General features: G+C 36.4%; 1 long non-coding RNA gene across 1 annotated transcript; it reads left to right on the top strand.

The window, feature by feature from the left end:
* Window positions 1–53,463: 53,463 nt before the first annotated feature.
* Window positions 53,464–64,092, top strand: LOC121030534 (uncharacterized). Its single transcript, XR_005790285.1, has 3 exons — window positions 53,464–53,531; window positions 61,513–61,570; window positions 63,861–64,092. It is a non-coding gene; the product is annotated as an uncharacterized LOC121030534 (long non-coding RNA).
* Window positions 64,093–72,089: the final 7,997 nt, after the last annotated feature.

Below are 72,089 nucleotides of genomic sequence, written 5' to 3'. Positions count from 1 at the left end.
TACCCTCTATCGCCTTCCTAGATGACTGTTTCCCTCCATTGTCTCTCTCCTCAAAACTGCAGTAGCCTTTCCACTCTTATTCTGTACTAATGACTTGATTTTTACTTCACTCACTGAGAAACTAGAAGCAATCAGAAGAAAACTTCTCCATCCTCCATCACCCAGTTTAGCACATGACTTGCACCTATGCCGTATATGCTCTTCTCTCTTGTTATTGTATTACCCACACGCTGATGTCAGGCGATGCTACAAGTGACATGGTGAAGTCCATCCTTTTTAGCTACCTGAGACCTTTGTTTCTGCACTGATGCTAGTTCTCTCTTGTGTCATTATTTTTTCATTGTCTACTAGATAATGTCCCAGCATACAAACATATTATACTATCTCTTATATTAAAAACAAAAAATCTCTTTCTTGATTCCCATATTCCCTTTTAGCCAGTACCCTTCTTCACTACTCTGGTTTACAGCAAAACTTCTTGAAGGAATTTTCTATATTTACTATCTCTACTTTATCTCATTCCATTCTCTCTTTAACCTCCAACCAGGATTTTGCCCTCAGAAACTGTTCTTATTTGGCAACATGATCCCCACATTGCCAAATCAAATAGCCCTCACCTCCTCATTTACTCAAACTCAGCTTTTGACCCAGTTGATCTTTTCCTCCTTCTTGAAATACTTTTTTTTTTCCCTCTCACAGTGCACACAAAAGGATCTAGACATTTTGTTATTACTGGTACAGCAGGTAGTGTGACCTTTTTCTTTGCACCAGTTCCTCTTATTCTCCAAGTTCCATGGGGGTGTTGCAACAGCAAGCATGAGTGGGTGATGTACACGAAATAGTCTGTGTCCCAGCTCTGGAACTTTGAGCTCAGGAGACCCCCATCCTTAAAAGTGGCTACTAGCAAACCTGCCTGACCTTTGCCCCGCAGGTCCTGGTCTGTAAGCAAATCTGCTCCTTGCCCAGAGGGAGACATTATCTCTATCTTCCAAAGCTGTTTGCTATACAAATACCCTTGAAAGTCCTTTCAAACAAAGTTGTCACAAGACTTGTAGAAACATCATGGAGAATTGTTTCTCTATCAATACTCCTGTCTGGAATTCTCTTCTCCCAAATATCTACATGGCTTTCTCCTTTATTTCGATCAGATTATTGTTCAAATGTCACTCAATTAGAGATGCCTTCCCTGACCACCATATCTCTCTCCCATTCTTTTCAATTTTCTTTGTAGCCTTTAGCTCTGTTGTATTGCTTATGAATTTAATGCTATATTAGCTATCTCACTTATTAAAATGAAAGCTTCACAGTATCCAGAACTTTATGTACTTGTTCACTATTGAATCCCCAGATCTTGGAATAGTACGTGACAGAATAAGTAATCACTGAGTAGTTGTTAAATTAATATATGAATAACGTTGCTCAGTAACCCATTCACCTCCTCAGTTTTTTGGGATGAATGGCTCCAGTGCTATCCTCATTCAAGGCAGTGAGATTTTTTTAAATTATATTCTTTAAAAATGAAAAGTAAATAGCTTAACCACAAAGAGAACATAAGTGTATATAATTTGCAACCAAAGGAAGAATAATTAATCATCCCTCTGTGAATGATGAGTGTTCTCTGGATCTTGGGTGACAATAAAGGGAAATGTATAATACATTTTAGAATAATTTCCAACAAAAGTGGCTAAATATTTTTAGAGATCCTTAAATCTTTAAGAAAAGCTTCAATTATCAGTAAAATTTACTAACACAAACTATAACTTTATGTAATTAATTTGGAGAATGAATGAGTTCTCTATTGGATTATCTGGTTCAGTCTCTGACAGAACATGCTAAAAATAAACAATGCCTTTGCTATAACCTAGCCTTGCAACGTGGTTAAAAAAAAAAAAAAAAAGTACACGAAATTGATTCACACAATTTCCAGTGAACGCAGTTATGCACAGCAGCTGTTTGTCCTAACCACAGAATCCTTAGCAAGTATATTTTTTTTATTTTTAAAAGTCTCTGTCCTCTTATTTATTTAGGACCCAGGTTCTGATTCCATTCAGATACTTGGCCAGTTGACCTGTGTTGATCTGACTTCTCACCTGCCAGGCAGCAATCATTTAGTCCTTTATAGGGATCTACGCAGTCTTTTTTTTAGCTCTCAAACTTAAGATTTTTTTTTTCTTTTTGCCAGTAGAGTTAGCTAGGTGTGAAGTTGATGAGCTGCTACCCATTATACACTAGTTCTTCAGTGGATTAGAAGCTCAGGAATAGGAAGACCAGATTTCACCAGCAGCAAACTAGGAAGCAAAGCTCCAGGGCCTATGGCTGCATCACTTATTGAATCATCCTTGTGCCTGGACAGCAGGCAGGCTGATTTCAGGCCACCATATGGGTGTGAGGCCTGTGTTCTTCTCCCGGACTTTCCTCTGGGTGCTAATTGCTTTAGTGAGAGAGACTGTGCAAAGCAATTAAACAGCCCCGTTCTCCCACAGTCCTACTTCTCAGAAGCTAGGGGCTGGGAGAGGGCTCCTGCTCTCCCAGTGGGTTGCAAATTGCTCAGAGTGAATAAATACATTTGTTCACTTTTCAAACTGTGACCAGCCACCTGGTCTCTTGTGTTGCTCTCAGAGCAGAGAAGGCAGATGACGGGCTCCTAGTCGCTGAACTCCAGCCTATAAAAATGCTTCACCGAGCTCTGAGCTATTTTTGCAAGGACATCTGTTGCCAAAAAAGAATTTTAATTAAGCAAAAACACATCTCTGTTTTGTCCATGGCAAGGAGGCTTGTGAAAGCTTTCTTGTCTCAGATGCATGCTAAATCTGGAGAAATGAAAGCCTTAAGGTATTTTGTGAGGGGTATTTTGCTGCTCAATTTGAGGGACACAACAGATTTTCCATGGGAAGGAAATTATTGGAAGTACATGTTTGTGCTTTTCAAAATAAGGCCCAGCCTGCATTAATAATTAATTATGCGTAATATAATCTGACATGTTACCCCATGGTTTGATAAAGTCGAAAGCTATTTCCACAAGGCAACTTGCCAGTTCTTTTGCTCTTGCCCAATCTTCTTCCCAGGTGATATTCATCATTTTAACATCAAGCTTCCAGAACACCACATTAACACATAAATTAGAGGACCCAATGCTGTGCTGGCTGATATAACTAGTCTAGAGAAAATTGTCCAATCAGAAAGGAAAAAAAAAAGTAAAGTTATAAACGCAATCAGAAAGCAGGTTGTAGACATTAATACTGCATATATTGCTCAAGATCGGTTAGAAAGGGGAGGAGGCAGCCTTTCTCTAGTTTTCATAAAAGCAATTATATTGGGTATTTTTTTTTTCCTTCTTCAAACACTGACATAATGGTAGATAGAAATCCTTCAAATATGAAACTGATTCTGTAACCATATACTCTTCAAGTCCCTTAAGTGCCTTTAGGGGCACCCTCTTTGGCAGCACAAGCATATGAGACAAGCTGATTATAAGGGGGCACTTTCAAGTAGCAAGTACCAAGGGAGATTGCTGGGCGCCATGGGGGAATAATTCCCTGATAACATTAAGACTGTTTCTGGCCACTTCTATTATTGGTTGGGTCACTCTTTGCCCTCTTGAAGGGTGGACAGAGATCATTTAGGTTAAGGCAGCAAGGAGTTTATATTTTTGTATGATAGGATCTTTGGAGACAGAAATTGGACATTTACATTAAGGATTAGAATAGAGAATCCCATGTTGCACATCAATCTTAGAATGTTTCTCTATACTCTGGAAATGCTCTGACAATTCACTACTCACTTTTGGAGAATAGCACATTATAAGGGAAAAAAAGAATCTTATTTCTCAGCTCTCAGCACACACTCATTTTACATAAATCTCCCTACTGGACTGTAATGTTTTTTTTTTTTTTTAATTTTTGTTAATCTTTATTTTTTGGAGACAGAGAGAGAGAGAGAGAGAGGGTGTGGGAGGGGCACGGAGAGACACACATACAGAATCTGAAGCAGGCTCCAGGCTCTGAGCTGTCAGCACAGAGCCTGATGTGGGGCTCAAACTCACAAACTGTGAGATCATGACCTGAGCCAAAGTTGGACACTTAACAAACTGAGCCACCCAGGCACCCCTGGACTGTAGTTTTTATGTGTTCTATTCCAGCATAGTATTCCATATTGATCCACTATGTTTTCTTTTTTTAAAGTTTTCCTCTTAGAGAATGTGGTTATTTTGTTTATGATTGCTAAGAACCATCCACCTCCCTAGCTCTTCACAAGATTTAATTTTGTTCTACCTATTCCATAATATAAATAAATAGAACATGGATCTCGCACGTCCCAATCCCTTTGCCTAAAGAAATATTTATGGAATTAAAATATGTATCAAGGATGTGTGTGTATATACATATGTATGTGTGTGTGCATATATATATGTGTGTGTGTATATATATATATATATATATATTTATCACTAATTATTTCCCCAATTACCGGTTTTGTGATGATTTTTCTAAGGACGTGGATGATAGTTGCTTGTGAAAATTTAATTTAAAATTTGGCTTTCAGGGCACCTGGGTGGCTCAGTCGGTTGAGCTTCTGACTTCGGCTCAGGTCATGATCTCATGGTCTGTGAGTTAGAGCCCCCCGTTGGGCTCTTTGCTGACAGCTCAGAGCCTGGAGCCTGCTTCGGATTCTGTGTCTTGCTCTCTCTGCCCCTCCCCCGCTCGTGCTGTGTCTCTGTTTCAAAAATAAATAAAATACATTAAAAAAATTAAAAATTTGGCTTTCAACCTAGTTTTCTTTAGGCTTTGGGCTTGCCATTTCTTGCTTTTATTAGTGAGGACATTTTGGTCATGAGAGGAATTTAGTGGAAAGAAACTTAGGAAGAAAAGGGAAATTTATTAACTAACAAAATTGTCAAGTCCGAGGTTAAAGGCTTCAGAGCTAAGACCTCCATCAATCATTGGAACTCGGTCTATTCTTCCATTTGTTTTCCTCTATGATAACTTTTCTTCAGGCGGGTGTTTCTACATAATAGTGTCAAGCAGCTCCTGCCTCACCTTACCTTTGCAGGACTTTCTTTCCTATGGTTCTACCAAAGGCCTAGACTCTTGGTACCATTGTCAGAGCACAGCCTGTTGTGGACTGCCGAGGTTTATATTTTGATTCTACCACCTAAAAGCTATTTGACATATGGAAGGAAACTCTCTGTGCTTTAGTTTTCTCATCTGCAAATTAAAGATAATAATAATTCCTACATTTTAAGCTTGTTGAGAATATTAAACAAGTTTATGGCATATATGCCAAACAATAAGTTTTGTTTTTTTTTTTTTTTTAATTTTTTTTTTTCAACGTTTTTTTATTTTTGGGACAGAGAGAGACAGAGCATGAACGGGGGAGGGGCAGAGAGAGAGGGAGACACAGAATCGGAAACAGGCTCCAGGCTCTGAGCCATCAGCCCAGAGCCCGACGCGGGGCTCGAACTCACGGACTGCAAGATCGTGACCTGGCTGAAGTCGGACGCTTAACCGACTGCGCCACCCAGGCGCCCCTACCAAACAATAAGTTTTAATGATCATTATTGCTAAATGCTATCCATGAACTTTATTATTATGATCAGGAGATAGAATACATTGATTGGACATAACTGGGTCATGTGTCATCTTTAGAGACTTAGATGAAATCTTCTCCCAGTTAAACCACTAGAATCTATGATCAAAAGGGAGTAATTTGGATGTCTCTTATCAGACAAGGTAAAGGATGCCAATAATCTTAGTAATTTATACAACTAGCTAAGGTACTCTCCAATATTGGTATCACTTGGAATCTAATTAAGGAAAATGGTAGAGGTGAAAATATTTTTAAAATGACAAAGCACAGTGAAAATTCCATGTGATTGGGTCAATGACATGTTCTAGAGACTCAGTAAAAACATGACATTGTCCCGAATCCTTAAAGTGTATACAGAGCAGATCTGGCCCCTTTTGTCATGTACTTCACCATATTATTAAGAATACAGACATTTAGATACAGATCTGACACGGATTCAATAAGAAACAAGGACACAAGAGTCATATAAACTAACAATATTGAGGTTAACAATTATTAAGAAATCAGAGTAGTTGGTTGTGATCAGATTTTCTTTTATTCAAGAAAAACATTTTCTAATGGAAATTTAAAACCACCAAATAAGAAGTATTGAACAATTAACTCCCTTAATAATTTTTCTACACCTCCATAATATTCAACTCAAAAGATCTATTATTACATTGAATCTAAATTAAAGAAACAATTAATCCACTTAACCAGCCATCAAAACATTTAACCTGGTTTAGGCACTGTGGGCACTTTACTCAGCCAAGGTATGAAACTTAGTCATGCTGCTTTCTTAGGAGTGATCACAGGGCCATACCAATTTCTTGCAGAACATCAGAATCTTTTGGAATGACAGGATAAAATGTGAGGAAAAGCCTTTATGTCCATCTTCAGTATCCCCTCCTCTTGCTCAATGTGTTTTCATGTATTACAAGTGATCTGTTTTTTTCATTTTGTGAATATGTGATAATACATGGAAGAAATAGTTAATGTTTTAATGATTGACCATATTTATTCATGCACTTTTGAAGGCAGTCTGTTGAACTATTGATATGGTAATGTCAATCAAGATTATCTTTAGGAAATCTCCTGCTAACAATACCCATGTATTGTAAAGATAAATTAGCACAAAAGTGATGGGTCCTTGGATGGCTGCTGTGTCTCAGAAACAATCTATATAAAGAATACAGCCTAGTCTTCAGTTAGGCCATGCACTTTGCAGTAGCGAATGTTTTAGTATCAGTTATTATATTTATAGGAGTTGCTAAAGCCATTACATAATTAGAGTCTCAGCTACACTATATTTTGTGTAGCTTTATTATTATAAAATAGCCTCTTCTCTCTCTTTCATCATTATAGTAATAATGTGAGGTAAATAGAGGCAGTAGCTATTCCAAGGGGTGGTTCCTGGGAAATCATCAACCATACTCATATAAAGGCCCCCAATAAAAAGGCATGCTCTGTAAAATATATTTTCAATGTAAGTACAGCTTCTAGTCAAACCACTCCCAAGTCACTCCAAATAAATGTTCAATATAAATAAAAACAGTGTCTCAGCTATGTAGACTTGGTTTCAAGACAGATTCCCTGGTCCTCTGGTTCCAACCTGATAGCTGCTTACTGCCACTCTAAAGAGAAATTGTGGCGCTACTATTGGATAGAAGCAAATAGTGTAATAATCACTTTAATATTGAAGAATATGGAACAGACTGGTCCAAACTCAAATGGGGACTTCTCTGTTCTTTTTGACTCCTAAATGTGATTAGGAAACTGTGCTGTAGGTTTTAGTATAAGAAACAGAATATTCAAGATGTTACCTAGCCACAATTGGGATTAAGCATGGGTAGGATTTCCCAAGTTACTGAAGGCTGTGATCTTATCAAAATTCAAGTGAAGGTGATCAGACTTCCAGAATGGTGGAGTAAAGACCTACAACAATTCACTCCTCCATAAAAGCAACAAGAGCATTGCAAAAATTATCAAAATCAACTTTTTCAGAATTCTAGAAATTAACCAAAGTCTTAAAACTATCTACAGAGAGTTTATCCAAGAAACCCAGTGACCTGTCTGGAATGTTAACATGCCCTGTTCTAATACCTCTCTCCCTAGTTCCACAGTAGTCTTGAAAAGCAGAAGCCTAACAACCACAAGAGAGGGCATAACTAGTTTGGAGCTCCCCAAAATTCAAAGAACTAAAGGAAACCATGTCTATATAACTAAATAAAAACAGAAGAGTATGAGAATGACATCTTGCCAATAGAGAATATCAAAAAGATAGAAATTATTTTTTTAAAAACTCAGCAGTTGAAAGGTGTAAAATACATGAAAGGAAAAAAAAAATCACTGGAGGGGCTCACCAGTGATTTGAACTGAAAACTTTCCAAAATTGGATGAAAAACATTAATCTGTACATCCAAGAAGCTCAATGAACTCCAAGTAGGATTAGCTTGATGAGATCCACATGGAGACACATTATAATCAAACCGTCAAAAGCACTATTTAACATAAAAGTAGACAGTAAGAAAGAAACGAAGAGATAAAACATATATAAGACATAGAAGATAGAAAAATGTCATCTGTAAATCCACCTTATCAGTAATTATATGAAATATAAATGGATTAAACATTGCAATCACAAGTCAGAGATCAGAAGAATGAATAAAAACATTATTTAACTACATGCTGTCTACAAGAAACACTTTAGATTCAAAGATACAAATTAGTTTTAAAGGAAAAAAAAGATATACCATGCGAAAAGAGCTGGAGTGGCTATACTAAGATCAGACAAAATAGAATTTAAGACAAAAAATTACTTGAGACAAAAAAAGATATTTTATAATGAAGAAAGTGTCAATCCGTTTGGGAAAAATCACAAATATAAAAATATATGCACCTAACAACAGAGTCTCAAAAGACATGGAGCAAAACTGATAGAACAGAAGGGATAAATATATCATTCAGACATAATTTCTGAAGACTTCAGTACTACATTTTCAGTAGTGAAAAAACAAACTAGATTGAAGATCAAATGTAATGATGCTCAATATCATTAGTTATTAGGCAAATAAAAATAAAAACCACACTGAAGGAGGATTCTGGGAAGATTGCTGAGTAGGAGGCACCAGAAATCAGTCTCCCCACAGAGAATAATTGTACTGGCAGAATCTGACTAATGTTACTAATTTGGAACTCTGTAGTCTATTGAAATCTTCTAATTTCTAGGAGAATGCTTGGACAGTAAATTGTCATTAATTTTGGTCATTTTCAGCTCTTAACATGGTAGTAACCACCTGTCTCCCATTCCCAGCCATATGGTAGGGAACTTATGCATGTGTTTTTGGAGCAGCTTGTCCACAGCGTATGGAAGCCAGAGTGGGCAGTAAGGACTCTGTCTTCCAAATATTGAGGATGTGTACTCTTATCATTAATTGTTGCTTCTGGTTGTGGGGTGCAGGTAGAAAGTTGGGTAGCCCTTGACAACAAGGGCTTACAAAAGCCACTCACCCTCTAGTTATAGTGAATTCCAGGGGATTTAAAGTGTTGGCATGCTTTTTTTTCTTCCTTCATTTTTCTCTTTTTCTGATTTTATTTAGTTTTTAATTTTTTTAATCTTTATTTTATTTTGAGAGAGAGAGAGAAAGAGAGCATGTGAGCAGGGGAGGGACAGAAGGAGAGAGAGGGAGAGGGATGGAGAGAGAGATTCCAAATCAGGCTCCATGCTGTCAGTGCAGAGCCTGATGCAGGGCTTGAACTCACAAACCATGAAATCATGACCTGAGCTGAAATCAAGAGTCGGATGCTTAACTGACTGAGCCACCCAGGTGCCCCTTTTCTCCTTTTATGTCTAGATATTTAAGGACAAACACTCTGAAAAATAACCACATATATACGGGAACTTAGAAATTCACCATGCTACAGGTACCTGGGTGACTCAGTCAGTTAAGCGTTGGACTCTTGATTTTGGCTCAGGTCATGATCTCATGGTTCATGAGTTTGAGCCCCGCATTGGGCTCTGCACTGAAGTGTGGAACCCACTGGGATTCTCTCTCTCCCTCTGTCTCTCTACCCTGCCCCTCCTAAAGTAAATAAATAAATAAGAAAAGGAAAGAGAAAGGGAAAGGAAAGTCACCATGCTTGCCTAAGGAAAGATACAGTCTCAAAGAAGACCTGAGAAGACCTTAAGTCTATACATCATACTGGCTGGTCCCCAGAAGACAGCCATTCTATAATAATAAACAGACAAAACAAAATGGTAAACTCTGGGGAATGGTGAAAACTGGATCCCCAGTTACCACATTATGAAATTCAAATGTCCAGTTTCACAACAGCATCAGTAAAATCACAAGACATACAAAGAAATAAGAAGGTATGGCTCATTTGAAGCAAAAAGAAAAAAAAGAAAAAAAAATCAACAGAAACTCCCTGAGAAAAACCAGATGGTAGACTTAGGAGGCAAAGAATTTATTTTTTTTTAATTTTTTTTTTAATGTTTATTTATTCTTGAGACAGAGGGAGACAGAGCATGAACAGGGGAGGGTCAGAGAGAGAGGGAGACACAGAATCGGAAGCAGGCTCCAGGCTCTGAGCCATCAGCCCAGAGCCTGACGCGGGGCTCGAACTCACAGACCGCGAGATCGTCACCCGGGCTGAAGTCGGACGCTCAACCGACTGAGCCACCCAGGCGCCCCAAGGAGGCAAAGAATTTAAAACAACTGCCTTAAACATGCTTGAAGACCTAAAATAAATGGAGAAAGTCAAGAAAATTATGTATGCACAAAACAGAAAATCAATAAAAAGAAAACATTAAAAAAATAAATTCTGGAGCTGAGAAATACAATAACTGAAATGAGAAGTCACTAGAGGGATTCAAAAATTTACGTGAATATGCAGAAGAAACAAAGTGAACAGCATCTGTGGGATCTGTGGAATACCATCAAATAGACCAACATATGTATTTGGAGGATCCCAAAAGCGAGAGAGAAGGGCAAAACAATTATTTGAAGAAATAATGGCTGAAAACTCCCAAATTAGATGAAATACAGCGATTCAGGTATGCAAGAGGTCCAACAAACTCTAAGCATGATAAACTCAAAGAGAACCACACCAAGGCACATTATAATCAAACCGTTGAAAGCTAGAGACAATGAGAAATTTGGAAGCAGCAAGAGAGAAGCTACTTGCCACATACAAGCGATTCTGAATAAGAATATAAGCAGATTTCTCATCAGAAACCTTGGAGGGCAGAAGGAACTGGGTGAATATATTAAAAGTGCTGAAGGGAAAGTATTATCAATCAAGAATTTTATATATAGCAAAAATGCCCTTCAAAAATGAGGAACAAATTAAGACATTTACAGATGATGGGGCGCCTGGGTGGCGCAGTCGGTTGGGCGTCCAACTTCAGCCAGGTCACGATCTCGCGGTCTGTGAGTTCGAGCCCCGCATCGGGCTCTGGGCTGATGGCTCAGAGCCTGGAGCCTGTTTCCGATTCTGTGTCTCCCTCTCTCTCTGCCCCTCCCCCATTCATGCTCTGTCTCTCTGTCCCAAAAGTAAATAAAAAAACGTTGAAAAAAAAAATTAAAAAAAAAGACATTCACAGATGAACAAAAGCCGAGGGAGTTTGTTACCACTAGACCTGCCCTACCAGAAATGCTACAGTGAGTCCTTAGATTAAAATGAAAGAACACTAGATAATAACTTGAAGTGCTAGGAAGAAATAAAGATCTCTGGTAACGACACATACATGGACAACTATGCTATAGTTTGAGTATTTGTGCCCATCTCCCCAATTCATGTGTTGAAATTCTAATGCAAAGTGATGGTATTAGGAGATCAGGCCTATGGGAGACAGTAGGTCATCAGGGAAAAGCCCTTATGAATGAGATTATAAAGAGACATTAGAGAGATCTCTTTCCCTTTCCATCATGTGAGGACATAGTAAGAAGACATTAGCTATGACCCAGGAATAGAGCCTTTACCAGAACATGACCATCCTGGCACCTTGATCTTAGATCTCCAGACTCCAGAATGAGGAGAAATAAATTTGTTTTATTCACAAGCTATCCAATATGTGGTATTTTGTTACAGCAACCAGAACTGACTAAGATTATGAAAGCTGGTTTTATTATAACTTTGGTTTGTAAGTCCACTTTTTTGTTTTCTATATGATTTAAGAAACTAATGCATAAAAATAACCATTAGCCATGTTTTAATAATACAATGTATAAAGATATAACTTTGTGACATCAATAACTGAACGGAGTGGGGAGATAGCTGTATAGGAGCAGAGTTTCATACTGATATTAAGATGGTATAAATTCAAATTAAAGTCTCATAACTTTAGGATGATAAATGTAATCCCCATAGTAACCACACACACACACACACACACACACACACACACACACAAAACACTAGCTGTAGAAGTGAAACTTATAAAGACAGAAGGTAGAATGTGGCTGCCATAGCTGAGGGGAATGGGAGTTATTGTTTAATGTGTACAGCGTTTTAGTTTTGCAAAATGAACAATCATCTGAGAATAGATGGTGGTGATAGTTGTACAACAATAGGAATGTACAATGAACTACACACTTAAAGATGGTTAAAGTGAGGGGCGCCTGGGTGGCGCAGTCGGTTAAGCGTCCGACTTCAGCCAGGTCACGATCTCGCGCTCCGTGAGTTCGAGCCCCGCGTCGGGCTCTGGGCTGATGGCTCAGAGCCTGGAGCCTGTTTCCAATTCTGTGTCTCCCTCTCTCTCTGCCCCTCCCCCATTCATGCTCTGTCTCTCTCTGTCCCAAAAATAAATAAACGTTGAAAAAAAAAATGCACTGAGATACTACTTCATACCTGCTATGAGGCTAAAACTTTAAAAAGATGATAACAAGTGTTGATGAAGATGCAGAGAATTGAACCCCTCATGCAGTCTTGATGGGATGATAAAATGGTTTAGCCACTTTGGAAGGATAAACTCCTAGCAATTCCTCAAAATGTTAAACATAGGGGACACCTGGCTGGCTCATCAGAGCATTGACTCTTGACTTTGGCTCACATCATGATCTCAGGGTCATGGGACTGAGCCCTGCATTGGGCTCCATGCTGAGTATGGAGACTGCTTAAGATTCTCTCTGTCTCTATGAACATTGGGGTACAAGTGCCCCTATGCATCAGTACTCCTGTGTCCCTTGGATAAATTCCTAGCAGTGCTATTGCTGGGTCATAGGGTAGGTCTATTTTTAATTTTCTGAGGAACCTCCACACTGCTTTCCAGAGCGGCTGTCTCTCCTTCTGCCTCTCTCCCCCACCTATGCTCTCTCTCTCTCTCTCTCTCTCTCTCTCAAAATAAAAAAAATGTTAAGTATAGTGTTACCATATGATACAGAAATTCCACAGTTTTTAGTTATATAATCAAGAGAATTGAAAACATGTGTCTGTACAAAAACATGTCATGTACGTGATTGTTCATAGAAGCATTATTCATAGTAGTCACATAATTGGGAAAGAACCCAAATATACACCAACTGATGAAATGGACAAGCCACATGTTGTATATTCACAAAATGGAATATTATTCAGCCATAAAAAGAATGAAATACTGATACATACTGCAGTAGTTATGACCCTTGAAGGCATTATGTTATATAAAATAAGCCAGGCACAAAAGACTGACTGCATTATTCTATTTATCTGAAATGTCTAGAACAGTAAAATCTATAAAAATAGAAAGTAGATTCTTGGTTGTGAGGGGCTTGGGGAAGAAGAAATGGTGATGATTCCAATAGGTATGGAGTTTCTTTACTGCAGTGATGAAAATATTCTGAAGTTAGATAGAAGTGCCTGTTGTACTACTCTGTGAATATATTAAAATATGCTTAATTTTACACTCTTAACAGTGTGAATTTTATGGTATGTGAATTATATCTCAGTAAAGCTGTTATTAAAAAAAGATTCACATGAGACTGAGAATTTCACTGTTAGCTCTTGTACAGGAAACCTTGGCTGATGAAACAAACAAGTGATGTTAGTAAGTAGTGGTATTTATTTTCCATTAGGAAAATGATTATAATTTCAATAGAGTAATTACATAAGGTATTAAAATAGTTTCTCCTTTTCGCCCCCAGATGTGATGGTTGTTGTTGCATAACTGAATGTAGATTTGCATAAATTATACAATGTAAACCCTTTCAACCATATCTGGAACAGGGCTTGTCAAGGGCAGAAATGAAGGTACAGGCTTATCTTGGTGAATCACAAGACTGAGCCAGATACACCCCTCTCTTTGGTATCTGTTTTCTCACACACCCATTTCTCAATAAGAATTTTCAAAGAGTTTAGAGATAATTCCATGAACCAGGCCCAATAAGGAGAACCAGGCCAAGTTCTTGCTGCCCAGAGAAAGTATCTTAAATTCTTTTTTTTTCCTGGCACCTTAGTATGATTCTTATCTTGGGAGTTAAAACTGCATGTGCCAATTCCTAACAATTTTTATGGTATGGAGGAAAAAAATCTTGGCAAGAAAATCTGCAAGTATGATGATGGACCCTGAAAGAAACTGGGGTGAGGTTCAGTAAAAGGAGGGTAAGTTTAGAGCTGAATGGAGACCTCTTTGCCACTAGCCTAGAAGTGAACCACACACTTCTCTGACTTTTTCCCTTGCTGATATTGTGCTTCCCATGCACAGTCAGCGTGAAAGTGCAAGTCTGTTTGAAAGTTGCTTTGGACACTGTTTGGATGTTGTGGTTTTGTTATAAGTATATGTTTGTTTTTTAGCTTTCTAAATTTTTTCTTAAACATTTCTCAATCCACTGTTCAGTTAAAAAGTGAATTTAGGGGCACCTGGGTGGCTCAATTGGTTAAGTGTCCAACTCGTGATTTCGGCTCAGGTCATGATCTTATAGTTCATGCGATTGACCCCCATGTCAGGCTCTGTGCAGACAGCATGGAGTCTGCTTGGGATTCTCTCTCTCCTTCTGTCTCTGCCCCTCTCCTGCTCACACTTGCATATGTGTTCTCTCTCTCTCTCTCTCTCTCTCTCTCTCTCTCAAGTGTAAATAAACCTTAAAAAATACTTTAAAAAAGTGAATTTATATGAAAATTTTTCTAAAAATATTTTTCTAGTTTTTTGTTACTGATTCATTGGTTTGAAAACAATGAAATTAATATATAATATTGATACAACTGTATAGTCAGACTATATATACAGTACCAAATTATCAGACTACATGTATATATGCGTGCATGTGTATACACACACACACACACACACACACACACACACACACTAGGGCTATATGTGTGTGTTTTAAAAAACAGAAGATGGGTATCAATTTGGAAAGTATATTTATGTCCAGTAGAATAATAGGGTAATTAGTGTTTTCTGTGTCTCTAAAATATAAAATTTATATTTAAGTTCAGAGGGCTGAGTAGGGCCCAATCACTATGGCGGTTGTATGTGCTGGTTCAGCACTGTGATCAAAATTTTGTCTTTTCTATTGATTTTCCTGTGAGATTGTTAATAATTCCTTCTATGTAGCCAATGATGTAAGGTGATAGAACCTAGGGGGATAATTATAGCCAAAATTAAAGAGGTTAAGTCTTAGATTTCCACTTCCAGAGTTACTACTACTGGAAGTCTTGAAGGGGATACTGTATACACATAAGTTCTTGAAGGCTGTTATCACAGGCCAAGACCAGTAGGTAAAGACAGCCAGAACAGAAGCACAGGTGAATGAGTATTGGTTAGGAAAGTGTCCAAGAGGAAGAACTGAAGCTAAATTAAAACTGATCTTGGGGGCACCTGGGAGGCTCAGTCGGTTAAGCATCCCACTTTGGCTCAGATCATGATCTCACGGTTCTTGAGTTTGAGCCCTGTATCCGGCTCTGTGCTGACAGCTTGGAGCCTGGAGATGGCTTCAGATTCTGTGTCTCCCTCTGTCTCTACTCCTCCCCAGCTTGTGCTCGCTCTCTCTCTCTCTCTCTCTCTCTCTCTCCTCTCTCTCAAAAATAAACAAACATTAGAACAATTTTTTTAAATGATCTTGGAGAAGTCAGAGATCCGTGAAAAGAGAGGGCTCAGGATAGAAGTCTGAATTGACTGACAGAAATCCAGAATGAACCCTATACAATGCTAGCCCTGAGGAAAATAGACTCAGGGCTAAGAAATGGAAGTGAAGACACAAAGTGTAATAATCAGAGGTCAACTGCAGGTGAGTTTGGATCAACATCTAGGTGTAGTTGTTAGAGGTCAGCAAAGCATGGAAGCAGGCTGAAAAGCACATAGAGCACATACAGTAGAGGAGCCACTGTCTATACTCACTGAGCTCTATCCCTTCTTTCCTGGGGGTCTTGGAGAGCTATGAGATTGCATGTAACAACTGGGGCTGTCATCACCATCACCATCATGGTTTTCACCATTTATTAGTAGCTAATTTACATTCCAGAAAGCAAAAACCTAAACACATATTGTTTAAGCCTTGTAAGAGTTCTTTACTTTTAATTTTATCTCATTTTCATATAAGCAAACACAAAAACCCCAACAAACTCAGCAGACTTAGATAACTTGCTCAAAGGTATGTAGGTAGTAAATAATGAAGCTGTTACTCAAGGCCTCATCTATAATCTGTGTTATAATAACCAGACACTGTCTCTTTCGCATCTCTCTCCCATTAGTTTGAGAGACAATAAAATGCAGTATGAGTTGCATAAAACATAAAAGGAGCTTCCCTTACCCTTGTCTTAGGTAGTCATGATTATGGTTTGTAGACAAAGCGGTAGAAGGATGTGAAGAGGGGATTGACATACAGTAGTCCCCCCTTATCTGTGGTTTCAGTTACTTGCAATCAACTATGGTCCAGAAACAAATAATCCTCCTTTGGATATTTCACCAGGTCAATAGTAGCCATAATCTGTGTCACAGTGCCTGCATCATTCACCTCACTTTATGTCATCACATAGGTATTTTTTCATTTTACATTCATCACAAGAAGAAGGGTGAGGACAGTCTAAAATGATACCTTGAGAGAAACAGAGAGACCATATTTACATAACTTTGATTATATTGTTATAAATGTTCTATTTTTATTGTTGTTAATCTTCTACTGTGCCTACTTTAAAAGTTCGACTTTGTCATAAGTGTGTGTGTATGGTAAACAAACACATGGTATCTATAGGGTTTGGTACTGTCTGTAGTTTCAGGCATTCACTTGAGGCCTTAGAATGCATCCTCCATGGATAAGGAGGGGCTACTATACTACAATTGGTAAGCAGAGGTTGTTCTGCTAATTAGAACTTAAAATGCTCCCCATACACCTGTATTCTGTTTTAGTGTATGTAGAGATGGGGAAGCATATATAACCTACACCACTGTATCCTGAGCTCAGTCAGAGCTGGAAGGGTTGTTAGGGACTCCCTAGCCCAGCTCTCTTACTGCAGTAAATGGCTTCCAAACTCTATTCCATTCTGGATAGAAACTTCTGCCAGCCTTTTCAAACTTCAGGGCTCCCAGGCAGAGGATGTTTCTCTTTCTTTGGATCTTCAGATTTTTCCCTATGGCTATGAGAGCAATGTTTATATTTTATCATGCATTATTGTTCACAAATATGTCACTTTTCCAATAACTATTGGGGTTACAAGCTATCTAAGGGCAGACATTCTCTCTCAAAACTTTTTTTCTCAATACCTATTATCTAACAAGGAGAGAGTTGTAGTTCTCAAAACTTACTGAATTGAACTTCATATACGACTAAGTTCTAAAATATTAAGCAATTTACCTGCATCACATGTAGATTCATGAAATATTTCTCCTACTCATAATTTATAATGTAGTCCTATGACCCTCATCTGAGGTTAAGTATTTCTGACTTTTTGAATGATGTACGTAAAGGGATATGACTTTCTAATCATGCTCCTCTGAGCATGCTGTTATCATTCTCAGCTTATTCTCCAGTGTTGTTTTTCTGCTGTATTGGCATCCACAGGAAAAGGATGGAATTTTTAAAATTTACTTAGCACAGCACCAAACATAGGGCTACTTTATTGCCTTTTGTCTTTCATGAAAAGATCAGAACCCTAATTCAGGAGAAGCTGAATTGATTCCTATACAATCTTTTAAAAAATTTATTATTGAAGCATAGTTGACATACAATATTATAATAGTTTTGGGTATACAGCATAGTAATTCAACAATTCTATACATTGCTCATTCTCATCATGGCAATGTAGTCATCATCTGTCACCCTACAACATTATTAAGTATTATTGACTATATTCCTTTTTCTGCACTTTGTATCTCTGTGACTTATTTATTTTATAACTGGGAAGTTTGTACCTCTTAATGCCCTCTACCTATTTTCACCCATCCCTCTACCCATCTCCCCTCTGACAACTAACTCTTTGTTCTCTGTATTTAAGATTCTGAGCTTTTTGTTTGTTTGTTATAGAGAGCTGGTGACAAAGTTGGAATTAGAATTTAGGGATGTTTTTAAAGCTCTAACCATGTTAAACCATGTCCTGAATAGTCTCAAAAAGAGTTCAAAACAAGTACATCATGAATATAAATGCTATGAACATAAATGCTTTAGAAAGCAATGTCCACAGCCAAACCAAAAAGACCGTATATGTATATATATATAATTTTATATATGTTTTATGAGTATGGAGAAAGTTGTAGGTAATCATTCTATATTGTTTGTTTTGGAGAGAGAATGATGGGATTAGAATAAATTTAAATTAGAGATTACTGACTTTTTTTATTCCAATTTCTGTATTTTCCCACAAAAATTAATTTAAAAATTCTGAATCTTCATGGAATTAATTTTATCTTTGAACACATTGTTTGCATTATGTGGGGCCATATATTATGTTCCTTTGCTATAAGGAACAGAAATGACTCAGTCTAGCACATGTAAAGACTTGCTATATTAATAAGTGAGCCATGACTGCGTGGGACCCGGGGACAGGGGCACAAGTACAGCTTGGCTTCCCCAGAAACTTAACCCAGAGGGTGAACTCTGTATTCAAGAAGACTTTCAGAACTTCAGAAGAACTGCATGAGCCTTACTCTTGTGCTCATTTTTAACACCAGAGCTACACTCCCTGAAGTATCTTTAATAACTGTCTCACTATGAAGTGACAAATTCTTTCTAATTTTCTCAGTTAAAATTCCTGAAACAGAGAGAGAACTGGATTCACCGAAATAATCTCTTGGTGTGACACCTTATAAAACATTATTCTTTCTAGTGTATGTGGACTACAAAGATGTCTATCAGATGCCCACTCTCCTGATACAACCTGCTGCTTGGGAGGTAGATTTCTGTGTTAGAAAAGTAATGTGGATGTGGGAAGGATAGGGAAGCCGTTGTCTAGCTCTTGCTTTTGGTAAACCCATTCAGTATTTATTTTACTTGTCTGTTTTAGCCCCTGCAGAAGGAATATTTTTATGCATGTGCCTGACTTGTTATTTCTAGTCCTGTAGTTATTTCTTGGCTCTACTTCTTGCTTAACTATCATTACATTCTACTGAGACTGCTTCTGTAAACAGTGTAACCATCATCAGACTGCAAGTTCTCTAAGGAATGGGATTATGATTGCTTAATGTGGTATCCCAGGCATCTATCTAGCCAGCTTATAGGAGATAAACAGCAAATATTATTTAAATGAAGAGATGGCCTCCAGGATAACCGGAGAATTCTTTGAATTTGTTAAAATGGTTTCCAGGAGCCTGAGTTTATTCCTCTGTTAATTTGTAACAGATAATTGTATTAGTGGTTCTGCAACACAACCTGGAGCCCAGCAGGTCTTCAGGGTGTTGACATGATTCTGAGTACCTTGGAAATGGTTATGAAAAAAATGGCAGTGACTAGCAAGGTGGGGCTGGGGAAGCATGAATGAGGTGGGATTCTGGGTAACTTGTTGGGATTGGTTGCGTAACATGAAAGGCAACCTACTCATCTGGAAATGTAATGCAAAAAGAAGTCTATGCAGATCATATCTGTTTCTGTCTCTGATCTGGAACGCTCAGAAACAGCTGTCAAACCCTGCTTAGGACTCATTCATATTCTGCTTGTGATATGAATCCTAAGGGGGCAATGCCTACACAATCACGGCATTGTTCCAAGCAACACAATAAGCTTGCCATAGCCTTGGGCTCTCACGCACATACTGATGGCTACATACAGAGACACCGGAGCTGTCTGAAGGGCCATTTTCCTTCTGTAATAGTTTTCAGGATACTTTTAAATGTCACCTATCAGAGTTTAGTTTCTTCCCACGGTACCTAGCCTGGGAAAGTATTATTCAGGGTTCATTTGGGTGGGAGGCATGACGTCAGTGTAAAGTCACAGACTGCCTAGGGGTCAAGACTCCCCTTTGTCCCTAAGCCCTGGTTATGCTAGATCAGTCAATCTTCCTGTTTTCTAGCCTCTTAGGAAACATGTCAATGGCATGAAAGAACACAGAGCCCACATCTGTTTTAGCTAAAGTCATATAAAGGCAATTCATAGTAGCTTAAGTCAATGACATTTTAGGAAGTATTTCAGTTCTACAAATCCTTTTCAGGATGCATCTAACATACACAGCTTATACTACAGAGAGGAAAGTAAAGGAACTCGGGTAGAGGTAAAAAGATGTGTTTATTTGTAAAGAGTGTACACAATTATTGGTAAGTGGTAGTGAATGGTGACGATATGGATTTTTTAAATGTTTATTTTTATAGAGTCTGCACATGCACATGTGCATGCATGTGGGAGAAGGGCAGAGAGAATCCCAAATAGGCTCCACACTGTTAGCACAGAGCCCAGTGCAGGGTTCAGTCTCACAAATGGTAAGATCATAAGACCTGAGCTGAAATCAAGAGTCAGACACTTAACTAACTGAGCCACCCAGGTGCCATGATATGGATATTTTAAAGAGAAATTTTGACTCTTCTGTCTCAGCATTCTGGACAAATAAGGCAAAAGAATTATGCTTAATATCAACTTTTATTTCTCAATAGCTTTATGTTAAAGAGCATAAGTTTTGGTGTTGTAAAAAACTGTGTTTGAATCCAAACTTGCTTATCAGCTGTGAGATCGTGGCTTAAGGGTAAGAGCCTGAGTTTCCTCACATGTAACAGAGATAATCAAATCTCCCTTGGATGTTTCATGTGAGGATTAAGTACATTGAAGTGAAGTATTGAGGATAGCCCATGCTATGGTGATTGCTCAATAAATAGTAGTTGGTAATAAAATTCCATTTGGAGAATATTGTTCTACCTAGGTCCCACCTGCCTGCCTTCTTAGTCTTATCTAGGCTTTTATAGAGATTTTGATTGATGGGAATCTGCAAAGAAACATCGAACCAGGGCTTGCTTCCTAACAAATACTAGACACCAGCACTGACAAATGATCTGGGGAAACAAGGCCTTATTGAAGCATTGACTCTGAACCTCATCATGGCTGGTGCCAGTGCCTCATGGTAAAATGTGGAGTTAGTACCCACTCTCTTTGTCTCAATTTGGTTTGAATGACTTAACAGATACACCCACAGATGTCTGTCAGGCTTGGAAATACGTGTTACCACATGCCCTGTGTACCACTATAAAGAACCTTTTTCCTTGCCATCTGAATTTGTCTTAAGTTGCTTTAAGTGTTTACTGACATTGGTGTTATGACTTTATTCATCAGCTTTGTGAAGTTCTGGCTACTGTTTCTTAGTTTCCCAACTGTGAAACTTAATTGTTAAATTTTAAGCACTAACTTCAGTCATTTCCAACTGTGAATTAATTAATTGGCTCCCATTCTCTAAATTTCTTAATATATAAACCAAGGACTTTAATTGTGAGGTGATGTATTTTATATATCCTCTTATTCTTATGAGGATATATATGGCACAGTATAGTGGTTAAAAGCACAAACACAGGGGCAGATCATTCAGGTTCTAATCCCAGAACTACCGCTTACTATGAATGAAGCCTAAGTCAAGTTACTTAACCCCTTTGAACTTCCAGCTCTTCACAGAATGCTTATATGGATCAAATGAGTTTATATGAATACTAAAAACAGTTCCTGAAACATAGTAAGTGCTACAGAACTGTTACTTGTTATAATTATTGTTGTGCATATAAAATAGGCTTCCTTTTCTAGGAAAGAGCACTAATCAAACTGTACTCACAATTACCATTCAGTTCTAAAACCTCAAAGGTAATTGACTGGATCTCCCTGATCATGAGCAGAACTGGAGGTTAGGCTGTCATCTGTAGAGCTAAGGATGGTGGAATCTTCTTATATTAAGAGCTGTGGGTTTGCTGGATACAAGACAGCATGACATGTTGAAAATAATTTGAATGTTGAAGAATGGGATTCAGACAAGTCACAAAAACAAGTTCGGCATGGGAACTGTTGTGAGAAAGGTTTTGGAGGAGAGAAAAGAGTCATATGCATCATAACAGAGAATTATGGAATGTCAGCAGGATCTAGTCCCATGAAATTTTAAATGTGGCATGTGGGTGGGTTAACTACATTAAAGGGAGAAGGGATAGAGCAGCCCTGATGAACCACCAGTTCTTTTCCCTATTTGCTTAATTCGACACTTCCTTTAGTTCACCTACTGGAAAAGTCTTGACACATCCCAATATATTTCTGAGACAGGAAACACTTCCCCTTGGCTATTCCTATGGCCCACTAAATCAAGTTCTAAGTTGGTCACGGTGTTCATAGGGGTCCAGGACTTCTTCAAACAGTAGCTTAGCAGTTGTAGATGAGGAAAATTTTGAATCATATTCTGCAATATTTGGAAAATAATAAATAATAATTTGTGAAGATAAAAGATTTCAGAAATTACATAAAAATTAATCTCTTCTGCTACTATAATTTGACACATACTATGTGCTGAGTATTATAGTAGTTTGTGCCTATCATCTTGATCCTTAGATCAACCCAATAAAAGGTAGATGTTATTAGATTCTTTTTTTCATATGATCAGCGTACTACTCAGAGAGATTATATTATTTGCTACAAGACACCACGAACTGACTCAGTTGAAAAGGACCATTCTGAAATAGGTAGGGGACAATAATGAAGTCAGTGGGGCCAGTTAAAAGGCTACAGCAGCTCTACATAAGACATTATTATAACTTAAAGTAAGGTGGGAACAGTGGAGATGGTGAGAAATTGTCAGATCCTGGATACATTTTGAAGGTAGATACATTTTGAAGGAATTCCTGGCAGAATGGATGAGGATAAGGGAGAAGGTAAGGAATCAATAAGGAATCTAAGTATGTTGGCTTGAGTAAGTAGACAGTTGAAACGGCACATCTGAGATGGGAAAGGCTGCAGGGTACACGGGTTTGAGAAAAAGAACAGTTCTGTTTGGGACCTGTTAAGTTTGAGATGTATATTAAAAATCCAAATGGAGATGGCAAGTAAATCATCTGAAACTCAGAAGTGAAGTCTTTGGTGGAGATAGAATTTTAGGACTCTATCACATAGAAATTTTTAGAGACACAAGCCTTGAAGCAATTACCACAGGTGGCTGAACAGAGAATAGGACCAAAGATGGAGACTTGGGCCACACTTCTTAGAAATTGGGGGGAAGAGGAGGAGTCCACACCGTTGAATGAGAAATAATGGCCAATGGATGGGAGGGAGAAAAAAAGATTGTGGCAGCCTGGAAGCTAAGTGCAAAAAGTAGGTTAAAGAGAAAGGAGGTATTTAAGTGTGTCAAAATACTGCTGTAGATCAAGATGAAGGGTGAAAGTTGACCATTTTGACATAATAGCATAGGGTTCATTGGTAATCTTGAAGGAAACTGTTTGATACGTGGGACTCTTTGGGAAACAAAGGTCTGATTGGATTAGATTTAAGAGAGAGTGGGTGGGAATATTTGGAGGCCCTGAGTTAAGGATGAAGAGATAAGATATTGGAATTACAAGGTTGTACATTTCCACAGAGTTGGGGGAGGTGTGTGTGAAAGTGGGACTTTGACCTTGATCCCTTGATCAGTTCGTTATGACACATCATCCTGACACTTGTACAGATTAGACTTGTATGTTCATTTTTTCCTCTCTTGTAACTACCATTGAAGAAGTCACAGTGTAGTTGTAAACTATGTCATTATTCCATCCTAAATCGAGATGTGTTCTGAGTTTATCATATTATGGTAGACTGTAGAACCCCCTCTGACAGAAAGGCAGCAACCACTCCACTGTCAAGGTTCCTCTGATTGGGGAATGAAAATAATTTTTCCAGAAAATGGAGCCTAACTGATCATCTAAATAAGGTTGAGGACTGTCCTATAGCCTGTAGGGCTAATATCAGGATCTGGACTTCGCTATCAGGGCATTAAAGGATCAGGAGAATAGTGTTGAGTCTATTAGTGGAAGAGAAACATGAGGAAAAAATAAAGATCTAAGACTATTGCTTATGACTGTGCTCCCTAAAATAATGAATAAAGATCTAGGAGAGTTGGAAACAGCAATACATATACTCTAATAGATGAGTAGATGCTGTTTAGGAAGGCAGTTTTTAGGTGAGGATTTGATTATGTCTTCATCATTGTGGTCAGTGACCTTCATGGGCCAGTGATAGGCTACTTTACTAATGTCAGGATTAAAGCCACTCTTTTTTCTCATTAAGTGGATTTAAATTTAGATAAGTGTTGCCATGTATGTTTATAAGATCTCCACTAGATTACAAACTCTTTGGGAGAAAGATCAGGTTTTTTTTTTTTTTCTTTCTTTCATGAGTTCCCAATTTACCTATGCAGAAGTTCTGAAGTTCCTTTTCTTTCAGTCAGCATTTCTGATCAGTCCTCTCAACATGTGATGAGCAGTTGGAGGTGGCAACTGGGATGGTAATCTGATCACTGGGAATGGTTGGGCAGAAATTATCAGTTGTTGTCTCCTCAGTTATCAGGGAATGCCAGGGGTGATTTTTAAGATTTTATTTCTCTTGGGGATTTCTTCTTGGAATTAATTTCCTCTTGGGGATTAATCATTGCTTGTCATGTTTTCTACCAGAAGAGATTTATTTCTCACCAAGACTGGGAAAAAAAAAAAAAAAAAAAAAAACTCATACATTATGCCCTTTACTTTGTGGTCAAGATCATGTTTTTGGGTTGCTTGCATATCAAGACAGATTATCACTGATGAGCCCACCAGGTTCATGATATTTACTTATTCTAATGGCTGTAACTATTATATGAAGTTATAAATTAATAAACTTCTATTTTATTTAGAAGCTACTATTTTCTACCTCCATCTCCAGGATTTCATTGATTCAATCAACAAATATTAAAATATTGAAAGAAAACCCCTAAATCCATAAGGGTTATCTACATTAAAAAAAATTTTTTTAATGTTTATTTATTTTTGAGACAGGGAGAGACAACATGAATGGGGGGGGGGTGTCAGAGAGAGAGGGAGACACAGAATCTGAAACAGGCTCCAGGCTCTGAGCTGTCAGCACAGAGCCTGACGTGGGGCTCAAACTCATGGACCACGAGATCATGACCTGAGCTGAAGTCGGATGCTTAACCAACTGAGCCACCCAGGCGCCCCTGGGATTATCTACATTTTACATAGTATGAATGTGCCATTCTTTGTGTTTCTTAAAACCTATTTTCTATTGATAAATATTTGGATTGTTTCCAGTTTTTACTACAATAAACAATGGTGTAATGAATAACATTGGAAATATATCGATTTGGGCTTTATTTTAGGAATTCTTTGATTTACTTTTATTGATCCTTTGTTGTGTGCCTTTTAAATAGCTTCTTCCACGAATATTTTCCTTCTTGACTGCTTATCTTTATTAGATCTTATTGGTAGCATAGACTATTCTCTGGTACAAACAATATTAACACTATCAAAGCTGTGATTACCACTAAGACTTCCATAACAGCCAGCTAAATAATACACATTCAGAACAAATAATCTACTAATGCATAGCCCTCTTTGTCTCAATACCAGTTGCTATGTCTAACATTCTTCATTGTGTTAGTGGCATAATTTGGGGTTGTCTTTCATTTGTCTGAAAGAACTTTAGGAAAAGCCCAGAGTCTATTAACCTTAGGAGGGCATGTCTATCTCTCAGAGATGGTGTGAAAAATTACTTCTAAAGTTTGAAGCTCTTAGAGAATGATGTGTTTTTAGAAAGAAAAAAAATGGTGTATGCATCCAAACATTAATATGGGTATTATTTTAATATGTTAATATAATATTTTAAGGTTCAATTTGTAATTTCTCATGTTGCTGCCCTATTTAGCCTTCTATTTATTTTTTAATATTATACACTCAAATATCTGGACTGAAAACTGGTAAGGGATGGTTATTACTAAGCTGAACCCTCATCTTCCCATCATTGTGCAACTGTTTCATTTCTTAATGAAGAAGTATATGAACTTTAACATGATCAAATATTCATCATATTCTATCAGAAGCCATTGTGTGTGTCACTAATTTGTTCTGTGCTTCTCATACAGTGAATCCTAGGATTGGTGGAATGATGGGTTAGTAGTAGAAGCAGAACTCTTATAGGAATTATACCCAATACCCTATCTTCCCATTTTACTTAGTTCAGAGGCCATTAAAGCTAGGAGTAGTGTTTGGATTATTTGTTGTTGGTATGCTTTCTAACATGAAGGGAACTGGAGGCTGGAAAAGCTCAAGGACAATGAGGTGATGACTTTTCCTCCCCCTTGCTCTCATAAGGTTGCGATACCTAAGCACTGTAAGTTTGGCTCAACTACCAAAAGAATGGCACACCTATAATCCTTCTTAAATGGAAGTATCCAGGGCATAGATTATATAAATTCTTTCTAAATAGTAATATAAGCCCCAGGTCTAAAGGCATTGTGGCAAAGCACAAAATTAAGTCTTGTCACACTCTGCACAGTCAGTCACATTGCTTACCATGTTCCTTCTGTTGGGTTAAGTGGGGTCCACCCAAGAATGCAGCACTGATACACTTTATCTCCTATTGGATTTGTGGCCTCCTCACTTGAACTAAATTTCAGAATATTTTCTAAACAAATCAAGAATCTACTATGTAAGCAGTCCTGTTTTTGTTTGTTTGTTTGTTTGTTTGTTGTTGTTTTCCAAGCTCAAGTTCACCTGAAATGCTGAATTGATATTTGAGGAAGTTGTGTTGTTCCACTCAGGTCAATTTTGAGCCTGGTTTTAAGTTTTTGAATCAGATACTGTAGCAGTGACTTTCATCTCCTTTTCATCTTTAGTAACAAATCTGTGATATAATTTGGAGTGCCATTGAAGCCGTTTAAACTGTAATTTCCAGTCTTACAGGAAATGGTAGCTATATAACAGTCTGACAATTGAAAATAGAAGTAAAATTATTAAGTGAGACTTCCAGGAAGGTTAAGGGAAAAAAAATGCGAGGTTTTACACACATAGCCTTTGTAATTCATTCCTATGGCCTGGAATGTAGATGCGATAGATGGAGCTCCAGCAACTATTTTAGAGTGTCAATGAGATGGAAAGTCACATACTGAGGATGGTTTGAATAAAACCCAAACCTGTGTCTTTGAGAACCACAGAGCTGATAATTAATTCTGGACTGACTAGCTGTAGAATTCTCTTATGTGAGGCAGAAATAAGCCTATACCTTGTGTAAGCTATTTTTAGGTTTTCTTTTATATGTAACTTTCTTGTTTTGTATGTTTTTTGGTTTTTTGGTTTTTGTTTTTGTGTTTTGTTTTGTTTTGTTTTTGAGAGAGATACAGCATGAGCAGGGGAGAGGGGAAAAGGGGGAGAGAGAGAGAGTCTTAAGCAGGCTCCATGCTCAGCATGGAGCCCGACATGGGGCTCAGTGCCTCAACCCTATGATCATGACCTGAGCCAAAATCAAGTCAGACACTCAACCAACCGAGCCCACCAGGTACCTTGTAAGTTTCCTGTTTTGTTTTTTTTTTTTTTTTTTTTTTTTTATGGCAAACCAGAAACACAGTAGCCAAAATAACAGAAATTTCTTTAGCTCAGGAGAGGCTGGATTTTTACTGTTCATATATGACATAAATACTCCTGAATATATGTTGTATTGCCTAACCAAGAAAATGGATTTGATGTCCTGTCCTAGCATCAAATATGGAAGGAAGGTTGCTTTTGTAATTGAAATTTTAACTTGTGGCCGTACTTTCTGGGTACCTGGGTGTATTCTGATTATCATTGAAATATCTAGCACCATCAACAATAACATCTACTTATTAAATTAATCTTTTCCCATTTTTCCTAATTTCCATGTGCAGTACTGTCAAAAAATATATCTGTAGCCAATAATTGATTTGTTATTCACATTTGACACTGGCCAAATAACCAGCCATTGATGAACATAGTAATCCCCTACCTCCTAGAAAGTATAAAAACTGAGCCATACAAAAACACTGGGGTTGTACATGTGTAGTGCTCAGAACAGTGACATATATATAACGTTTTGAGAACTGTGGAACATAGTTTTGCATAATTTTGTATAATCATTGGGTCTTAACATGTGGAATTTTAAAAATCAGCAGGGTTGGCACTGGGAGAGCCAGGAGAGCAAGAGGAAACTGAGTCCCACGCTTAAAGAGATAGTACAACAAACATCCTTACTGTATAGAAGCAGTTGTTTGGAGGGGCACCTGGGTAGCTCAGTTGGTCAAGCATCCCACTCCTGATTTCAGCTCAGGTCATGATCTCACAGTTGATGGGATCAAGCCCCATGACAGGCTCTGTGCTGACCGCAAGGAGCTTGCTTGGGATTCTCTCTCTCCCTTTCTCTCTGCCCCTTCTTCGTTTGTGTGCATGCTCCCTCTCTCAAAATAAATACATACATACATACATACATACATACATACATACATAAAAATTTATAAAAAGCAGCCGTGTGGAAAATCACTTGGAGTATACAGGAGGGAGATTTGTTTACTAATCACAGAGCATGTGCTGGAGGGGAAGGGATCATTGGAAGACTTCTTCAGGAACAAAGGAGCTAGAAGGTACTTTTTCCCTCCCTTCCCCCAGCCTAGACACATGGACACCTTTGGGAACCAATACGGTACCAACACTCTCCACTTAAGTTGCTCCCAGTACACCCTGCCCCTAAGCTCTCTTGTGGATATGCACCTTCCAACTCAACAACCTTGCAGGAATTTGGGGTGGCTGCAGGTTCCCTATGGAAGCTACCAGTGCAAATCTTACTGGTATCATCATCCTGCAGACCTGCCACCTGTAATGCATCCTTGGCCCGGAGCCCATCCAAAGTGATGCCATAGCCTGTCAGTCTGCAAGCAGCCCTGATGGGTAAGTACCACTCCAAAGTGACTCCTGCCCTGGGGAGAGTGGAAGATAACCATTCACACCAGTCCAGCTGTGACTGGCAGTGGACTGTGGACCAATAGCTGGACTGAATACAGGCCCTACACACCAATGAAAGCTTCTCATGAAACAATACAAGGAAAGTGCCATAAAGGTTACTGTTACTGCTTCTTTGGCAAACACCTTGTCTGTTTCAACTCAAGCCCAAGAAAGTCCTGAGTGGCTCACTAACAAAAAAAGACCAAATCATGCCCATAACTGTTTAAGAGAGCCATTGCAGATTACTGGACCAAAGGCAAATATAGCTCAGCCACAATAGTAGGGTGCATAGAACACACATAGGATATACTGCTGAAGGGACAGATTCTGGTGAACAGGGGACCATGTAGTGCAGGGCACTAAAGGACATCTTCTTCATAAGGCAACCAATTTTCATAACAGAAGATAGAACATATAGAAACAGACACAGAGAGTTAGACAAAATGAAGAGACAGAGAAAAATGTCCCAAATAAAAAATAGGACAAAATCACAGAAAGAGACTCTAACAAAACAGAGATAAGTAATATGCCTAATAGAAAATTTAAAGTAATGATCATTTAAAATACTCTCAGAACTTGAGAAAAGAGTAGAGGACCTCAGTGGGAACCTCAAAAAATAAATAGAAAATATAAAAAAGAACCAATCAGAGATGAAGAACTCAGTAACTGAAATTTAAAATACACTAGAGTGAATAAACAGTAGACTAGAGGAAACAGAAGAATGCACCAGTGACCCTGGAAGACAGGGTAATGGAGAGCAATTAAAAGAAAAAGCAAGAACAAGAAAGAGAGAAAAAAGAAAAAAATGAAAATAGACTTAGAAAACTAGCACCATTAAGTGTAATAATATTCATCTTATAGGGATCCCAGAAGGCAAAGAGAGAGAAAAGGAGACAAAAATTAACTTGAAGAAATAATAGCTGAAAACTTCCATAATTCAGGGAAGGAAAAAGAAGTCCAGATTCAGGAGGTACACATAGCCCCCAACATCAACATAACGAGCTCCACACCAAAACACATAGTAATTACAATGGAAAAAAGTAGTGATAAAGAAAAAAATTTTATTTAAATTTTTTTTAAGTTTTTTTTTCATTTTTGAGAGACAGAGCATGAGTGGGGGAGGGGAAGAGAGAGAGGGAGACCCAGAATCTGAAGCAGGCTCCAGGCTCTGAGCTGTCAGCACAGAGCCTGACATGGGGCTCAAACCCATGAACTATGAGATCCTGACCTGAGCCAAAGTCTGATGCTTAACTGACTGAGCCACCCAGGCACCCCAAGAAAAAAATTTTAATTGTCAAAAGAAAAGACAATTACATACAAGGGAAAGCCCATAATGCTATCAGCTCATTTTTCAGCAGAGACTACAGGCCACTAAGGGCATAGCATGATAAACTCAAAGTGCTGAAAGAAAAAAAAAATTCAGCCAAGAATACTCTTGGTAAGGCTTACTCTTTAGTAAGGCTATCATTCAGAATAGGAGAGAGAGAGTTTCCCAAACAAAAGTTAAAGGAATTCATGACCACTAAACCAGCCCTACAAAAAATATTAAAGGGGACTTTGAGTGGAAAGGAAAGACCACAAAGAGGAGTAAGAAAACTAGGAGGTAAAAAAGCAGTAAGAGTAAGATTAAGTATACCTGTAAAATCAGTCAAGGGATTCACAAAATAAAAGGATGTAAAGTATGAAACCATATAACTAAAACATGAGGGGAAGAAGAGTAAAGAATGAGTTAAACTTAAGGAACCACAAATTTAATATAAACTTCAATATGTATAAAATGTTATATTTAAATCTTTTGGTAACCACATACCAAAATCTTGTAATAGATAAGCAAAAAAACAAAGGAAAAGGAATCCAAGTATATCACTAAAGAAAGCCAACAAATCGCAGGAAGAAAGCAAAAGAAAGGAACAGAGAAGAACCATAATACAAGCAACCATAATACAAGTAAAAAAAAATGATGTAAGTAAATACTTATCAATAGTTACTTTGAATGCCAACGGACTAAATGCTCAAAAGACATAGGGTGGCAGAATGGATGAAAAAGCAAGACCCATCTATACTCTGCCTACAAGAAACCCACTTCAGTCCTAAAGACACATACAGATTGAAAGTGAGGGGATGGAAATCCATTTATCATGCAAATGGAAGTGAAAAGAAAGACAGGGTAGCAATACTTATATTGGACAAAATAGACTTTAAAACAAAGACTAGCAAGAGACAAAGAAGGACACTGTATAATAATTAAAGGGGACAACCCAACAAGAAGATATAACAATTGTAAATATCTTTGCATCCAACATGGGAGTACCCAACTATATAAAGCAGCTAATAACAAACATAAAGTCACTGATGATAGGAATACATAACAGCCACTTGGATCGATGGAGAGATCATCCAAACAGAAAATCGACAAAAAAAGGCAGTGGCTTTGAATGACACCTTGGACCAGATAGACCTACCAGATATGTTCAGAACATTCCATCCTAAAACAGCAGAACACACATTCTTCACAAGTGTACATGGAGCTTTCTCCAGAATAGATCACATATTAGGCCACAAAACAAGTCTCAAAATGATCAAAGTCATGCTATGTCTCTTTTCTGACCATAACGCTATGTAATTAGAAATCAAACACAAGAAAAAATCTGGAAAGAGCACAAATATATGGAGGTCAAATAACATGCTATTAAACAATGAATGGGTAAACCAAGGACTGAAAGAAGCAATTAAAAAACCCATGTAACCAAATGAAAATGAAAACAGAATGGTCTAAAATCCTTGGAATGAAGCAAAAAACTGTTCTAAAAGGGAAGTTTATAGCATTACAGGCCTATCTCAAAAAGCAAGAAAAATCCTCAAACATCTTAACCTTACGCCTAAATGATTTAGAAAAAGAAGAATGAACAACACACAAAACCAATAAAGGAAGAGAATAATAATAAAAAAAAAGATTAGAGCAGAAATAAATTAAGTATACCTTTAAAAACAAAAAAAAGTATACCTTTAAAAACAAAACAAATAAAAAGACAATAAAACACATCAGTGAAATGAGGAGCTGGTTGCTTAAAAACATCAAAAAATTGATAACCCTATAGCCAGATTCTTTAAAAAAAAATCAGGACGGGACTCAAATAAGAAATGAAGCAAGAGAAACAGCAACGAATACCACAGAAATACAAAGGCTCATAGGAGAATATTATGAAAAACTATATGCCAACAAGTTGGTAAACCTAGAAGGAATGGATAAATTCTAAGAAATATATAACCTCTCAAAACTGAGTAAGAAAGAAATAGAAATTTAAACCGTGTGATCTCACAGTTTGTAAGTTTAAGCCCTGTGTTGGGCTCCATGCTGAGAGTGCATATCCTGCTTGGGATTCTCTCTCTCCCTCTCTCTCTGCCCCTCCCCCACTCACACATGTGTGTGCACTCTCTCTCTCAAAATAAACATTTTTTAAAAATTAAAGATGTCTTTTTCAATTTTATTCTCTTTGTATGCCTTGCTTTTTTTCTGTTTTTCTCTCTAGCTATCTTTCTCCTTGTGAAGTTCAGATTATATTTATATGTATGAATTATTCACTTAAAGTCCTTTTCTCTAAATTTATTTTTCTAAATTTCTCTTATATTAACGATAACTCTCTAATTTTGTACTCTCTTTGCCTATCTTCTTCATATCATCTTTTTGTTCTGTCTACTGACCACAAGGTCATAAAACTGAAGTACAATATGACTTTTCTTTTTGCAAAAACAAACAAATGATGGTTTTTCAGTTCACAATAGTTGTCTTAAAACATTGCACCTTTTGTCCTTCTCCAAGTTTTAATAAAATAACATGCAGCAATATAAAAATACTACGTCATTGGTGTCACAGAAAAGCTAGATGAGCTATTATTCTCAGGCCAAAACAATTAAATGATCTCTGTAAGATAATAAGCAGATGTAATCAGTTCCAAAATTTGTTACTACAATTTTAAAAATAGATCTCGAAAATTATCCAGGGTCAAGAAACTGTAGGCTGGTAAAAGGAGATGGTTCTAAAGAGTGGGCCACTTAATGGCTTTCTCAGTACCTCTTGCTAAGATGAGCTGGTTCCATTATTTGTCAAGTATAAACTGGAGAACACCTCACTTGCCAAGTACATCTGGTAGTCCTAGACCAAGTGATTCCAAGAATGAGTACTTAAGGCTATCAAAACTGTCCAGTTCTCTATCCCACCCAGAGCTGCTAAGAGGAAAGAGAAACTGATAACCAGAAGAATAATTGCCAACACTTGTTAAGGAAACACCAGTAAATTTATATGCTCCCTTTCACCTCCTGTAGAAGCACACCGTGGCTCAAGTTCTTGCAGTCAGAATCTTCATTCTCTGCTCCTGGAAGAACTATTTTCCCTTGGAGTTAGGACGTATATATGATTTCCTAATATATAAATAAGCCAGGAAAGCTAAGTGCATGAAGGAAAGCCACACCACATGCAATAAAAGATATCACAATAATAAGGGAAACATTTGGTGATGAGAAAAAATGGTTAAATTAATACACATGTAATTATTACCCCCAAATAAATTTTGGACACCTAAGAAAGTGCATTAAATCTACTGAAAAATGATATCAGATTGTTATATAAAGGAAGTTCTCCAAAATCATGAAACTTCGACACGATCATTGATTTAAGAGAAGATGTAATAATTAAACTGAATACCAGAATATACACATCCAGTGTATGAATTAGTGAAATAAAAAACACCAAGAAGTTATTTTAGGAAAAAAAAAGGTAAAGGAGAGAAAAGATATGAAAGAAACATAAGGAGACATAGAAAATATAGTAACTTTGGGATGCCTGGGTGGCTTAGTCCATTAAGCATCTGACTTTGGCTTAGGTCATGATTTCACATCTTGTAAGTTTGAGCCCTGTGTCAGGCTCTGTCAGAGCCTGGAGCCTGCTTTGGATTCTGTGTCTCCCTCTCTCTCTGCTCCTCTTCTGCTTTCAATCTTTCTCTCTCTCTCTCAAAAATAAATAATAAAACATTTTTAAAAATTAAAAAAAAGAAACTACAGTAACTTCATTATGAGTGAAAGAAAGGGTTTAGAAGAGATAGAGGGAAAGCAATAGTTGAAAACATAGTAGGAGAAACCATTCCTGAACTGAAGACAGATTTGCCTTAAGATTTAAAGAATTTTCAGGATATCAATAAGAATAAAACAAAAAAGGAATATCCAAATTCTCCCTGGTGAAATTTCAGAATACCAAGATAGAAAATCCTATCCCTCCAAAAAACAAAATTTTACTTTACTATAAAGGATAATCCTCATACTGACATCAGACTTCTCATCTATGGTACAGGTGGTAAAGGACAAGGAAGGAAATTATTCAAAGTATTGAAAGAATGTAATTTAGAACATAGCTTTCTTTTTATATTAAGTTAAACTAACTTTTGAGAGCAGAGGCCAAGGAAAAGATGCTCATAATAAAAGGATTAAGAGAATTTATTACCAACAAAACAACTGGAAACAAATAACTGAGGTTATACTCCAGAAAATGTGGAAAATAAAGTTATAAAATGCTTTCTAAAAAAGTGCATAGAAAAGATTGATGAAAATTAGAAATTAGTTATGTTGAAAATTTTGTTTGGGATGAAGATTAATTATTGAACAATTTTTAACTTTAATGTGAAGTATATTAAAATATTTAACTAAATAGTGATGGTACTTGATGAAAAGAATGAGTTCTATAACTCATGGATATCAAACATAAAAATCATAAAAACCACCCAATTATGGTAAGGCATTCCAAATTCAAGTCAGTAATTAGACAGTAATACCAATCATTGTTACTGTTCAAATTAATTGGTAGAACCTAACCAATATAAGTTTATACAACACAAATAGAAAAAGCAAAAACTGTTATATTTGTGAATTTGACAATTGCCTACTTAGAAAATCCTGAAAAAATAATTGAAACACATTAAGACTCTAATTAGCATTCACACATTTTATATCCATTTATAAAATCAATAGCTTGAGTAATTACCAATTAGGAACTAATAGGAATATATAATTTATATTGTATTAATAAAATGATAAAATATATAAGAAGGAATTTATGAATTAAAAAGTACAAAGGATAATAATAGATTACTATGAAGAAAATGTAACTTTATTTTTAGTTAACATACAATGTTATATTAGTTTCAAGTTTACTAATTAGTTATATTAGTTTCAAGTTTATTTAGTGATTCAACAATTCCAAGTATTACTTAGTGCTCTTCATGAAAAGTATACTCTTTAATCCCAATCAATTATTTCACACATCCACCTACTCACCTCCCCTCTGGTAGCCATCAGTTTGTTCTCTATATTTAAATCTGTTTTTTGTTTGTCTCCTTTTTTCCTTGATTTTTTTTTGTTTGTTTGTTTCTGAAATTCCACATAAGAGTGCAATGCTAAGTGGAATAAATTTCACTATCTGGATCCACCCATGTTATTGAAAATGACAAGATTTCATTCTTTTTTATGACTGAATAATATTCCATCATGTATATATATACCACCTGTTCATTACCCATTCATCTACCCATGGACACTTGGGCCTCTTACACAGTTTGGCTATTGTAAATAGTGTTGTAATAAACATAGGGTATTTATAAACACTGTCATAGGGTAGTTCTATTTTTAACTCTTAGAGTAACTTCCATAATGTTTTCCATAATGGCTGTACCAGTTTGCATTCCTACCAACAGTGCACAGAGTTCCTTTTACTCCACATTCTCACCAACCCTTGTTCCTTCTTGTGCTATTGATTTTGTCCATTCTGATAGGTGTGAGGTGCTATCTCCTTGTAGTTTTGATTTGCCTTTCTGTGATGAGTGATGTTGAGCATCTTTTCATGTGTTTCTTGGCCATCTGTAGGCCTTCTTTGGAGAAATGTCTATTCATGTCTTCTGCCCATTTTTTTATTGGATTACTTGGTTTTGGGGGGTATTGGGTTGTATCAGTTTTCTATATATTTTGGATACTAACCTTTTATTGTATATATTATTTGCAAATGCCTTCTCCCATTCAGTAGGTTGCTTTTTAATTTTGTTGGTTGTTTCCTTTGCTGTGCAGAAGCTTTTTATTTTTATGTAGTTACAATAGTTTACTGTTTGCTTTGTTTCCCTTGCCTCAGGAGACATACCTAGAAAAATGTTTCTATAGCCAGTGTCAGAGAAATTACTGCCAGTGTTCTCTTCTATGATTGCTATGCTTTCAGGTCTCACATTTAGGTCTTAAGTCCATTTTGAGTTTATTTTTTTGTATGTTGCCAAAAAGTGATCCAATTTCGTTCTTTTGTATGTAGCTGTCCAGTGTTTCCAACACCATTTGTTAAGGAGACTCTCTTATTCCAATGCATTTTCTCACCTCCTTGGTGGAATATAATTTACCACATAATCATGGATTTATTTCTGGGTCTCTATTTTGTTCCATGATTTATATGTCCGTTTTTTGTGAAAGTACTGTATGGTTTTGATTACTACAGCTCTGTAGTGTGTTTTAAAATGTGGAATTGTGACATGTTCCATTGAATTTTTCTTTTTCAAGATTGCTTTTGCTATTCAGGTTATTCTGTGGTTCCACACAAATTTTAGGATTGTTTTCTCTTTTTCTGTGAAAATGCTGGGTGTTTTGATAGGGATTGCACTAAATCTGGACTGCTTGGGTAATCTGGACTTTTTAACAATATTGGTTCTTCCAGTCCATAAACATAAAATGTCTTTCCATTTGTTTGGATTGTCTTCAATTTCTTTCATAAATATTTTATAGTTTTCAGTGTATGGGTCTTTCACCTCTTTTGTTTAGTTTATTCCTACATGTTTTATTATTTTTGGTGCAATTATAAATAGAATTGTTTTCTTAATTTCTCTTTCTGCTACTTCATTGTTAGTGTATAGGAATTGCTATACATTTCTGTACATTGACTTTGTATCCTGTAGCTTTACTGAATTTTTTTTAATCAGTTCTAGTAGTTTTTTGGTGGAGTCTTAAGGGTTTTCTATATATAGTATCATGTTATGTGAAAATAGTGAACATTTTATTTCTTCCTTCCTAATTTGGATGCTTTTTATTTCTTTGTTTTTGTTTTTGTTTTTGTTTTTTTTCTCATTGCTGTGGCTAGGACTTCCATGTTATGCTGAATAAAAGTAGTAAGAGAGGACATCCATGTGTTGTTCTTGGGGAAAAGCTGTCAGTTTCTCAGCATTGTGTATGATGTTAACTATGGGTTTGTCATATATGGTCTTTATTATGTTGAGGCATGTTCCCTGTACACTTTCTTGGTGTGTGCGTGTGTGTGTGTGTGTGTGTGTGTGTGTGTGTGTGTGTGTTATACTTAGTCCAATGTACTCTCTGCATCTATTGAAATGATCATATGGTTTTTATCCTTTCTATTGATGATGTGATGTACCATGGTGATTGATCTGCAAATATTGAACCGCCCTTGTATTTGAGCAATCAATCCTACTTGATTGTGGCAAATGAATTTTTTAACATATTGTTGGATATTGTTTGCTCACATTTAGTAGAGGGTTTTTGTATCTATGTTCATCAGAGATATTGGCCTGTAGTTTTTCTTTTTCTCTAGGTTATTTATCCGGTTTTGGCATCAGGATAACACTGGCCTCATAGAAAGCATTTGGAAGCTTTCCTTCTTCTTCTCCCAGTTTTTGGAATAGTTTGAGAAGAATAGATATTAACTCTTCTTTAAATGTTTGGTAGAATTTCGGGTGCCTGGGTGGCTCAGTCAGTTAGGCATCTGGCTTCAGCTCAGGACATGATCTCACAGTCCATGGGTTTGAGCCATGCATTGGGCTCTTGTGCTGACAGCTCAAGCCTGGAGCCTACTTTGGATTCTGTGTCTCCCTCTCACTCTGCCCCTCCCTTCCTCACACTCTGTCTCTCTCTCTCTCTCTGTCTAAAAAATAAACATTAAAAAGAAAATTTAAATATTTGGTAGAATTCACCTGTGAACCTCTCTGGTCCTTTGTTTGTTGGAATTTTTTTTTTCCTGATTGAATCTCATTGCTGGTAATCCATCTGTTCAAGTTTTCTCTTTGATCATGATTCAGTTTTGGTAGATTTTATGTTCCTTGAAATTTATCCATTTCTTCTAGGTCTTTGAATTTGTGGGCATATATTTTCTCATAATGCTCCCTTACAATACTTCATATTTCTGTGGTGTTAGTGGCTATTTTTCCTTTTTCATTTGTGATTTTTTAATTTGAATCCTCTTTTTTTAAATAGTCTGGCTAGAGATTTATCCATTTTGTTGATCTTTTCAATGAACCACCTTCTTGTTTCATTGATCTGTTCTATTGTTTTTTTTTTTTCATTTCTGTATCATTTATTTCTGCTCTAATCCTTATTATTTCCTTTCTTCTACTAATTTTGTGTTTTGTTCTTCATTTTCTAACTCCTTTATGTATAAGGTTTAGTTTTTTGAGATTTGTCTTGCTTCTTAAGATAGGCCTGTATTGGTATAAACTTCCCTATTAGAACAGCTCTTCCTACACCCAAAAGATTTTGGATCAGTCTGTTCTCATTTTCATTTGTTCCCATGTAATTTTAGGCTTCTTCTTTGATTTCCTGATGGGACAATTCGTTGTTTAGTAGCATGTTATTTAACTTCCGTGTTCATGCTCTTGTAGATTATTTTCTTATGGTTGAGTTCTAGTTGTGTAGTGTTGTGGTCAGAAAAGAACACTATGACTATGATCTTTTAGAATTTATTGAGACTTGTTTTGTGGCCTAATATGTGATCTCTTCTGGAGAATATTTCATGTGTACTTGAAAAGAATGTGTATTCTGGTGTTTTAGGATATAATGTTCTGAACATATCTGTTAAGTCCATCTGGTCCCGTGTGTCATTCCCAGCCACTGTTCTCTTGTTGAGTTTCTGACTGGATGATCTGTCTGTTGATGTAAGTGGGGTGTTAAAGTCCCCTACTATAATTTTATTACTATCAATTAGTTCATATTTGCTATTAACTGTTTTATGTATTTGAGGACTTCATATTGGTTGCATAAGTATTTACAATTGTTATGTCTTCTTGTTGGGTTGTCACATTCATTATCATATAGTGTTCTTGCCTCTTCTTACAGTCATTGTTTTAAAGTCTATTTTGTCCAATATAAGTATTGCTACCTCAGCTATCTTTTGACATCAATCTGCATGATAAATGTTTTTCCATCCCCTCACTTACAGTCTGCAGGTGCCCTTAGGTCTGAAATCAATCTCTTGTGGGTAGCATATATATGCATCTTGTTTTTATGTACTGTGTCACCCTATGTCTTTTGATGGGAGTATTTAGACCATTTGCATTCAAAGTAATTATTGATTGATATGTAGGTATTACAATTTTATTATTGGTTTTGTGGTTGTTTTGTATATTTTCTCTAATCCTTTTTTCTCTTGTTCTCATTCATGGTTCATTGGCTTCCCTTAGTGACATACTTAGATTCCTTTCTCTTTACTGTTTGCATATCTATTACTTGGTTTTGATTTACAGTTAACATTCAGTGTATATAAAACATCTTCTGCAAATAGCAATCTATATTTAAAGTTGATGGTCACTTCAGTTTGAAACATTCTTTACTGCTACCCCCCCTCCAACACATTTTAGTAAGTGGTGTCATATTTTACATCCTTTTATTTTGTGAATACCTTGACTTGAGTTTTACAGAGTTTTACTGCTTTTGTGCTTCCCAATTTTCATACTCTCACAAATGTTCTTTTGTTTCCATTCAAAGAGTCCCTTTTAATATTTATTTATGTATTTATTTATGTATGTATGTATGTATGTATGTATGTATTTAAATTTACATCCAAGTTATTTAGCATATAGTGCAACAATAATTTCAGGAGTAGATTCCTTAATGCCCCTTACCCATTTAGGCCATCCCCCTCCCACAACCCCTCCAGTAACCCTCTGTTTTTTCTCCATATTTAAGAGTCTCTTATGTTTTGTCCCCACACTGTTTTTTTTATATGAAATTTATTGTCATATTGGTTTCCATACAACACCCAGTGCTCCTCCCAACTCCCCACCCTATTTTTATATTATTTTTGCTTCCCTTCCCTTATGTTCATCTGTTTTGTATCTTAAAGTCTTCATATGAGTGATGTCATATGATATTCATCTTTATCTGAGTGACTAATTTCATTCAGCATACCTTCTAGTTCCATTCACATAGTTGCAAATGGCAAGATTTCATTCATTTTGATTGCAGAGTAATACTCCATTGTATATATATACCACATCTTCTTTAGCCATTTATCCATCAATGGACATTTAGGCTCTTTCCATACTTTGGCTATTGTTGATAGTGCTGCTATAAACAGTGGGGTGCATGTATCCCTTCGAAACAGCGTAACTGTATCCCTTGGATAAATACCTAGTTGTGCAATTGCTGGGTCATACAGTAGTCCTATTTTTAACTTTTTGAGGAATCTCCACACTGTTTTCCAGAGTGGCTGCACCAGTTTGCATTCCCACCAGCAGCGCAAAAGAGATCCTTTTTCTCCACATCCTTGCCAACATCTGTTGTTGCCTGGGTTGTTAATGTTAGCCATTCTGACAGGTATGAGGTAGTATCTCATTGTGGTTTTGATTTGTATTTCCCTGATGATGAGTGATGTTGAGCATTTTTTCATGTGTCGGATGGCCATCTGGGTGCCTTTTTTGGAGAAGTGTCTATTCATGTCTTTTGCCCATTTCTTCATGGGATTATTTGTTTTTTGGGTATTGAGTTTGATAAGTTCTTTATAGATTTTGGATACTAACCCTTTATCTGACAAATGTTTTTTTTTTTTGTTTTGTTTTGTTTTACTTTTTGTTTTACTGATTGTTTCCTTTACTGTGCAGAAGCTTTTTATTTTGATGAGCTTTTTATTTTTATTTGCTTTTGTTTCCCTTGCCTCCAGAGACGTGTTCAGTAAGAAGCTGCTATGGCCATGGTAAAAGAGATTTTTGCCTGCTTTCTTCTCGAGAATTTTGATGGCTTCCTGTCTTACATTTAAATCTTCCATCCATTTTGAGTTTATTTTTGTGTATGGTGTAAGAAAGTGGTCCAGGTTCATTTTTCTGCATGTTGCTGTCCAGTTTTCCCAGCACCACTTGCTGAAGAGACCGTCTTTATTCCATTGGATATTCTTTCCTGCTTTGTCAAATATTAGTTGGCCATACGTTTGTGGGTCCATTTTTGGGTTCTCTATTCTGTTCCATTGATCTGAGTGTCTGCTCCCTTTTAATATTTCTTGTAGGGCTCATTTAGTGGCCATGAACTTCTTTAGCTTTTGTTTATCTGTGAAACCTTTTATCTCTCCTTCTATTCTGAATGATAGCCTTCCTGGATGGTGTATTCTTTGATGCAATTTTTTTTTCTTTCAGCATGTTGAATATGTCATGCAACTCTTTTCTGAACTGCAAAGTTTCTGCTGAATAATCTGCTTATAGCCTTATGAGTTTTCCTTTATATGTGTCTCCTTTTCTCTTGATGCTTTCATTTTTTTTCTTTATCACTACTTTTTACCATTTTAATTAGTATGTGACTTGGTGTGGACCTCCAAAGGTTGATTTTTTGGGGGAACTTCTGTGCCTCCTGGATCTGGATAGCTGTTTCCTTCCCAGATTAGGGAAATTTTCAGCTGTTATTTCTTCAGATAAATTTTCTGCCCCCGTTTCTCTCTCTTCTCTTTTTGGGTTCCCTATAATGCAAATGTTGTTATTCTTAATTGGGCCACTGATTTCCCTAAGTGTATTCTCATTTTTCATAATTCTTTTTCCTCTCATTTGGTCAGCTTGCTTACTTTCCATTACTCCAATTTTCAGGACATCACTTCATTCCTTTGCTTTCTCTAGCCCACTATTTATTCTATCAAGTGTATATTTAATTTCATTTATTGTGTTTTTCATCTGTTTTTTTTTTCCTTCTCTGTTTAGGGTCTCACTGAGATCCTCTATTCTTTTCTCAACTTCAGTATCTTTATAATCATTACCTTCTCATGGCATATTACTCATGACAGTTTGCTTATATCATTTTCTGTGGCTTTTTCCAGTCCTTTCATTTTGGATATATTCCTCTGTCTCCTCTTTTTGTCTAACTCCTTGTGGCTGCTTCTGTGTGAGAAAGGTCAGCTACATCTCTTGTTCTTCAAAGTAATGGCTTTATGAACAAGAGTTCCTATAGTGCCCTGCAGTGCAGTGCCTCCTGTTCCTGAAGATCTAGAGCTTCAGAGTGGCCTCTATATGTGTGGTGTATGCCCTGCTGTTGAGTCCCGACCTCTGTTTCCCTCAGTACAGTTGTCTGCAGCTGGTATCTTTGCCTCTTGTGGCCAGCGTTTGGTCCCTGGGCAGGAGGGTCTCATTTTAACAAGGTGTGCACTGATATGCTTGTGAAATGAGACTTCCCACTTCTGCCAGAACTGAGGTCCCGCTAAATACACAGGTTGTGAGATGAGAATGGTGAGTTTTGGGTGAGTCTTCTGGGCAAGGGCACCTCCCACATGGGAGATAAAGCAAGAGTGACTGGTAAGGGCAGATCCCCTGAAGCATGGGAAGGTGAGATTTGGTATACGCAGGTTAGGTAGTGAATGTTGGTGATGCAATGTTTATGCAGATGGTCATGTGTTTATGCTGAGGGGTGAGTGAGGGAAATGTGCTATCAGCTCCTTTGTTCCTAGAGGGGTCTTTCCAGGACCCCTGCTTCTCCAGACCATGTTCTGAGATAAATAAATAACCCTCCCTCCATTATGGCCTTAGTGTTTTACAAACTGCTGCTTCTATGTTGTATCTCTGCTAGCTGTTTGTCATGCTGTCTCCTTAAGGGTGAAAACTCCATTTCCTAATGCCCTCTGGATTCTCCCAGAGCCAAACCTGCTGATTTTTATAATTCCAGGCTTTAAGTGACAGTAGTTGTAAGAACTCACAAAATTCGGCTTGCTTTCAAAGCCAAATGTTATGGGGATTCCTCTTCCCTGTGTGGGCTCCACAGTGTGACAATCTGTTTCTTGCCCTTCACTGCACCCCGGCCTTCCTTCCAACTATGGACAGCCACAGTCTGTTTCACTCCCAAACCACATCTTCACTCTTCAGAACTTCTTCAATGTGGACTTTTCTCTACCATTAGTTGTGGAGTTTGTTTTGCAAGTCTTTGGGTCATTTCCTGGGTTATTTACACTGATGTGAGTGTTATATAGTTGTATCTGTGTGACAAAGTGAGCTTAGGGTCCTCCTATTCTACCTTCCTCCTACTATGAAAAATTATGTGGCAAAAAATTGGACGTCCTAGAAGAAATCCTTCAGTTCCAAACATACAGTCTTCCAAAACTGAATCAAGAAGAAACAAAAAATCTAAGAAGACTAATTACTAGTAACAAAACTGAGCCAGTTAAAAAAAAAAACAAAAACAAAACAGAAAAAACTCCCAACAAACAAAAGTCCAGGACCAAATGGCTTCAGAAGTGAAGTCTACCAAACATTTAAAGAGTTAATACATACTCTTATAAAATTATTCCAGAAAAATAGAAGAGGAAAGAAAGCTTCCAAACACATTCTCTGAAGCCACCATTACCCTGATACCAAAAGCTGACAGACACTACAAAAAAAGAAAACTGCAAGCCGGTATCTCTGATCAACACAGATTAGAAATATTCAACAAAATATTAGTAAACTTAAATCAACAATACATTAAAATTCACCACAATAAAGTGGTATTTATTCCAAGCATGCAAGAATGGGTCAATATATGCAATATATCACAATCAATGTGAAATACCACATTAACAAAACGAAATGTGAAAACCATATGATCTTTACAGCAAGTGCCGAGGAAGCACTTGACAGAATTCAACAACTGTTCATGATGAAAAATCTCAATAAAGTGACTTTAGAGGGAAAGTACAACATAATAAGGACCATATATGAAAAACCCCCAGATCACATCATACTCAATGGTGAAAAACTGAAAGCTTTTCCTCTAAGATTGGGAATAAGACAAAGATGTCCACTCTCATCATTTTTATTCAACATAATACTGTAAATACCAGCCACAGCAATCAGACAAGAAAAAGAAATAAAAGGCTACTGAATTGGTAAGGAAGAAATAAAACTTTCACTATTTGCAGAGGACATGATACTATACATTGAAAATCCTAAAGACTCCACCAAAAAACTACTAGAAGTAAATGTTATATATTAAGTTCATTGATAGTACTTGATAAAAAGACAAAAGAGGAAACACTGAATAAATAGAAAGATATATGATATCTGGAGGTAGGATTTACTATTATAAAAATATCAATTCTCAACTTAATCTCTGATTTCAAGTTATCCTTAATTAACATCCCACTAACAATTGCATTTTTTTCCTTTATTTAGAATTAATGTTTTTATGTTGATATAATTTTAAACTTGTAGAAGAATTTACAGGTATTCCCATTTACTTTTCAGTCAGCTGCCTCTTAATATTTACATAGTTAGAATATTTATCAGAAGAAATTAACCTTAGTAAATACTATTAAATTAAATATAAAACTTCTTAGATTTCACTGATTTGTTTTTCACAAATATTTTTTTCCCTCTTCCAGGGTTCAATATAGGATACTACACTGAATTTAATTATCATTTCTCTTAATCTCCTCTCGCCTATCAAAGACCTTCAGTCTTTCCTTTTATTTCATGGCCTTGACACTTTGAAGAGTCAGTTATTTTGTAGACTTTCCCCCCAGTTTGGGTCTAATTGAAATTTTTTTCTTTAGTAGATTGTGGTTCTGCATTACTGGGAAGGATATCACAGAGGTTATATGCCTTTTTCAGTGCATTATGTCAGGGGTACATGAGATTGATATCTATCACTGGTGACATTGACCTTGATCATTTTATTAATTGGTATCTACCAGGATTCTGCACTCTAATTATTTACCCCTTTGTAATTAAAAATTTATAGAGTGCCGTGTTTGAGTATTGTTTATTAAGCTTTACAGTATCCACCAAAAACATTGTTTTCCAAAATTAATCATGTCTTTAACGTTACTTTATTATGATCATGTTATTCATTTTTTCTTCCTCAAGACACTTAGTTTGTCTCTACTTAAACTTTCATCTATTAATTTGAAATCCTTTGGTGTATCTTGCCTACAGTAACTATTACCATGGTATTCTCACAGTGATTTTCAGTTGCCTCCTTACATTTGTCAATTGGTATTCTTCCATAAGGAAGAGTTGTCATTTTATTTGTTTATTTATTTATTTATTTAAATTTATATCAGTGTATTATGGGCTAATGAATATTGTATTATTTGAGCTATAATACAATATTATAATTATTTTTTTGATCAAGATGTTCCACCATTGACTACTACTAGAAGCTTTCAGGTTGGCTCTATGGACTTTTGATATGTTACTTTCTTTTTTTTAATGCTTCCTTGCTTCCTGCCACCACAAGATGCTTTGGGTTCATCTTGTCTTTTACCTGCCTTGGCTTTGGACTAAATCAGTTCTCCAAAGAGCTCTCTTACTAGAGAATGGTTTTTAGAAACCAAAGTCTGAAATCCAGGTATACTCATTGCTACTGGGGTGTTACTATTTCTAGTCCTGTCAGTAGAGTTAGGACACACACACACTTGTGTATACACACTTGTATCTATATTATGTGTACATTTTAACCATACGTCCATATTGACGCCTTTGCCTCTTACCTAGCACTATAGGGTTCATTATACTTTCCTTCTTTAACTGTAATTACTTACTTTGGCATTTGTTATCTATAATACATTTACTTGTTTGTTCAAGTATGAAAATGAAGTAGAATTAGAATTTCTAACCCATATCTGTGAAAAACAATGTACCAACTCCACTACAGTGTTTGAGTAAAAACTTTTCTTAATCTTTAACATTGTAGTATCCAAAGTACTATTTTCTAAAACTTCTTAATCATCTTATTTCTTCCCATTCCTTTTAATATGGCTGTGTGATTTATTTGCAATTCAGTTATATTCATTCGTCAGAGTTTTTATTCCATCTTTCTCTTCCCCCTAGCCCAACAAAAATTTTGGTTGAGTTATTTTTTAAAAGTTTAGATGCAGTGATTTTTACACTTTGTGGTTTGTATTTATCTGATAAACATATACAGTCATGTATTCACACCCATAGTTTCCCCCAAATTTTCTTCTGTTGACACCTCTCATCAACCCCCAACCCAGCAACTATGTTTGCCTTCTCCAGAATATCACATAAATGGAATTAGGTACTCTGTAGCTTTTTGGGTTTGACTTCTCTAAGTTAGCAAAATATATTTATGATTCATGCATCTCATGTGAAATAATAGTTTGCTATTTTTATTACTAAGTAATATTCTCTTATATGGATATTCTACACATTATTTATTCACCAGTTGAAAGAGATATGGGTTTTGTCCCTCAGTTTTTGGTGCTTAAAAAGTTCCTGGAAGTATTTGTATACACATTTTTTGTGTGAACGTGGTTTTTATTTCTCTGTGGTAGATAACTAGGAGTGGCATAGTTGCATATTAAGTTCACAAGAAATTGATATATTATTACCAAATTGATTCTAGCATTTTGAATTTCCAGTAACAACTTATGTGCATTCCAGTTGCTCCATGTTCTTGTCAGAATGGTATGACAAGTTTTTTTTTTTTGTTTTTTTCTTTTTATAGACATTGTAATAAGTACGTAGTATTATCACATTGTGGTATTAATTTGAATTACCCTATTTCCTAATGTTGAACATCTCATGAACTTAATTGTTGCCCACTTATCTTACTGAAAGGTGTGTTTAGATCTTTTACCCACTTTTCATTGTCCGTTTAAAAAAATTTTTTTTAATGTTTATTTTTGAGAGAGAAAGAGAGAGAGAGAGAGAGACAGAATGTTAGCAGGAGAGGGGCAGAGAGCAAGGAAGGCACAGAATCTGAAGCAGGCTCCAGGCTCTGAGCTGTCAGCACAGACCCTGACATGGGGCTTGAGCAATGAACTGTGAGATCATGACCTGAGTTGAAGGTGGATGCCTAACCGACTGAAACACCCAGGTGCCTGTGATTGTCCATTTTTTTTTAACTATTATTAAGTTTTGAGGGTTTTTATATATTCTGGGGAAAAGTCCTTTTTTCATAATTGTGTAATATGCTCCAAGCCTATGGTTTGTCATTTCATTTTCTTAACAGGATCTTTAATTTTAAAGAAAAAAAAATAATTTTAAAGAAGTTCAATTTGTTTCTTTTGTCGATAATTTTGACGTTATATACAAAACCTCTTTGCCTAAACTAATGTCATGCAGATTTTCCCTGGTGATAATTGTTGATTATTCTTGTTTCTTAGTGGAGATAGAGAAGAAGGGCAGTTTCTTGCCTTTTCACATAGCTGCTTTTTCCTATAATACACACTTCCTAGGGCTTGGTTCAAACTTTTCTGCGGGTACACCCCATGCGATTTATGAAGAGGCAGCCTGCACAAGGACATAAGTAATTTCTATGGTCTTTATGGGTTTCTCACTGTTCTGCCAGCCAACACTCACCTTTACAAATTTTTCAAATGTACTAGTTTAACTTTTTTTTTTTAACTGTATCTGGTTCCTGTCTATCTAAACTGAGTGAATGCTTGCTCTCCTGTCTCCCTGTAGGCACCATATCTCTTTAGATGTTTGGAACTATGCATTGGACCTCAGCTCTATGATGGGCTCAAAAAAGTTATAGTTTTGAAGTTAATCTGTCTCTTTTTTGTTGCAAGTGTAGGTGTGATCTTTTACTTTTGTGTCTCATGTGGAAGATGTAATTACCCACAACCATTTTTAAGACCCCAGATTCCCTGATGTCCTATAAATGAAAAATACTAGCCAAAAATATGTTTAAAAAGAACAATAAGGTAATAGTTTCCTTCAAACATATCAAAAGTTACCTTATTATGTTTTAAATAATATTTACTGTGTTACATAGCTACCTTAAATAAAACAGTGTGATTTTGGTAGAGAAATAAACACAAGATCAATGGAACAGAATTGATTTTTCAGAAACAGATTATAAATATGATAATTTAATACATAATGAAGAAGATATTTCAAATCACTGAAGACACACATTGTTTACTAAAAGATTTAGGGACAATTGGATATCCATTAGAATAATAAATTACATTTTCTATATCACAACATTCACAATAGATTCCAAATCTACTAAGGATCTAAATATAAGGGAAACTAACAATAAAGGTATTACATATATGAAATTATGGGAAAATGTTTTTGTAATCTTGGCATGGAAACACTATAAGGAAGACACTACAAAGAAAATGATTGACAATTCTAACCAACTAATATTTAGAAATGTCTGCATAACATAAAATACCATATATAGAGTTTTACAAACAGGTACAGGACAGGAGGAAATATTTTCTTTTATTAACTTTTTCTAATTAGTAAGAAAATTAGTATGAAAACTGCCAATTAGGCAAATAAAATAATTGGCAAAAGATGTAAAATGACAATTTGCAGAACTGAAATGGCCAATAAACAAAGGATAAGATGTTCAACTTCCTAACAATCAGGGGGAAGGGGGAATTAAAATGATAAGATATCACTTTTCTTTTTTTTTATTTAAAAAAAATTTTTTTAACGTTTATTTATTTTTGAGACAGAGAGAGACAGAGCATGAACGGGGGAGGGGCAGAGAGAGAGGGAGACACAGAATCCGAAGCAGGCTCCAGGCTCTGAGCTGTCAGCACAGAACCCAACGCGGGGCTCGAACTCACGGACCGTGAGATCATAACCTGAGCCGAAGTCGGCCGCTTAACCGACTGAGCCACCCAGGCGCCCCAGATATCAGTTTTCACTGAAAAGAATGGTGATGAACAATTTTTGTTGATGACCATGAATGGACATGGAACTTTTATGTACCCTCAATGAGACAGTATGTTTAAAATGCCTTTTAGGAAGTTAACTGAGCAGTATCTTTCAGACTGTAACATATTTTTCTAAAAGCCTGAGCTCTTTTGGTCACAAGAAACAAATCCTATTTAAACTTGCTTGTGCCATTCAAACAAATTATTGACTCTTTCAACTGAAAATTTCAGTTGAAAGGAATTGAGCAAGGGAACATTGGCTTTATGTAAGGCTTGACCTGCAAGCACCCATTTCCTTCTGATTCTCAGCTCGCCCTTCTGTCCTATGTTTGCCTCTGACTATGATACTAAGATGGTGTTATAAGTGGAATTATGTCCTCAAAATGCATATGTTGAAGTCCTAACCCTAAATATCTCAGAATATAAACTTTTGGAGATAGGGTTTTTAGAGAAGTAATTAACATGAGGTTTCCAGAGTGGGCCCTGATGCAGTATGATTGGTACCTTTACAAGAAGCGAAAATTTAGACACAACTCACACAGAAGGAAGACAATGTAAAGACCCAGGGAGAGGATAGCTATCTACAAACCACGAAGAAAGGCCTGAGGCAGATTCTTCCTTCACAGTCTTCACAAGGAATCAATTTGCCGACACCTTGCTCTTGGACGCCTAGGCTTTGGACCACTGAGAAAATAAATTTCTGTTATTTGTGCCACCTAGTTTGTGGTATTTTGTTATAGCAGCGCTAGCAAACTATTACAGATAGCATGGACATCTTCCAGGTCTATGTAATTTCTGTACATGTACAGTAAGAAAGAATAAGTATCTCAGAATTGGTATCAAAATCCTTGAATTTTATTTTTATTAGAACCGTTATAAGACATGTGCCATCCTCTAGGTTAATCATTGTTGTGATCAGAGGTATTAAATGGGTTCATTGCCTTAGCCTGTCCTAAGATCCACTTCTACTGTAGTCTGATGCCCCAGTAGCAAAGAGCTTGAATGGAATATGAGAACTCCTGCAAATGGAGGAGCAAGGAATGGATGCCAGGTAAATGCCTTCTCTGTTTTCCATCCTTCAACTGCTCTCCTCACTAACAAAAGGAAATAGTGGTATATATGTCCAAAAGGCCTGTATGAGATTTTTTATTAGGCCACTCATTCTTATAATGAAAAAGTCAGATCAACCTCAGTGTCAGCCAGTAGAATGACTGGCTCATCTGTGATGAAACCACAGAATGGATTAGCATCCCTTCTATGCAAATGTTAAAAAGAATGGGCTGTATTTATATGGCTTGAAATGGAAAGCTCTGTATGACCAAAATAAAAGATGTGAGTTGTGCATAATATTTAGAGAATGATGATAATTACAAAAACAAATTATATTTCTGAATATACATATAGGTATGTATATAAATTGTTTTAATGTGTAGGATACCTACCTAACTGGCAACAGTGGTTATGTCAGAAGAAGGGTGTAGGGTTAGGAAGAGTAACTATGGGGACTTTGGCTTTGTGGAGGGTTTTCTGGCTATTTATGGGAATACGTTCAGGTAATTAGTACTTGTAACATTAAAAAATAAAGTGCTTAGTATCATATCTTGAATCTAGAGAGCACTTAGTAAATATTAACAGTTATTATTATTATCAAGGATAGGTGAGAACTTCCCAGTCACATTCCTACTGACAAGTATAAATTAGACCAGGGAAAACAGCTTGGCAAGAGGGCCAGATGACATATATATAATGTGTACATGTGTGTATATAAATGCACAGTATAAGTGTAGAAAGTCCTTCACCAAGCTGGTAACTATAATTGCCATTGGGGGGGGTAATTAAATAGGGAGGAGATGAAGGCAGATTTCATTTTTATTCTAACTTTTATATTTTTTAGCTGTTCATAAACATGCATCATTTTAGTATTATTTGTAGTAATCAAAATTATTCTTCTGTAATCCCTGGTTTGCTTCTATAATCTATATCTTCATTGATTTAAAAACTAATCCCAGCAAGGGAGAACAATTTGCAAAAGCATTTATTTGAGTCCTGTTTGTGTTCCTATATTCTGGGCAATTGAATGAGAATGAGGATTGTTTGTCAAACCAGGACCAGCTGGGATTCTCTGGCTGACTCCCAGGCGCAACTGTGAAGAAACGGATATTGGGTGCTCTCCCACCTCGTCAGGAGCAGCATTTCTCCTGTCTGCTCTTGGCACCCCCTAGCATCCTGTGCCCTGCTAAGGTGTTAACTGACAACTGACAGATTTTACTAAGAGCCTACTCTTCTCAGTAGTATTTGCATTTTAAAAGTTGACTTAAAAACTTGAAAAAAAAAAGCAAAATTCAACAACAACAAAAAAACACACAAACTTCTAAGATTTGAGGCATGAAGTTCCTTCACAATAGCAAGTTCATACCACAAATCTCTCATCTTTAAAGCAGATAAACAAATGTTCTCCTGACATCTGAGTTCCCATTAGCTACCATCTTGTGGTGATACATTTTTATGCAAAATTTACTATAGAACAGTTCATTGTGGTCATTCTACAACCACCCAATCAGTACAATTCCAAAATAACGTGGCTTTCACCTTCTTTCCTGAAACTGCTCTCTTTAATGTGCCATCATTAAGATCTAATTGCCAGTTTGAGGGACTTTTTTTCAATTTAATTCAGTACTCTCTAGGAGAGAGGTGTTAGCATTTGTCACAGTTTTTAATTTGTCTGTTTATCTGTCCCCCCACCTTAATAGGGAGCTTCTTATGTCTGAATCTCTGATCCATTCATCTCTGTATCATTGTTTTCTTTACAACACTTAGCCCATGATAATGCTAAAAATAGATATACCACCTGATACCTGCTGGAAGATTGGATGATTTGGGAAGCCCAGTGCTGATCACAGAGGAGGCATGAATGAAGAAAGTGCAAAAACACGACAGGTGTGGGAGTTTTAGACTGAGGATATAATTTAAGCAGGTAAATTCTCCTCGCAGCTCTTCCAGGATGCTACTGATCCATTCTTCAGGTGGCCTCTGATTATACAAATTAGGAAGACATGTAGGTTCAGCCAGTGCAGGAAGCAAACCTCATCGAGGTTTGACTGCAAGACAGGAGTTTCATTTCCATCATGACACTGGGTAAAATATAGGAATGAGAGAGGAGAAGAGCGTTATTCCAAAACAACAGCAAGAAAGTAACTTCAGTGTCCAAGGTGTTATTCATACATTACTTTTATCCTATCCCTAACAAAACAGGCCAGGTCTCTTCAATACTGTAAATATACTTAAATATTAAAGCAATAGAATTGAAGATGGCTTTAAGTCACTTTTAATGACCTTCCAAGCAAGTCCCGAGCTCTGTGGAAGAGGTAGGTGCAGGGTTCAGCTTTGAATGTGAGTTTTCAAAATGCTGTAATAAAGACTACCACTTCTGAACATTATTCCACACCACACCACCCGCCCCCCCCATCTCCTGTAGGTTCCTATTGTTTTAGTCTCTAAGGTGCAGATCATGTTTGGGTTTGTTCTGGGAAGGGATAATGGGTGGCAGGAGGGAGGACTTCTCTATGTCTGCACACAGGTGATAACTATGCTAAGATACACTGTCTTTCTCTGAACACTTCTGAATTTAGAATGATTGTAACTTTAGCCTGCTTTGTGACAGAAATAAAACCATTGTAATAGAAATGTGTCATAAGATCAATGTCTTCTACTTCTAAAACAAACATCTTTCCTATGCCTCTGTGTTTGTTTTGCCTTTAGAAGTTGAGTCCTTTATCAAACAGTAGGAGACTATTATCTGGTGATAATGTATTTTGATTCTATTGCTGTTCTCTCAAAGCTGGTTTTCTCTGGGCCCATCTTTCTGGTATATTTGTTTAATGACATGTTTAAAAATCTTTGTAAGAGATGTATTAAAGTGACAGATATTTTATATTGCCAACATAAACCACAATCTTCAAGGTTGAAGATAAACTCCATCCTGGTCTCAACTACTATATGCTTTAAAGCTCTTAGCTGCTTTTCAAATGCTGGCATAGTTGTCAATCATTCTGTATCATGCTTATAGTTTGTGTGAGGAAGCCATTTGTTAAATTGCAGCCTTCTAAACTCAAAGAACATTCACCAAATGCTTTCAGATAAAATGCCACCTTATTCTGTAAATACTGGGAAACTTGCAAGGAGAAGAAATACCTGAGGGAAACAAAAATTATGGGAGAGAGAAGAATCAATACATTTCTCCATTCTCTGTTAAACTTTTGATAACTAAAAATATCACTTAATTCTGTTTTCTATGCATTTTTGTTATTCTAGATAGAACAGCTGCCACACTGGTGGACTCTGTTAGGAGTTTCTTCGTATTCCACCGCTCTTTCCCCTCCTTTTGGTAGACCCTACTGTTCTCTCTAGACAGAGGCTTCAGGATGGCAGAGATACTGAATGGTAAGTGAATATTCCTTCCCCCACCCCACCCCCTTAACAATACTACCAGTCCCCTGCTCTACATTGCTGGTAGCTGGCCCCATCAGTCCCATAAATTTTCACAATTCTTCTTTGTACTAACACTTCTCATCCTGTTATTTTAGTCAAATATGCAGAAGACAGACTGAGCTTACCTCTGAAGTACCAACTCAAATGTTTATCATTTATTTCCTTTCTTTAACCTACAGGATTGAAGTCCATGGTTGCCAACCAAGAGATAGCACATGTGCACTAAATAGTGTGTGAAAACTTAGTAACTATTACATCTCAGAATGCATAGTATGTATATTTATATGTCATATGATATAAAACTATGATTTTCAGTGTATGTTTACAGTAGGTAAAGCAATATGTGACAAGTTAATAGCTTCTATGTTCAGAGGTGGGAATTGCAAATCATCTCAGAGGAGAGTTCTCATTATGGGAAGATTTACTTCAGTGATTCTTTTTAGTTAAGCAGTTGTAAAGCAAGAAAGTCCTATTGTTCTGGAGGAATCTTGCAATAGAAGCATTTTTTGGCACCTATTTGTTTTCAGAGTTGTCTTTTGAGAGAAAGATGACCAGAAGCCAGGATATTGTCTGGTAAGAATGAATATAATATCCTGGCTCTTATCCTTGAGATTAGAAATTAAGGAAACCTATACGGGTGGGCCAAAGTCACCCAGTCTATCTTAGTCTATGTGGGCTGCTATAACAGCATACTGTAAACTGGGTGGTTTATAAATGATAGAAATTTAGTTCTCACAGTTACAAAGGTGAGGAAATCTGAGATCAAGTCTCTACAGATTAGGTGTCTGGGAACAGGGTGCTTACCGGTTCACAGACTGTCATCTTTTCATTATATCCTCACATGACATAGGGGTTGAAGGAGCTCTCTGGGTCTCTTTTTATGAGGAAAATAATCTCCTTTATTTTAATTTTTTAAGCATAGTTGAAAATTTTATATTAGTTTCAGGTATACAAAATATAAAATAGTGATTTGACAACTCTGCAGGTTATGCTATGCTTACCAAATGTGTATCAACCTTCTGTCACCACACAACAGTATTACAATACCATTGACTATATTCCCCATGCTGAACTTTTTACCCCCATGACTTATTCATTCCTTAACTGGAAGCCTCTATCTACTACTCTTTTACTGCTTTTTAACCATCCCTCCCACTACCTTCCTATAGCAACTACCAGTTGTCTGTATTTGAGTTTGTTTCTACTTTTTGTTTATTTTGTTTTTTAGATTCCACATGTAAGTTGCAATCATGGTATTTGTTTTTCTCTGACCTATGTATTTTTTTAAGTATAGATATATATGTTACCTTTGTTTCAGATGTATTATATAGTGATTCCATAACTTTATACATTACACTGTATTCACCGCAAGTTATTTCACTTACCTTAATGCCTTCCAGGTCCATCCATGTTGTCACAAATGGCAAGATTTCATTCTTTTATACCTAAATAATAATACATTTTATATATAGTCCACATCTTCTTTATCCACTTATATATCAGTAGATACCTAGGTTGCTTCCATATTTTGGTTAATGTAGATAATGCTTCAATAAACATAGTGGTGCATATATCTTTTTTTTTAATGTTTATTTACTTTTGAGAGAGACAGAGACAGTGACAGAATCCAAAGCAGGTTCCAGGCTCTGAGCTGTCAGCACAGAGCCCAATATGGGGCTTGAACCCATGAGCCCCAAGATCATTACCTGAGCTGAAGTCAGAAGCTTAACCAACTGAGCCATCCAGGTGCCCCACATATATCTTTTTGAATTAGTTTTTGTTTTCTTTGAGTAAATACCCAGTACTGAACTTATTGGATCATATGGTATTTCTATTTTTATTTATTTTTTTTATGAAATTCTACTGTTTTCCACAGCCGTTGCACTGATTTACATTCCCATCAACAATGCACAAGGGTTCCTTTATTTTCACATCTTCGCCAGCAGTTATTTCTTCTCTTTTTGATACTAACCATTCTGGCATGTGTGAGGTAAATCTCATTGTAGTTCTGACTTGCATTTCCCTGATTATTAGGGATGTTGAACATATTTTTATGTTTGTTGGCCACCTGTAAGTCTTGGGAAAAATGTCTATTCAGGTCCTCTGCCCATTTTGTAACAGATTGTTTTTTTAGTGTTAAATAAGTTGTATAAGTTCTTTATATGTTTTGGATATTTAACCCCTTATCAGATATATCATTTGTAAATATCTTTTTCCTTTCAGTAGGTTGCCTTTTGATTTGTTGATGGTTTCCTTCACTGTGCAAAAGCTTTTTATTTTTGTGTAATCCCTATCATTTAATTTTGCTTCTGTTTCTCTTGCCTTGGGAGACAGGTCTAGAAAAATGTTTCCATAGCCAATATCAAAGAAATTACTACCTATGTTTTCTTCTAGGAGTTTTATGGCTTCAGGTCTCACATTTAGGTCTTTAATCCATTTTGAGTTTATTTTTGTGTGTGGTGTAAGAAAGTAGTCCAGTTATATTCTTTTGCATGTAGCTGTCCAGTTTTCCCAACATCCTTTTTTGAAGAAGACTGCCTTTTCCCCAATATTTTCTTACCTCCTTCCTCATAGATTAGTTGACCACATAACTGTGGGTTTATTTCTGCATTCTCTATTTTGGTCTATTGATCTATGTGCCTATATTTTTGCCACTACCATACAGTTTTGATTACTATAGCTTTCTAGTGTATCTTGCAATCTGGAATTGTGGTAACTCAAGTTTTGTTCCTCTTTTTCAAAATTGATTTTGCTATTCGTGGTCTTTTGTAGTGCCAAACAAATTTTAGGATTATTCTAGTTCTGTGAAAAATACTATTGGTATTTTGATAGGGATTGCATTAAATCCCAGATTGCCTTGGGCAAAACAAACATTTAAACAATAGTCATTCTTCCAATTCATGAGTATGATGTATGTTTTTGTGTCATCTTCAAATTTTTTTTTGTCAGCGTCTTATAGTATTCAGAGTACAGGTCTTTTACCTCCTTGGTTAAATTTATTTCTAGGTGAATGGAATTATTTTCTTAATATCTCTGATATTTTGTTATTACTATAGAGAAATGCAACAGATTTCTGTATATTAATTTATTACCCTACAACTTTACTGAATTTATTTATTATTTCTAATAGTTTTTTGGTAAAGCCTTTAGGAATTTCTATGTATAGTATCACATCAAGTGCAAATAGCAAAAATTCTACTTTTCCCCTCCCAGTTTGGTTGTCCTTGATTTCTTTTCCTTTTCTGACTGCTGTGACTAGGACTTCCAGTACTGTGTTGAATAAAAGTGGCAAGAGTGGACATCTTTGTCTTCTTTATGATCTTATGAAAAAAGCTTTTGGTTTCTCAACATTGAGTATGATATTAGCTGTGGGTTTGTCATAACCTTTATTATGTTGAGGTATATTTCCTCTAAACCCACATTATTAAGAGTTTTCCTCACGAATGGATGTTGTATTTCATTAAATGTTTTTTCTGCATCTATTGAAATACAATTTTTATCCTTCTGTTAGTGTGTAATGTTGACTGATTTATGAATATTGAACCATCCTTGTATACCCAGAATAAATCCCACTTGATCATGTTAAATGATCCTTACAATGTATTGTTAAATTCAGTTTGCTAATATTTTGTTGAGGATTTTTGCATCCTTGTTGGTCAGGGATATCGGCCTATAGTTTTGTTTTTTTTTTTTGTGGTGTCTATGTCTGGTTTTGTTATCAGGGTAATTCTGGTTTCATAGAAAGTGTTTGGAAGCTTCCCTTCATCATCCTTTTTTTTAATATTCTGAAAAGAATAAATGTTACATCTTCTTAAACATTTAGTAAAATTCACTTGTGAATCTATTTGGTTGTGGACTTTTGTTTTTTGGGAGTTTTTTGATTACCAACCTAATTTCATGTCTATTTACTAATCTTTTCAGTTATTTTGGAAAACTGTATGTTTCTAGAAAATTATCCATTTCATCTAAAATTTCCAAATTTGGCACATAATTTTTTATAGTAGTCTCTTAAAATCCTTTGTATTTCAGTGGTGTTGATTGCTTCTATTTCATTTCAGATTTTATTTATTTGGGTCTTCTCTCTTTTTTAAATGTTTATTTTTGAGAGAGAAAGACATAACATAGAGAGAGAGAGAATGAATCTGAAGCATGCTCCAGGCTCTGAGCTATCAGCACAGAGCTTGATGCAGGGCTCAAACCCATGAGATCATGATCTGAGCCTAAGTTGGACGCTTAACCCACTGAGCCACCAGATGCCCCTCTCTTTTTTCTTGATGAGTCAAAGGTTTATCAGTATCATTTACCTTTTAAGAGAAACAGGCTTTTGGTTTTGTTATTCTTTTCTATTTTGTTTGTTTGTCAATTTGGTTTTTGTTCTCAATTTCATTTATTTCTGATCTGATCTTTATTATTTTCTTCAATTAACTTTGGGCTTTGTCCTTTTTTTTTGTTTGTTCTTTTAGTTATAAGGTTACACTGTTTGAGTTTTTTGTTTCTTGAAATAGGCTTGTATTTCCATATGCAATATTTCCCTTTTAGAACTCTTTTAGGTGCATCCCAAAGATTTGGATGGTCATGTTTTAATTTTCATATGATTCTATGCATTTTTCTATTTCTTCATTGACTTTCAGTTGTTCGGCTGCATGTTGTTTAATCCAGTTTTTCCTGTGAACAATTTTCCAGTTTTTCCTGTGAACAATTCCTAGTTTCATACCCTTGTGGCTGGGAAAAAAAAAAAGCTTGATTTGATATCACTTCTCTTAAATTTATTGATTGGTTTTGTGGCTTAACAAGTCATCTATCTATTCTAGAGAATGTTTCATGTGCTCTTAAAGAGAATGTGTTTTCTATAATTTTTAGATGGAATGTTCTACATGTATCTATTAAGACTATCTGGTCTAATGTGTCATTGAAAGCCTCTGTTTCCTTATTGATATTCTGCCTGGATGATCTATCCATTGATATCAGTAAGACATTAAAGTCCCTTATTATTATATTACTGTCAATATTATTGTATTATATGCTGTTAATAGTTGCTTTACATATTTGGGTGCTCTAGTGTTGGCTAGATAGATATTTACAATTGTAAAACCCCTTGTTGATTTCATCCCTTTATCATTGTTGTAAAGTCTTTTGTCTGATAGAAGTATTGCTGTCCTGCTTTTTTTGTTTCCATTTGTATGGAATATCTTTTTCCATCCCTTCAGTCTGTATGTATCTTTAGGTCTGTAGTGAGAATATGCCTGGGTCTTGTTCTTTTTTAAAAAATATCCATTCTGTCACCCTATGTCTTTTGAGTTTGATTATATATATATATATATATATATATATATACATGTATATTTTGATTATATAAATATATACATATATATGTATATGCTATTTTAAAAATTGTTCTTTGGTTGTTTTTTGTATTTCTTCTTCCTTTTTCTCTTGCTCTCTTTCCTTGTGATTGATAACTTTCTTCAGTGTTACACTTGGCTTCCTTTCTATTTTTTGTGTATCTAGTATAGTTTTGGTTTGCATTTACCATGAGATACGTATATAACATTCTAGGAATATAGTATTCTTTATTAGGTTTTTGGTCCTTTAAGTTTGAACACATGTTAAAGGTACTTCATTTTTATTCCCTCGTCCACATTTTATGTATTTTATGTTATATTTTACATATTTTCTTTTATATGTTATCTTAAATAACATTTTAGATACAATTGCTTTTATTACTTTTGTCTTTTAACCTTCTTACTAGTTTTTAAAATATTGATCTACTACCTTTACGTTGCTGAACTCTGTTACTTTTGTTAGTCTGGGACCTCTATTGCTTCTCAGTCTTTTGGTGAAGATCAAGTATAGTCTGGAGAACTCTATCTCTCCTTCAATTTGAAGTGATAACCTTGCCTGGTAGAGTAATCTTGGTTGTAGGTTCTTTTCCTTTCAGCACTTTAAATATATCATGCCACTCCCTTCTACTCTGCAAAGTTTCTGCTCAAAATCAGCTGATAACCTTAAGGGGTTTCCCTTGTTCATAACTAGTTATTTCTCTCCTGTGCTTTTCAGAGTCTCTCTTATCTTTAATCTTTGTTATTTTACTTTTTTTTATTAAAAGTTTAGGGACACTTGGGTGGCTTAATCAGTTAAATGACCAACTTTGGCTCAGGCTATGTATGATCTTGTGTTTCCGAAGTTTGAGCTCTGCGTCGGGCTCTGTGCTGACGGCTCAAAGCCTAGAGCCTGCTTCAGATTCTGTCTCCCTCTCTCTCTGCCCCTCCACTGCTTGTGTTGTCTCTCTCAAAAGTAAATATTAAGAAAAAAAAATTTTTTTAAAGTTTGGGATGCCTGGGTGGCTCAGTCAAGCGTCCAACTTCGGCTCAGGTCATGATCTCACCATTTGTGGGTTTGAGCCCTGCGTCAGGCTCTGTGCTGACAACTCAGAGCCTGGAGCCTGCTTAAGATTTTGTGTCTCCCTCTCTCTCTGCCCTCCCCCACTCACGGTCTGGCTCTGTCTCTCAAAAATGAATATCTTTTTAATTAAAAAAATTTAATTTAAAAAACTAAAAAAAAATTTTTTTGAGAGAGAGAGAGAATACCAAGCAGGCTTTGCACTATCAGGTTAGAGCCTGACATGGGAGGCTCTCACAAACTGTGAGATCATGACCTGAGCTGAAATCCAGTCAGATGGTTCACTGACTGAGCCACCCAGAGGCCCCAAGCTTTGTTATTTTAATTAAGTATCTTGGTATAGTGCTCCTTGGGTTCCTCTTGTTTGGGATTCCTTGTGTTTCCTGAACCTGGATGTCCATTTCCTTCACCAGGTTAGGAAAGTTTTAAAAATTATTTCTTCAAGTTTTCTGCCTCTTTACTTGAGGTAGTGCAAAAGATCCCTTAATATATCCTCATTTTTAAAATCCTTTTTTGCCTTTTTGTTGTTCAGCTTGGGTGTTTCCCATTACTTTCTTCCAGATCACTTATCCATTCTTCTGCATACTCAAATTCACTATTTATTCCTTCTGGTATATATACATTTTTTATTTCAGTGTCTGCAATTATTTTCTGTCTTATTATTGAAGTTCTGAGTTCATCTACTCTACATTCTTGGGAATATCTTTATTACCATTAATTTTAACATGTTATCATGTAGATTATATCCATTTCATTTTCTTCTTTTTCTGAGGTTTGTCTTGTTCATTCTTTTGGAGTGTGTTCCTCTCATTTTCTTTAACTTTCTTCTTTTGTTTCTATGAATTAAGTGCAACAGCTACTTCTCTTAAATGCTCAATACTGTGAAGTAATGATCTTGTTCATGGTCTTCCCTTGTGTAGACTGTGTGCCTCGTGACTTTGGCTGACTGGAGCTCTGCCTGTCATGGGCTTGATGTCCAAGGGAATTACAACTGGGGCCACCACTGTTAGATGGACAGAGATGAAGTGAGCATGGCTCAAGGAAGTCCCAGGGCTCTTGGCACAGAAGGCTTCTTGACATGACAACTGAAACTTTAGTGGACAGGGGCTGGGGTAGTCCTGCTACTCTCTGTATAAAGGGAGCCCTGGGAGGACAGCTGAAACTAAACTAGGTACAAGGGGGAATCCAGGGACTCTCCACCCAGGGGGTGCCCTAACAGAATTGCTGATGCTTGTGTAAGTATAAGTTGGATGGTTCTGGAACACTCTTTGCAGGGGGTGCTCCTGTGGGACAGTTGGAGCCAAGACAGGCATGGGTTGGAGGTTTTCGAGGGCACTTTGCTCAGGGGATGCCTTATGGAGTAGCTGGAGCCATGCTGGGTACAGGCCAGGAGTTCCTGGGATGTTCTGCACAGGGCTACCCTGGTACATAATCTGGAGCTGAAATTTTCCTGGGGTGCTGTATACTGACGCTTCCCTGGACAGTTGTCTGGAACCAAAGGGTATGGGCCTGGAGCATTCTGGAGTACTTTAGATTTGTATTACCTTAGCAAGATATCTGGAGCCGCAGTGAGGACTGCCCAAAGGTGTCCAGGTGTGTGCCACCCTGTGGCAGCCTTGGAGGGATGGCTGGGGCTATTGTAGGCTAGTAATTTTTTGGTAGGCCAGCTCTAGGGTAAGCCAGATACTGCTCTTGACCCTGGTATCAAAGTGGAAGGGAGCTATAAACTGTAGTCACTCCAACCCAGTGAAAGTTTCAGCAGTCTCCAAGCCATTTGAAAGAATTAAGGCTGGGATTTTTATGTTCTAGTTGCTGTTTTAAACCTTGTTTGTTTGTTTGTTTAATGTTCCAGGACATCCAAGATTGGTGTGGCCTAGAGGCTTGGGCTCTGAGGCAGCAGGCCAGCTATGGTATGAGGACCCTACTTCTATCTGTACTATCAAGATGGAGGGGGAACATAAACAGTGGGGCTCACCAGGCTCTCTGACCCAAAGAGAGTTCCAACATCTCCTTAGCCATTTGGGAGGATTTAGGGCTAGTTCTTTTATATTCTAGTTGCCCTTTAATACCATGGCTTTTGTCTGTCCTGGGACACTGGAAAAATCTGCTCATAGTCCCTTGTACTATCCCCACCAACTACAGTTACCAGTGCTAGGTGTAGGGATCCCTTTGTTATCTTGTCTCTATCTCTCTTGCTCTTCTTTAGGTGGTGTTTTGATTTGCAGAATCTCTTCAGCCCTTAATTTTAATTCCAGAATAATTTTCATATAAATAGGTAGATTTGGTGTGTCCATGGAGGTGGTAAGTTCAGGGTCTTCCTATGTCACTATCTTGGGCTCCTCTCTCAGCATTGATCTTTTTTAATGATAGCCCTCATGAACTAATGACCTCTCAAATACTGTCGCTTTGGGGATTAGCCTTTAACATAGGAATTTTGGAGGACATTAACATTCAGCTGATAGCAGAATCCAAGGCTAGTTTATGATAAAGGATACCAAAAGACCTAGAAGGGTTTTCACTATGAGATAAATGGCTGGTAACCTGATCATAATATGGATCCAGGTGTTTGGTTTTTTTTTTTTAGATTAGAGCTAGCAAAACATGTTTCTGAGCCAGGATGTACCTGCAGGTATTGGACCCTTTGAGACAAGAAACAGGCCAGCAAGGCCATCACTACATAATGTATTAGTGTTCCTTGTATCAGGGTATCATTTATAGTAACAACCATTTGATACCAATATGGCAATAGCCCTGAACTGATAGGATTTTACAGTTCTCTACCTTGTGTTTAGAATATGGAAAGTGAGCCCCAACATTATTTTATAGGGTTCAGAAGAATTTTCCAAATGGAAGCCTACAGTAATCTGAAGATTAATTGGAAAAATAAGAATTGACTGTACTTGTATATCTAACTTATAAAGTGGGTAATACTACTTATATGTGGATATTACCATGATACCCAATATTCAGATGCATTAGCATTAGTGAATATATAGTCTTTTGACATTTTGTATCTTATTAATTAGCAGATGCCATGTGGGAGTTTGGAAAATTACCGAATTATCTTGGAAATTATATAAGCTTTTCCCATTACTCCTCAAAACTCTTAGATATTAAACAAAATAGCTTTGCTTCATCTGGGTACAGTGATAAGGAAAAGGTCTAGATGCATTCATGCCCAGAAATGGAGAAATCATATATGAAACAATCAGTGGGAATTTGCTAGTCTTTAAAACCCTTAGAGGAATAGAGGTGACAGGTAACCAGGTATATTTGCTAGAGCTGCCTTAGCAAAATATCTCAGACTGGGTTGCTTAAACAACAAATGTATTTTCTTCCAGTTCTGGAGGTGACATCTTTCCTTGGCATTCAGATGGCTATCTTCTCACTGTATCCTCATATGGTCATTCCTTGGTCTGTGTATATGTCTTAATATTTTTTTCTATGGATAGCAGTCATATTGGAATGGGACCTACCCCACATGACCTTGGTGGCAGGCCACAATTCTGCACACAGCACAATAGCTTCAGGAAGATCCAGAGGTTCCTAGCTTTTTCTCCTCTGGACTTGGTGCTCTGTTCTTAGCCCTCAAATCTCTGAAATTTGATCCTGCAGTGTTGGGGCAGGGGTAGTTCAGCTCCTGTTGAATGGTGGAGGAAGACAGGATGGGAGATGAGAGAGAGTCATTAATACATAGAGCTGGTTCAGCCATCCTCAGATCAAAGTGGAAATGACTTTCAACATAGCAACATTTTGCTAGGTCATTATTAGTTTCTTTTAGATGATCTATTTTCTATTTCAGATATGAAATTGGTTAAAATGGCTTTTGTGGGGAGGCTGAGTGTTTTCCACAATAACACAGCATATTAGCTAACAACCGAAAGAGACAAATATTAATTATAAACTAGTCACACAGGGAGTCTGCTTGTACACACTTTTTGTTTTCCCTCGGGGCCTATCATAGTGCTTCTTAAATATGTTTTGATGAATTACATTTTGGTTCACCTAGTTTTACAAAATACCTTCAGGCTTCCTCAGGCTGTGCCCAAATGTCTCTTGTAGATGGTCAAGTTTTACAAACCACGGGAGTGATTCATTTTGTTTTGTTTTTTAATTCTGATGGCCATGATTGATCAGCTAGATTGAACAGATTTTTTTTCATGAATTCATGAAAAAAAATTATACTCTTTTTCTTAACAGAAACTGGTGTCAATGATGCGGATGGCTGAAGTTTTATTTGGAGAACAGCAGTTGGTATAAAAACTCTTCGGCTGCTTGCATTTAAAATACCCCATACAGACACATACCATGGAGAGGATGGCAAGGCTGAAATTTTCCAACATGCTACTTAAACCTAAGTTTAAGGACCAGATGAGCTTGGATTGCACCTGACCATTTTTTTTTCAATTAAATTTTTTCTCTGTTACATGTACCCAAGATTGATCCATTTGTATGTGGACCTTCTGACTTTTAAATGAATAAAATCATTGTATTTCATTTTTAATGAAGGAAGAAGAAAAGAAAATAGGCACAAAAGTCTGAAATAAAAGTTGGGTTAGGCTTCTTCCTAAATTTCATGGGAAATTTTAATCTTAGATTGAGAAATTCCCAGGGTGGAATAAGATATTAAAAAATAAGGCATATTGTGGGCCTCTTTAAGGAGGAGAATTAATAATGGTAATAAAATAGCTACAATTGTATACTTGCAATCTGCTAGGTATTTTACAAACTTTATTTAGAAAAATCAAGATCAGAGAGGTTAAGTAACTTCCCCATGTTCACAGAGGTAATGTGTTAAATCAAGAATTTGAACGCAGTCTCTGGCTCCAAAGCTCCTGCCTTTAAGCATCCCCTTAACTATTGCACTATGACATAGGTTGCCTCCAAAATGTCCCTTCTCTAAATTAAGATACCCTTAACCTCCTTTGCCTACTTTTTCCCATACTTTTTGGCTCTATAGTCTATATAACTAACCAGTTCTTGCTTTGAACCTTAGTAAGTTTGAAGAAATAAGGCTAAGCAAAATATAAGGCTCAGAACCATGTGTTAGAAGCCTGATATGGGAGAGGGAAGATGATGCTGAGTTCTGCTCATCCCATAGACACAGTGAAGGAATGTGTACTCCAACTAAAAGACTGGTACCACAGGTATTCCACAGCTAGTGACAGGCCACATTGATAAGGGAAGATGGAAGAAAATGCACTTGGGAAACAAATCCTCAGCATGAATAACCACGAACAGGAGACACATCACAAGCACACAGATGAAAGGGATCAGACCTCACCCTCGGCAAGCCCCCAAGTCCTGGGAATGCCCACAGGAAATAGGAGCCCCCATAATATCTGGCTTTAAAAATCAATGCAGCTTAACTTTGGGAGAGCCAGAAAATATAGGAAACCGATACTGCACCCTTAAAGAGCCACATCACTAAATAATTCAGCCTGAGACAGCACAGAATCAGCTCTTTGAAATGTGCCTGGGTTATACATGAAGGAGATGATTAATTACTAACTTTATCATGTGTGCTAGAGGGGCAGGGACCTTCAGGAAATTTCTTCAGAAGTAAAAGTGCTGGTAGGTACTATTTCTCCTCTCCTCCCCTAGCCTATATAGTTAGGTGCTTGCAGAGCTATCACTAACCCTCTCCATCTGTCTTGCTAGTACCAAGTGCCCCACCTCAACATCTTCCTGAAGATATCCTCCACAAACCTACCCACTCCCATAGGTGCCCCTCCAAAGTGACTCTCATCATGGAAATCAAGAAAGCTAACCCCATACATCACACCTGCAGTTCCTATGCAAGGACTCTGAGCTGGCTGCACAAATTCTGCATCTTGTTACACCCACAGCTATCACACTGGCTCATTGTAGCCAGCAAGGCTAAAGGCCAGCCTTAACTACCTACATTCCCCAGCAATAGTGGCTTAACCACAGAAGGCAATTATGGATAGCCCCTACTGGGAATACACTTGGTTCTGGTGGCCAAAGGGGATTATACCAGAGGACAATTTCTACAAGACCACTACCTTCTAGATCAAGAGATGTAACTGACCTACCTGATACATAGAATACATGCAAAGAGTGAGACAAACAAGATATAGGAATATCACCTAAATAAAACAAAATCATACAAAAAAGAGCTTAAAGGAGATAAGCAATACATCTGATAGAGTTCAAACTAATGGTCATAAAGATTCTCAGCAGACTTGAGAGAAAAGTGGGTGAACTCAGAAGGAACTTCAAAAAAGAGATCTAAAATGTGTAAAAAAAAAAAAAAAGAACCAAAGAATTGAAGAAGAAATAAAATGAAAAATACACTAGAGGGAATCAACAGCCGATTAGAAGATGCAGAAGGATGGGTCAGTAATCTGGGGAATGGAAAGTAACCAAGATGAACAGCAAAAAGAGAAAAAAATAACAAATGAGAATAAGTTCAGGGACCACTACAATATCATCAAGCATAATAACATTCACATTATAAAGATCCCAAAAGGAGAAGAGATAGGAGGAGGCAGAAAATTTAGTTGAAGGTATAACAGCTGGGAACTTCCCTAATGTGGGGAAGGATATAGACATCCATGTCCAGTATTCACAGAGAGTCCCAAACAAGATGAACCCAAGGAGATCCACACCAATACACATAAAAATTAAAATTGCACAAAGTACCAATAAAGAGAATTTTTAAAGCACTAAGAGAAAAACTAGTTACATACAAGGGAAACTCCATAGTATATCACCTGATATTCCAGCAGAAATATAACAGGCTAAAAGGAAGTAGCATGATGTAAAGTGCTGAAAGAAAAAACCTACAACCAAGGTTAGCTACAACCAAGTAAAACTAATAAAAGAAAATTATTATGAGAGAAAAAATTACTTTTACTATGTTTTTATGTGTAAATAAAATATAAAGCTAGTAGGGAGGTTAAAACACAAAAGTAGTAAATTTAACTACATCTACAATAATTAAGGAATACGTAAAATATAAAGATATAAAATAGGACATATACATAAAATATTGCCCAGTAAAAATTCAGTGCTTTTACAATATGTTCAAACTTAAGTGACTATCAGCTAAATGTAGGCTGCTATACACAAGAGGATGTTATACGTGAACCCAATGGCAACCACAGATCAAAAAACTTTGATACACAAAAATAAATATAAAGGAATCAAAGCATAATACTAAAAGCCACCAAACCGCAAAGGGAAAAAGTGAAGAAGAGAAGAAAAGAACTACAAAAACAACTGTAAAACAAATAACAAAATGGCAGTAAGTACATACATTTCAATAATTACTTTAAATGTAAATGGACTAAATGTTCCAATCAAAAGTAGGCTAGCTAAATGGATTTTTAAAAGACCCATCTATATGCTACTATAAGAGACTCACTTCAGAGCTAAAGACACATACAGACTGCATGGTATGTTTTTTCCTCCTTTTACTCTCAAACATAAAAACCAACCAGGGTAGCCATATTTATATCAGACAAAATAGACCAGAACAAAAATGGTAGCAAAAGACAAAGAAGGAAACTACAATGCCCTTCAAGGATCAGTCCAACTAGAGGTTATACCAGTTGTAAATATCTATGTACCCAACATAGGAGGACCTTAATGTATAAAGCAAGTATTAACAGAAAAACTGACAAACTGATAGTAATAGTAGGGGGTGGTAACAACCTACTTACTTCCATGGATAGATCATCCAGGCATCAAATCAACAAGAAAACTGGCTTTGAATGACACATTGGACCAGGTGGGCCTAGTAGATTCATATAGAACATACTATCAGATATAGAATATACATTCTTTTCAAGTGCACATGGATATTATCCAGGATACATCATACGTTAAGACACAATTCTAGCTGTAAGAAGATTAAAAGCCTATCATCCTACTTTTCTGAGAACAGTATGAAACTAGAAATCACAGGAAGAAATATGGAATCAACATTATATTGAGACTAAATAACTTACTATTAAGCAGTAAATGGGTCTACCATGATAAAAGGAAATTTAAAAAAACATGGAGACAAACTAAAATGAAATCACAATAGTCCAAAATGTCTGTTAGACAGCAAAAGCAGTTCTAAGAGGGAAGTTTATAGCATTATAGGCCTACCTCAAAAATAAGAAAAAAAATCTCAAATATTCTAACACCCCCCAAAATTTTTTTGTTTAACAACATTAACATGAGCAAAACCCAAAACTAGTAGAAGGAAATAATCAAGATCAGAGCAAAAATAAATATGAGACTACAAAGACACATACCTAAAAGAGCTGGTTCTTTGAAAAGATAAAAAATGTAAAAGAAATTTAGACTCATCATGAAAGAAGACTAAAATGAATAAAATCAGAAGTGAAGGAAGAGAAACAACCAGCACCACAGAAGTTACTATGAAAATTTATATGCCAATAAATTGAATAACCTAGAATAAGTGGATAAGTTCCTAGAAACATACAATCTTCCTAAATTGAATTAGGAATAGAAAATTTGAATAGACTGACTACTAATAGTGAAATTAAATCAGTAATCAAAAACACCCAACAAACAAAAGTCCAGGCCAGATGGGTTCACAGGTGAATTTTATCAAACATTTAGAGTTATTATCTATTGTTCTCAAACTATTCCAAAAAGTAGAAGAGGAAGGAAAACTTCCAAATTCATTCTGTGAGGCCAGCAGTACCCGGATACCCAAACCAGACAAAGACACTACAGAGAAAACAGAAGACCCATATCTCTGATTAACACAGATGCAAAATCCTCAACAAAGTATGAGAAAACGGATTTTAACAGTACATTAAAAGCAATTTTTCACTGCTATCAAGTGGAATTTATTCCAGGATGCAAGGGTGATTCAATATTCACAAATCAATGTACTATATCACATTAATAAGAGAAAGGATAAAACCCATATGATCATCTCAATAGATCCAGAAAAAGCATTTGACAAACGAAAACCTCTATTCATGATAAAAACTCCACAAAGAAAGTTTAGAAGGAACAATTTATTCTCTCCAAACCTCCATTTCTCATATATCAAATGGTGATAATGATGGCTATCACCGAAGTGCAACTCAGAACAATGCATGCTTGCATCTAAGTACTCTTATCTTAAGGCATCGGGTTATGCGTTCACTCAGGAACAAGCCAGTCAATACGCAACAGTGTAGAGTTTTGTGTATGAGGTTTGGAAGCCAGATTGTTTTTGACATAGGGTGAGTGAATCTCTCTTTCTGAGCCATAGTTTCATTACCCAAAACCCATGTGTTTTGTAAATAAGCAATGTTGATGTATTGATTCATAGAGAAAAGCTGTCACTAAAGCGGGAGGAATCCCTGTAGTCCATTCCTTCCCGTGAAGTTCAAGACCTATAAAGGGAACTAAGGCTATGTGAAAATTGCTTAAAGATCTTAAGATTGAGGTAAGAATAATTGGAAGATGTGAAAATTTAATGGCATAACTATAAGATGACCTGATATATCCACCTCAAAATAGTGACTGTTTTGTCACTGACACAGGAATGTTGCAGATACACTGGCCACAATCCATTGCTGGTTATTTCTATATTAAGGATGGCTTCATAAGTAGGACAGGGCTAGGGCTAAAGTTTTTGGTTATCCTCTCTCAGAAATAAATAAGTCTGATATGCCCTGTGAATCTTCAGTTTCCAAATTCAATGGCTTCCCATCCTCTCTACACTTGTTTTTATAGCTATGATAAAGGAAGAATATCGTTAAAATGTCCACTACTACCCAAAGCAGTCTACATTGATAGATTGAGATATCTCAGTAGATAGAGATTCAATGCCATATCTATCAAATTACCTATAGTATTTCTCATAGAACTGGAACAAATAATCCTAAAATGTGTATGGAATCAGAAAGCACTCTCAATAAACAAAGGAATCTTGAGGAAGAACAAAGCTTGAAGTATTACAATCCATGATATCAAGATACACTACAAACCTATAGTATTCAAAATAGTGTGGTGCTGGTATAAAAATAGACACATAGATCAATGGAAAGGATAGATAGACCAGAATGAGGCCCTACTCATATGGTCAATTAAACTACAAAAAGGAAGCAAGGATATACACTAGGGAAAAACAGTCTCTTCAACAAATGGCGCTGGGAAAACTGGACAGCTACATGCAAAATAATGAAACTGGACCACTTTCTTACACCATACACAAAAGTAAACTCAAATGGATTAAAGACTTAAGTGTGAGATTTGAAACCATACAACTCCTAAAAGAAAACATAGGCTGTAATCACTTGAACACTGGCCTTAGCAACATATTTATTATACATATGCCTCTTCAGCCAAGGGAAACTAAAGCAAAAATAAACTGTTGGGGCTACACCAAAACAAAAAGCTTTTGCACAGCAAATGAAACAATCAACAAAATGAAAATGCAACCTACTGAATGAGAGAAGATATTTGCAAATGATATTCAATAAATGGTTAATATCTAAAGTATGTTTTTAAAAAACTTCTATAACTGAACACAAAAAAAACTCCCAAGTAATCCAATTTAATATGGAGAACATGAATAGACATTATTCCAAAGAGTTTATAAGGATAGCCAACAGACACATGAAAAGATGCTCAACATCACTAATCAAGGAAATGCAAATAAAAACTGCAATGAGTTATCACCTTGCAGTGGTCAGAATGACTAGTATTCAAAAGACAAGAAATAACAAGTGTTAGTGTGGATGTGGAGAAAAGGGAACAATTTTGTACTGTCAGTGGAAATATAAATTATTGCAACCACTGTGGAAAACAGTTTGGAGTTTCCTTAAATAAGTAAAAATAGAAATAGCATATGATCCAATTATTCCACCCCTGATATTTACCCAAAGAAAATAAAAACACTAATTTGAAAAGATATATGCACCCCTATATTTATTGAAGGGTTATTTACAATAGCCAAATTATGGAAGTAACCCAAGTGTCCATGGATAGATCAATGGATAAAGAAGATATGGTACATACATACAATGGAATCTAACACAGTCATAAATAAAGATGAGATCCTTCCTTTTGTGACAATATGGATGGACCTAGAGGGGATTATGTTAAATGAAAGAACTTGAGATGGAGAATGGCAAATACCATGTGATTTCCTTCATGTGTGCAATCTTAAAACAAATGAATAAACAAACAAAAAGAATTAGAATTATAAATACAGAGAACAAACTGATGATTGCCAAAGAAAAAGGGAATGGGGGATTGGCAAAATGCAAAATGCGGGAAGGGTAGTGGGAGATCCAGGCTTCTAACTATAGAATGAGTAAGTCACAGGAATAAAAGGTACAGCAGAGGGAACATAGTTAATGGTATTGTAGTAGTGTTTTACAGTGACAGCTACCCTTGTGGTGAGCCTCACATAATATATGGAGATATTGAATCACTGTGCTGTACACCTAAAAATAATGTAACATTGTGTGTCAAAAAATTGTATACTCAAAAAAATTTTAAAGAAAAAAAGATGTGGTCCACACACACATAATGCAGTATTACTCAGCTATAAAGAAGAATATCTTGCCATTTTCAATAACATGGATGGACATAGAGGGTATTACACTAAGCGAAAGAAATCAGAGAAAGACAAATACCATATGATTTCATTTATATCTGAAATCTAAAAAACAAATGAGCAAATTTTTTAAAAAAACAACAAAACAGAAACAATATCATTAATACAGAGAATGTGTGGTTTCTAGAGAGGAGGGAGTTGGGGAGATGGGCCAAGTAAGCAAAGACGATGAAGAGGTGCAAACTTCCTGTTATAAAATAAGTCACCAGGGATGAAAAGTACAGCATAGGGAATATAGTCAATACTACTGTAATAACTTTGTATGGTGACAGAGAGTAACTACATTTATCGCGGTAAGCATAGAATAATGTATAAAATTTTGAATCACTATGTTGTAAACCTGAAACTAATCAAACATTGCATATAAATATACCTCAATAAAAATAAATGATAAAAATGCTAATTCCTTTTTTCCCTTTTTCCTTACATAACCTTATTATGGAAGCTCACAATTACAAATAAAGTTTCCGTAATGAATGAACCTCTCCTGATAGCTTTCTCTAAATTTGGAACACTTTAAATGATGGAAAAGTTATTTTAACATAAATCAGCTTTTCGGAGCCCAAATTGGTCTCTCTATTATCCCCATACCTTGGTCTCCTCTCTCAAGTCATGCAAACGTAGCACACATTTTATTTCTTCTAAAAATTTCTTAAGAATAATACATAACTTGCTACAGTAAGCATGGCAGAGAGACAGGAGACAACCCTCTTCCTGGTCTCTGAAATTTAATAAAATATCATCACCCTGTTTGGATCTTTTTCATATACAATGATATAAAATGACATTTTCTTGTGTTTTCACATTTTTAGGTCAGCAACATC

The sequence above is a fragment of the Herpailurus yagouaroundi genome, unplaced genomic scaffold (genome assembly GCF_014898765.1).
Source record: "Herpailurus yagouaroundi ecotype Mexico unplaced genomic scaffold, PumYag 140, whole genome shotgun sequence".
NCBI lineage: Eukaryota > Metazoa > Chordata > Mammalia > Carnivora > Felidae > Herpailurus > Herpailurus yagouaroundi.
This window is presented reverse-complemented; position numbering and strand designations above follow the sequence as displayed.